Source organism: Hydra vulgaris, chromosome 03, assembly GCF_038396675.1.
Source record: "Hydra vulgaris chromosome 03, alternate assembly HydraT2T_AEP".
NCBI lineage: Eukaryota > Metazoa > Cnidaria > Hydrozoa > Anthoathecata > Hydridae > Hydra > Hydra vulgaris.
Window position 1 is genome coordinate 54,230,423 of NC_088922.1, and position 72,089 is coordinate 54,302,511.

Here is a 72,089-nt window from a genome sequence, read left to right on the forward strand (position 1 = left end):
ACCTCGCATAGTAGGAAACTTTTTCAAACAATTCAATCGAAGTTAGAAGCCTCAATACATTAACTGTCTTCAGAGACGAATTGCTTAAAAGAGAAGCTGAACTGTAGAGGCAATTTCCATCTTCAGATGACCTTAAATAAAATAAAAAGTATACTAAAACAAGCTCAGTTTATATTAAATACTAGCTGAAAATATAAAATACCATTAACTTTAATAATAGGGTTTTACCTTAAAGCAACATAATCTTTAGTATCTTCTTGCTTTGGTATAAAACGATCCATTTCAGTATTTTCAGAAGCCTGACTATGTGGCTGAACTGGACTCTTATTATTTAAAACTTTCAATTCTTCAGTCAACTGGTTTTTATATTTGCGAATATTTGGCAAATGTCTAGCCTTAATTGCATTTGAGACTAAATAATTCATTATTTTTTTAACTTTAGTTTACAAGCAAAGTCCAACGACGAAAATTACGAGCGAAGAACGTTTATTAGGTGGCATATCAGAATTTTGTAAAATTTGAACGATTTGGAGCAACTGATGCAATTGTTCTAAACTTTCTACAAATTTGATTGGTTATAAATAACATTTCTTATCTTTTTTGTAAAGTTTTTTGCGGAAGTTTTGTAGCAACTGATGCAATTGTTATTTTATTAAATAGTGATTGGTTTAAACTGTTTTTTAACCAATCATTAATGATTTAGAGTACAATTGCATCAGTTGCTACAAAGTGATCGGAAAAATTTGTGAAAAAGTACAAATATGATTGGTTAAAACGTACTTTTTTTTTTTTTAAACCAATCACATTTGTATTTAATGAAGAACAATTGCATCAGTTGCTCCAAAACGCAGGAATTTTGTATAAGTAACGCATAAGTAACTATAGAGATAAAATAAAATCGAGTTTAAATGAATTTTTTTCGAGTTTATAACAAGTATTTTATTTTTTGTGAATACCAGATTCCAATTTCTACTTTTACTTTTTATTAAGAAAAAAAAGTGAAAAAGAGATACACTTAAATTTAGCGTTGAAAAAAGACTGATGCATGCGCATCATTCGCGACACCCTGGATCCGCCCCTGAATACTATATATTGTTGAAGTTATAAACTAATACTACATTTTGTTGAAGCTGATACTACATGTTGTTAAAATTATAAACTGATTCTACATGCTGTTAAAGTTATAAGCTAATACGGCATATTGTTGAATTTATTAGCTGATACAACATGTTGTTGAAGTTATAAGCTCATACTAAATGTTGTTGAAGTTATCAGATTATTCTAAATGTTGTTGAAGTTATCAGCTGGTGCTACATGTTGTTAAAATAATAAGCTCATTCTACATGTTGTTAAAGTTATAAGCTTATAAGATTAAAATATATATTATAGTTTCAAAATTTATGCACTTTCACTTATCTTATACTTCTTCTTTAGTTTCAAAAACTTCTTCAAGATTATGCTTTAAAACAGCTATATCTTCAATATGAAATTTAATATAGTTTTTTAAGAAAAACACCACATAGGGAATGATATAAAATAAGGATATGTAAACTCTTGTTTTCTCCATTTATATATTTGCAGTTTTTAAAAGACAAATCAATATATATCGTAAATTGGGGTGACTTTGGGACTTGGAGTTGACTTGGCCTAAGCTGATTTTTTTGTTTCAAAATGGTTTATATCTAGTACCCTAAGAAATTTTAATAAAACCTTTTTGGCAAGCCGTGGGAAATTTATTAGTTATTTAGTCTAACCGTTTATAATTCATAAGTCTTTATGAAAATCTTATTAACAACGTTTTGGTACGAGCAAATAAAATCAACATTACTTAGTCGTGCAAGCCTGACACTAAAAGTAGTACCTAGTGAAGGTTTTTAACTGAAGTGTTTCACTAAAATAGTTTTAATTTGCTCAGATTTACAAACATTTATTTGTGAAAACTGCAGGCATGCTAATAGATGTTTCTTACACAACCTTTTATGATGATTGCAAGTATTTAATCAAAATTTTGTATCACGTCAGAATTTTTCGCAATTAAAAATAAAAAAAAACAGGAAAATCAAATTAAATCAAATTAAATCAAATATATTTCGAAATAGCTAAAACATTTCAAGGAAATTTATAATAGTACAAGTACTAATATAAAGTAAATACCTGAATATACAACATAACCTTATTGCCAATGATGAAAATAGTAATAATAACTGATAACAATAATACTAACTATAATAATAATGATAATAATAACAACAATAATAACAATAATAATAATAATAATAATAATAATAGTAGCAAAATGGTAACAATTATAATAAAAAGAGAATTTCATAAATAAGGACAATAACAGCAGCAACAAAAATTTAGTGAATAATGACAGCGACAACAAACATTTAGTACGAAGTAGAGAATGGTTGAATGAAAAGAGATAAATAGATAGATAAATAAAGAATGCCAAAATATTAGTACTAATATTATGGTACTAATATTAATAATATTAGAATGAAAAAAGTTTAAAAATGACAGATAGAAAAAAATTTCAAAATGTTCAAAATATCAAATAAAAAACTGAAGGATCACGAATTGATATACATAATAAAGAATTCCAATATTAGTTTGTAGAAATATTTAACTGTATTTTTTTAACAAATAATTAAAAAGCTTGATTTTGAATTCAGAGATTGAATTAAGAGATTTCAGATCAGGAGGTAGTTTGTTCCATAAGGTAACAGATTGATATTTAATGAATTTATTTCCATATTTAGCAGAGTGGTGTTTTGGAATAACTAAGTTTAAGCTACTGACGGAGTCAGTTGCTTAAACTTAGTCTAGAAAAAGTCAATAAACCAAAAACAAAATAAACGGATAGATAATAAATTTCAATTATGCAGAAAACTACTGGAAGTTACAAATTTATTAACCAAAGTTCAATAGAAAAGAAGACCTACATTTATTAATTATCTATCACAACGTGAACTATTTTTTTAGTGATTTTCGTTTATGAGCAGTACCAAGGATTTAACGTTTTGAACAGGAATAGCGGTCATCACATTTACATTCTATCAATTTCGGTATTACTCTCGATTGAAAAAAATTTATGATGGAACTTTTTATCACGGTCTTCACTGTAAGCACCAAGATTTGCAGGAAAGTAGTCTACGTGGAAATCCAAAAAATTCAACATAACACTCATGCGACAACCCAAAACTAGAAACTTGGCTACCGGGTTCTTAATGAGACTTTTGTAACTGTCTGGCTTGATATTACAGAAGAAATTGTTGAGAACATTTTTAAAAGCAAATCAGGCTTAATACATAATGAAAAGGCTACATACTCTTGATAAAAGCTTTAATTAACCCAATTTTGTATGGAGTTGTGAAAGGAGAGCTCGATACAATTCTTCCAAAAACTGAAACTTGACACTTTAATTTCCTGGGGTGAATTCTTCTCTTGATGGCTACATTTTCTTAACAATGCTCAAAGTCTGCACTGCTATACTGGAGGCAAAATCAAGATCTTTGTGAGTAAGGATTTTGGTGTGATTTCTGCACTACAATTAAGATCATGAACATCACCTTTGTTTTCAGAGCTTGAGCTGTGATCACTTTTAATATCATCCAGTTGAGACAGCAGAAACTTAACAGTGTCCTACAGACCTCAGGACTGATGGTGTATTAGGATATGAATCTTCTGCCTGCTCCTTTTTTGAATCTAACATCAGTCGTGATGCAAAAATAGTAGTTTGCCAGATGATTTCAAGGCTCACGCCAAATCATGGGCACACTAAATGGCATACTTTTCAATAAACCACTTATCAAGAGTTACTTTACAAAGTTTACAAACGACATTAAGCGCTCATGTTTTTTTCCTTGTTGCCAAGTTTACATTCTAAGTACGGATGATTATACTTCTTTTCAAGTGTGATGTTTTCTTTTTCTCAACCACAGCATAGAATTGCCAAAAAACACAGCAGAAACTGTTTGCTGAATTTGTACTACGTCTTAGCATAGCAAATCTAATTTTAAAGTTAAAGTAAATGAAGAAATTAAAATGTTAAATACAAACTAGCAACAGATTAAAATTCATTTAATATTTATTTAAACTTATGTTTATTTGAATATCCGACCACTTAATTTATTTATCACTTACAACATATCGATATGATCATACATCATTGTCTGTGGTTATATTGTATACTTATACTAAAAATGCAAACCCCCGGTTTAAGGTTCTCGCAAAGTTTGTCATTAAAATATTTTTATCATAGAGAATAAGGACAAACGTAGACTTAAACGATAAAAAAAATAGAATAAGGACAAACCTAAACTTAAAAAACTGGAAAAACTCTAAAATGATATTGATAGGAATTAACATTTTAATAAGATACTCTTTAATTTAAACTACTTACTTTCAGAAAAAAGTACCAAAAATTATCTCTCATTTACAGACAAAATGTTTTCAAAAGTTTTAAATTTAGGAAGGTACCAGGACAAAACGTTTCTAATACGTGGGTTGCACTGAGAATAATCCTTAACATTACACATAACAACGGCAACAGCTGAGCAGTAGTTTTGTAAATTACAGCTGAGTAAAACTTTTATGACGTGATCGATTGTAAATGAAAAACTAAATTAATTATCTTTGCTGTTAAAAAAAAATACAGTTGCTCAAAGAATGGACACCAGTAAACAAATAAAAGCATTGGTTAATTTAAAAGCCAGAGAAAATAACCTGAATGGCATAAATCTTTATTTTATTCACTTATATCATATTTTATAATATATTATATAACAATATTATATATATTATATTTATATTATATTATATAACAATATTATTTAAAACGGTCAATATTTTTTATTGACCTTCTTCAATATCATACGGTTTTATTTCACCAAAATATTTATTATAAAGTTTTTGTCTGAACTCATAAAAAAAAAAAAAAAACACAAAAGAATATTCGGCAAAGTTGAATAAAGAAAATGTTATTAAAATTTAGCACTCGGTGGATCAACTACAACTCATTTTTAAAACGCTAAGATTTTTACCGACAAACCTTAACAATGCTAACTATACTTTGATTACAAAAAAAATATCAATCCTGCCAACATTAGTTTTACACCAGGTAGGGTTTATTTCAGGCACATTTTTTAAATTATTATAAATAAAAGTCAAACAAAAACTTTTGTTATTATATTATATACAGTGCCATTGCAATTGGTTTGGAAGCGCCTCCCCCCCAAAAAAAAACAAAACAAAAAAAACAAAAAAAAACACAGCCATTAAGGCCCCAAAAAATTCAAAACTTTTCTACTAGGTATTATCAAAAATAAAAAAACAACAAATTTCTTAAATTTGCAAAAGGATCGCTCAATGTCAAAATGGGCCCCCTAAAACTGCTGTGGCACCCCAAATTGGGGTGAGGCTCTAATTATATTTGATGTGGTCAATTGGGGTGTGTGGGGCGGTTCTGATTATGATGATTATGCATTATTGTTGCAACAATGTTGCATGCTGTTTCAAGAATAATGCATCATTGTTTTTTATCCATATTATATTTTTGTATATAAGACATCACTACAAACTTTAAGTTTTATGTTTATTTTTATTCAATTTTGCAAAGATTTTTTCTTTTTGGGTCGTATAACTTTTTTTTCTGCTACAAAAAGGTTTCTATGGATATAATTTGAAATTATGAGTTTAAACGACATTGTTTTTGAATTAAAGTTATTGCTTAGTAACGTGATAAAACTTATGTTTGTTTTCAATCTAAATACCTTTCAAGTTCAGTTAATGGCGATGTGTTTGTTATAAAGACATTATTTTAAACATATCAATAATAAAAATTCATCGGTAAAAAAAATTGTGCTTTAAAATGTTCAATAACCTTTTCATACTACATGCTCTTATTGTATTTCTCAACTTTAACCTTCAACAAATACAAGGTGACGATACAAAGAGTTTCGATAGCGATGTAATTTTGATGAATACATCACGTATTGCTCCAGAAAGTAGAATAACAGATTTATTGAATTGTAAAGAAACAATTGTGAAACAATGTATACTAAATAATAGAATTTGCAAAACAGTAACAATAACTGAATGCAGTACGGTTTAAACATTGTTAAAAATATGTTTTGATTATATTATAACGATATTTATGATTTTGTTATCGAAAAAATATTTTTGAATTTTATTTCAAAAAATTGTTTTTTAATGTAAAAAAGTTTTTTGGTCAAAGGAAGTTTATTATTAATAAAGCATAAGCTGGTTTGTATTTTTATTAGTTGTTGTATGTGTAAATCAGTTTTTTCGTATCAAATCCTGAGTTAGAATCTTGAAATAATAGCCACAAATTTTCATATTTTAAATATTTTCAATGTTTAATAATATAAATTTAGTGATAATGACAATTTTTTTATTTATTTCTATTTTGAAAATGATATTTAAAAAAAATATTAAAAGTCTATTTTGTTAAAATCTAATTTTAGTTTCTTTGAATAGTGCTTTCAATTATTAGAACTAGAAAGGTAAGAATTTGGTAAGAACTTATTTGAGGGGGTGAGAAACGAATGGGAACAAATGACATTTAAAAAAATAAATCCACATGCAAGGTTTTAAAAATACAGTAATTCTAAATTGCAGCATCGCACCGCGTTATTTTCTGCATATCACAGCCATGCTAAAATGGTTTTTCCTAATAACCTTAACAGTATAAGGAAAATCACAAGTTTGTTTTCAAGTTTTTTAGTTATTTACATAGAAATTAGAAATTAAAGTATAAGAAAAAGGTATGTATTTGCAGTATTGTACTATAGTAAGCAATCAGTGAGAGGTTTTGAAGATTTTGACAAACTGTGACGTCATTCTAATCAATTTTATGTCATTTTCAACATTCACCAAAATATGTGATTCAAGGTGCTCTTCATTCAAAAGATTTCAAAGGCAATTTGCTTATAGGCGATATGTTTACCCCGATAAGTAGTGCATTGTCTTCCAATAAACAAAATGATAACAAATACTCTATCAATTTGTCTTTTATTGTTAAACAGCTGATCAATTCCCTTCTCATTCTCTGCTGCAAAAAAGTCATCGACGGCTAAAAGATGAGATTGAGAATTTTTATTCTTTTGAATCTAACAGGTGCCTAATGAAAACGCCATACATGCACTGCAAAAAATCTCGGTGAAGTAGAATATGTTGGAAGTCCAATTTTTTTGGACTTGTTCACTTGTCAGGCATATCTCATTGCATACACATTTTTCTTTGAAGTGCAACGCATTTGATGGCTGTAATGAAAGCAGTTTCATGAACAAAAGTTTTTTACTCCAGGATACAGGGTCGAACTGGCTCAATTATTAATTTATATGCTTTTTTGTATGTTTTTCTTCTGCATTTTGATTTGCTCAGAATCATCCGGGTTAGTTCAACCCTAAACGGATACATTTTCGGAGACTATGCAGTTAAAGTGTAATTAAGCTATATGTAACAGTATTTGACCTCTTAAGAGAAAATATTTCCTATGATTGCCATATCTTAAAGATTGTCTTCCAATTATAAAATATTAATAGTTCAAACTTACCATAATATTTTTTAGCATTTGTTAAGTAATATTTGACAAAATACCATCTTTCATGTTTTTGTAGCTGTTTAAAACATGATTTAATTGTTATTTATTGACCTTCTAAAAATAATTTTTCTTTAGTAATTGATAATCCCTTACTTTACTGATATAAGGTATGACCCACGTCGAATACACAAGTTTGGATGGGGGATTTTTCCTTTGTATTTGTTCCCTTATATATACAAGCTTATTTAGCCACCGATAAGAAGAAATACTACTCTTAACCATAATATCTATCTCATCGACATCAGCCACAACTGGGACTACTTAAAAAATGGCTCCCTGCATACTTAAAAATTACAAAGTTATTATTTTCCAAAAAAATTGTATCTTTATCTGAAGAATCTATATACTAGTCAGAATCTTCACCAACTCAAAGCTCAGGAATGGAAATAGTTAAGTTTGAATCAAACTATTTATACCGTTATTGTTTCTTGTCTTTTTGCTTACTTCTCTTGTCCTTTTTTCCCTCTCATTCTCTTTTATTTTCTCTTCTTTCTTTTTTTCCTTTTCAGCTGCTCTTTCTTGTACATTTTTATTTGAAATGTTTAATAATTTAAGCAGTCGTGGCGCAGTGTTTAAAGGTCTGGCTCAAAACGAAGAGGTTTGTGGTTCGACCCTGGCTCTAGCCCAATAAGCAACATTGGTAAGTAAGGAGGTGTGAGCTTTTGGTTAAATGCTTTTCCGTGGTACTCTGTTATAAGGTCGACAAGTCCTCTTGGAGAATCTTAATAACAAATAAAAATAAAAAAAATAGAACAAAAACATAATAAAGAAACAAAAAATAAAAAATGGCGGTATCTTTATGCATTCAAGAATGGAATGCAATATATGTGATGGTCCAATGATGGCAGTATCTTCATTGATTTTTACAACGGGAGACGATACATTTGATGATCCTGTAATAATTTATTTCTATTGTCTTCAACCATTAAAGTATCTTTTGATGGTGTATGTTTAGGTTTAATAATATTTCAAATGTAAAAGAGATTTAATGCTTCTTGGCATACTATTTACGTCAATGCTTTAAAATCTGGATCTCAATGTCATACTTCAATCAGTCGTTCTGTAAGTTTCTGTGTACTTGTTATTTTGCCAGCACTGAGTTTGCGTTTGGCAAGCTTCCACAGATTTTAAATCAGTTTATATCTGGAGAATTGCCAGGCCAATTAAATAGCCCGATACTCTCATTAGCAAGAAAGATTTTTATGGATTTTACAGTATGGAATATAGCATTATCTTGCGTAAAAACATATTTACCATTAGTAAACTACTCTCGTACCATTACTAAATCACTCTGTGGAATCAGGGTAGGTCTGTAGGACATTCTTGTTTTACTAATCTTGTTTCAATGTCCTTTGTACAATGTAAAGTTGAGCGCTACCTCTGTACAATATGCATGACCAAACCATTATGGATGGTTTGGCGCTTTACAGTGTTTACAATGCAATCTGGCTTATGTTATTCTCTTGGTCCGAGGCAGTCGAATGTGGTTTTGTCTTCCAAAGTCTTATCGATGAATACAACCTGAATAAAGAAATAAATATTGTTGTTCAATAATATTTCAAATATTAGTAAAATCAATTGGGGTAAGATATTAATGCAAAACGTTTTTTAAAAACTTATTAATAAAAAAAAATTAATCGTTTATGTTTAAGGAGAGAATGGATGTAAAATTTACCTTATTTCAGTCATCTTGAAAAAAAGAAGAGTGCTTCTTAGCCCATGCAAGACGTTTTTTATTCATCGCAGGAGTAAATTTTAACTTTTACAAAGGTTTTCTATACTTGAATCCTAACTCGTAACTTATCCCTCTTTAAGAATAAAGTGAAACTTTGATTCCTTGATTTTCCAAAACGCTTTTTAGTTTTATTGCTGACATTTTACAATTTTGTTCAAAAACCTTTTTGATTTTTTTGTCATCTCCAGCAAGTTCTTTGAGCTTCTAAAGCTTGACCCCCATTTTGATTTTAAAATTTATTTTTCCGACTGTAACCTGCAAGACTTTGACAATTTTGGTAATACTTCTTTGGCTGTAATTTGTTTTTTGAAGAATTATATATATATATATATATATATATATATATATATATATATATATATATATATATATATATATATATATATATATATATATATATATATATATATATATATATATATATATATATATATATATTGAACGTCGTAATAGCATAAAATAAGTAATTATTTTTAAAAATAACACGATGTTTTTTATTCTTGACATGTTTCGTAAAAGTTTTATTTACATTTTCAAATGATTATTTTACAATTATTGTAATAATTATTTTTAAAAATAACACGATGTTTTTTATTCTTGACATGTTTCGTAAAAGTTTTATTTACATTTTCAAAAGATTATTTTACAATTATTGTAAAATAATCTTTTGAAAATGTAAATAAAAATTTTACGAAACATGTCAAGAATAAAAAACATCGTGTTATTTTTAAAAATAATTATATATATATATATATATATATATATATATATATATATATATATATATATATATATATATATATATATAAATGTATATTCCTTTAGTTTACGGCTAACAAAACGTATTTGTGGTAAAAAATGGCTCTTCGCTTGTTTTTGGTATTAAAGCTGAAATATATATATATATATATATATATATATATATATATAATATATATATATATATATATATATATATATATTGGATTAAACTGTATTTATTTGAATAAATAATGCACGTTCTAAAGAACACGCATGTCCATATTGCTGGTCACTAACAGCGTGCCTGCAAAACAAATTATGTATCAGTATACAACATAGAATAAATAATTTATACAAAAATAAACAATAAGATATGCAGTCGACGCCAACACAACTTTTCAAAATTGAGTGAGTTGATTTTACTCGTGATTGATTATATTAAAAATGTTGATATTATTTTCATTAAGAAAAGGCAACTGATTCCAAATGTTGCACAAAAAACAATTCGGTAAGAAAAAACTATATTTACGAATATCTAAGCATGATCGTTGTTTGCGCATTTTATATTTATGTCGTCGCGAGTTATTTTGTTGTCACTAAAAAGAGATAAAAAATTTATCAATGAAGACCAAGTTATGCAAAAATTAAGAGTTAAAACAGTTAATAAATCATCTTTTAATCGCCTTATCTCAAGCGACTCTAAATCAAGCAGCTGAAGCCAACTAAAGCAGGTTAAATTGCTTAAGTGCAAGGTTTTTTTGTGAAACGTTTTTTCACGTTCTTAACTCCCTATATTATTTCAACTGGGGAGCAATATTCTAATATAAGTCTAATATATATATAGTGAAGACTACTACCAAGATATTAGGGTCGCGAAAATTAAAGTATTTTAAAGTAAGGTGTGCTCTGGTATTAACTGCATGGGTAACGTTTAAAATATATTTTTTATAATTAAGGTGAGAATCTAGAGTTACACCGAGATCTTTGAGATTAAAAAACCAAGATAAATTATGATCTCTAAAATTATAGTTATAATTAATACATTTTCTCGATGTAGCAGGCGCAATCCTATAAAAAAAAACACTTGCTGTAAGAAATAAATAGCTGTCATGTTTCTGGCCAAAACCCAATGCTATTAAGAGCATTAACTAATTAGTGGCACGGTGTTGCAAAAAAAACTATATAACTTGATGTCAACGACATAAAGCTTAAAGAGCAATCAGGATTGTTAACTGTAGCGTTTAAATCTTTGATATAAAGTAAGAATAATGATAGACCTAATACGCTACCCTACGGAACTCTGCTAACAATGAGAGTTGAGTTTGATAATGAGCTTCTAACCTTAATTTGTTGACAATAACTAGTAAGAAATGCGGCAATTCAATTTAATAAATTATCTCTTATGTTAAACAGAGCAAGTTTGGCAAATAGTTTAGGATGGGTTACAGAATCAAATGCCTTTGAAAGTAAATAAAAACAACATCTGTTGTTTGATGTCTGTCTAGTGCATTAATTTAATCCTTTACAGACTCTAAAAGATTTATATAAGTTGAACATTTCTTGAAGAAACCATGTTGATTATTGGCTATTAAGTTATAATGAGTACTATCCGAGTTAATAACTCTGTCCAATGCACAACAATAAGTGCATTTAAGATAAATTGGTCTACAATTATTAGGATCTGATGTTGATCCTTTTTGAAAAATTGGAGAAAAAAAGCTTGAAGCGATTGCTGTGGTAAAGTATGTAAATGCGGATATAATATAAATGGAACACATAAAACAAGATCATAGAAAAAGCTTTTTCAAAAGAATGTTCAATCAGGACCATAATATTTAACTTTAATGAGTTTGAATTAAAATTGAATTAACCGTCTTAACAGAAGAGTTAACGTTTTAATTGTTTATAGAGTCGTTTAGAAAACTATTAATATTTGGCGAGTAGTTGTTACTGTCAGTAAATATACTTCCAAAGTGTTTATTAAAATTGTCAGCAATTTCTTTATTGGTAGAAGTTAACTTGAAATTGTTGTTTTTATTGTTTATAGAGTAGTTCCTTTTATGATTATTTAGTTTATTAATAACATAGTTAAAGAACTTACTCAGTTTATAATCATTAACTAATTTGAGTTCGATTTTTTTAAGGTAAGAAAGAAATGCTTGCATACATAAAATGGCATATGTGGTGTAAGCTATTTTTTGTGGATTCGTTTTAGTAATGAAATATCTTTTTCATAAAAATAATTTACGGCTAAACGTTTTCTTGATATATCTAGGGTAAAGATGTCTATTTTTACTATGATCTATTTTTTCACCATGACAAAACAGTCAATCCCAATTTAAAAACGATTATAGAAAATCTTCCGAAATTCGACAATATCGAAAACTTAAGAAAATTTGAGGTCCTAATTAATATTCAAAAAGTAAAATAGAAGGTTATCTACATCAGCATTGATGAAATCATAGAAACACTCAGATTTCTTTTCGTACTAATATTTATCATTAATATTTAATAAAAAATGGATCGAGTCATGATTGCTGTTACTAAAAAGACGCTCAACAAAAGTTTTGTTTAAAAGAGAAAAATTAGAAAAAAATGGTCCAGAATAATGGATTCGCGTGTTGGTTCCTGGACAATTTGATGCATACCAAAACTATTGACTAGTGTTAAAATTAAGCTCATACTTTTCATTTAGTGAATTATAGTTTAACTTATATAGTTATATGAACTATGTATAAAACAAATACTTCCTGTTAAAGGGTATAACTTATAATTAAACATAAGCTAAGTATAAAACGAATAGTTATACTAAAACGGTATACATTTTAATAAAACAAATAATTCCATTCAAACGGTATAGATCATAGTTGTATATGAATTAAATATAAAACGTTATAAATTTTAACGTTATAAAGAATAAGCGTATATTTCCAGTTAAAGGGTATAATTTATGATTTAATATAAACTTAGTATAAAATAAATATTTCCCCTAAAACAGTATACACTATAACTAGATATAAAGTAATTATAAAATGAATAGCTCCACTAAAATGGTATATATTTTTTACGGTATAGGAGATATACGTGATCAGTGACTAAAGTTTCTTCTTCTTTTCTTTCTGCTTTTTTACTAGGCACCCAGACACCTGTCTCCAATTATTTTGACAATTGTTTAACTAACACTTACTCTATTAAAATTTTATCTTCTTTTTCCCTGAGGCTTTTACGGCTGGATATATATATATATATTTATATATATATATATATATATATATATATATATATATATATATATATATATATATATATATATATATATATATATATATATATATATATATATATATATACGTATAATTCAAAGTTTAGACAAAAAGAAGTTAGTTCATTATATATATTTTTAACAAATTTAAATCTGATAAATTTTTATAAACTAATTATAAATAAACTTAATTCATTGTTTTCTTGCAAAGTTTTACTGCAGAACCCACCAATATAAAAATGGAGCTATTGAAAGAGAAAGTTGTTGAGAAGAGGTTGCAATAGATAGATTTAAAGAAGCGCACAGAGTACGTAGAACTCAAACTGATGCTAAAGACTTAGAAAAGATTTTGATTAAACTAAAGCTATTGAGTAGAGAAAAAGTAGTTCGAAAAATCAGCAATCAAATAACAAAAGTCAGAGACTTAAAAAGGAAGAAGTAAAGCAAAGTCCAAAAATTCATTCTGATAGTTTAAGTAATTCATCACCAATTGGCAAGAATGCAAAATGTATTGCAACTACATACGTGGCACGATGCTATTAATACAAAAACATGGTGCGATGCTATTAATACAACAAAGCTTTTAGTTATTTTTATTAACAAATAATGTTTTAACAACTAGTTTTGAATAATTTAAATAACTGATTATTTTTGTTGTTTAATAATTAATTTATGTATATTTTTATTTATAAATAGATACAAATAATTATAATGTAAATGATAATTTTAAGTTACCGAAGTAATAAATGTGAGTGACAACCAGGCCCGCCGTGAGCCTTTGCGGCGCCCAGGGTCAAAATTTCCCAAGCGCCCTACTGAAAGTGAAAGCTGATCTAATGATCCATAATTCAATACATATAATAAGCCATTTGATAACAAATCAAAGAGGATAAAAGAATATAGAATTTTTTAATTTTAATTAATGAACATTTGAACAGTTTATTTCTAGATATTGCAATGGTCTTTTGACTTGGTTATACACTCATACATAAAATGATAAAGTCGACACTAGAACATGGTAGAAACAGACCAAAGACAATCATTAAACACTATTGGATGTTAAGAGCAAAAATTTGTCTAGAATACAACAGCTATTGTTGTTTCAACTTCAGAGGAAATTGATCTTTCGAGCTTTACTCATGGCGAATTCGGAAATCTTTTCACCGTAGCACAACTTTTTGGCAAGATCATGCTCAATGGAAATAACCAGAAGATTCGTGAGTCGTTCTTGGCTCATTGTAGACCTTAAAGCTGTCTTAACTAGAGCAAGCTTACTAAAAGATCTCTCGCCTTCCGCAACAGAAACAGGGATGGTGTTGAAGATGCGCAGCAAAATGCAGACTGATTCGAAGAGCGGCTGAAGACCTTTCTGGTATATTCCATTCAATAACGTCATGGAAGTGAGAGATTCTTTTGGACCAAAAAGATTGGATCGCTTCAGAGCATCGAGGTGGCGGACCTCTTCAATAAGTTTCTCTTCCTCAACATCGGTCGCGTAGATTTGTGCCAAGACCTTGCATTTCTCCTCCAATTGGATAGGTGCTTCAACACTTTCTTCTGATTCTTCTTCATTTGACATAACAAGAGATTTCAATGACCACAAGAAAGAAAACATATTCGTCGTCTTCTCAGCAGCTTGGAATCTATCGCTGACCTGCTGAATAAGAGTATCAAGAGCGGTATTGAATACGCTCACCTCAAACTCTTTTGCTTCGTTGTCATTATAGGTTGTCATTACGATGAACTCGAATGAATGAACCCACTTCTCCAGAGATTTTACTTCATTCAATTGATCAGCTGTTAGATCAAAATCGCGGAGCTTTTTCAAAGATTCGAGGATTTCCCTGGATCGCTTGACTAACGGCTTCACGGCCTCGATTCGCGCACTCCATCTGGTTTGCGACGTTTGATGAAGGGACAAACCAGTGGTTTCAATCAAGACTTTTCACCGACTAGGGCTTCCACTGAAAAGATTGTAAAGTGACTGGACTCGGCCAAAGTTCTTGTAGTTCTTGACTTCAACCGAAGATTCAGCAGAATGAACACCAGCAAGGTTGAGACTATGAGCGCTGCATGGCATATAGAGAGCTTGAGGATTTTTTTGCAGTATAATCGCCTGTACTCCTTTGTATAAACCGGACATGTTCGCTCCATTGTCATATCCTTGACCTCTGCAGTTTTTGAGATCAATTCCATTTTGTTCTAAGACGTCCATAATAAGGTTGGCAATGTCAGCACCTATCTTTTTTTTAAGATTCTCGACCCTCAGAAAGCGCTCCTTCACGGTCCATCTTTTGTCAGTACCAAAGTATACAAAGCGGAGAACAAAGGTGATTTGCTCGGTGTGAGAGACGTCCGGAGTCCCGTCCAAAAGAATGGAATAGTAGATGGCCATATGAGCTTCGTTGATGATGGCACCATGAACGATTCCTCCGCACTCTTTGATGAATTCATTTTGAGTGCTCCAGCCCAAGTAACGGGCATTCATTTTGTTACCTTCTTGTTGGCAGCGGGAAACTTCTTCTAAGTGTAGTTGGAGAGTCTTGTTGTGCTTGGCCAAGAGCTCTAGGGTAGCTAGAAAGTTGCCATTGTCGTCTTCTCCAATCATTTTTGATGAACCTAAAAATTATAATAATAAGACAGATTTATTTAAAACAATAAAGAAGCATTTGTTTTATTTTATGATGATTCTATGATGATTTTATATTATGATTTATGAATATTATAACATATTTAATTAAAAGAATAAAGAAGGATTTGTTTTATTTCATGATTTCCAAAATATCTAGTTAATCTTATAAATATAAGCTAAATAGATTTAAAGATAGTCGGTATCACAATAGAATAATTGTAAATAGATTTACCTCTGAAACTAAGGTTTCGTGACGCTAAAAAAAAGAGTAACATCTAAGATGCATCGTAGAATTTCACCCCACCTGGCTGCTTCATTTCTTATCGAGTTTTCAAGAGCTGCATCTATTCCGCTTTGATTTTCTAAGCTTTCTAGCGCCGTTTTCCATTCTATGTAAAAGTTTCGATGCTGGGCGTTATTCTGGTGACTTTTGACTTTCTCAGGTAGCTTGTGCCAGTTGCAGCTTATTCCATCATTCCATCTTAGAAGGTACGACTGGTGTCCGATCCCAAAAGATTGTTTGCTTCCAAACAGAGAACACGGAAAGCAAATAAATGATTTCTTAGATACACTCCAGACCAGCCAATCAAGCATGTCTTCTCCCCGTTGAGAGAAGTTTCGTAGAAAATTGATTCAGGAACCTTCTTCTTATTAGAATCTTTCGGGAAAGCTGAAGGATTTCGAGGAAGCCCCTGTAGAAGCACAGAATCTCTTTCCACATTGGAAAGATGTGCTGCCCACAAAGCAGGATCATTGGAAGGAATGGTAGCGATGGGTTCTTCTGTTGGCAACACCTGAGAATAAATTTTAAAAAATCTTATTTTATTAGCTTAAAAGTTTATTAACATCATTTCTTTTAAAGAGGTAGAACTTACCAAAATATTCTCTTCATTCACAGCTACCATTCCGATTTTTGATAGGGGCTCTCCCGAGCTTTCAGAAATGTCAGTGACATCGTTTTCAGTTCCAACCTATAAAAATAAGTTAAAAATTTATATAACATTGAATTAATCAAATGGGAAAATATCGTTTTACGGGGAAAACTATTTACTACTTGAATCGCTTGACTTGGCAGGAAAGAGTTTGAAGCAGTAGGACTTTCATCTTCTCCTTTTTTTGTAACTGTAATACCACAGTCTTGAAGAGTGCGTTTGTTCTTTCCTCATTCGCAGTTCTTTGAGCAGCATTCTTTCTTACTTGACAACCAGAATCTTTCTTTTTAAAACCAGACATGTTTTAATTCTTTTTGAAACAGCATCCGCTCATAAGCAAAGAACTGTTTGAATTTCTTCTTGATTGGGTCTATCAGACTATCACATCGATATCACGTGTTTCAAAATTGTTTCAAATTTGAGAGATTTTAAAAATTAGAGAAATAAATTTAATAAAATTGTTTTAATATTTTATATCAATATCAAACTACTTGGATTTAATCTAATCTCTTTTTTTAATAAAGTAAAAAATCTCCGTTTTTAATTGAATGAAAATCTCCGTGCACTAAAGTTATTTTAAACATTTAATTCAGCGGCTTGTTAAATTAATCATTAGTATTCACTTTTTGCGAGTTTCCGCTATATAAAAAGAATCGCTTTATTTAAAACTAATGTTTTGAAAGTAATACTAATTTCTTAGTTTTAAAGCATTAATTACCTTTTTTTTTTAAAAAGTCCAATTATGAAGCACTTCATTACAAAGTTGAAAATTTAAACTAAAAAAAAATTGACCGGCCAAAAAAAGCAATTGACCGTCTATTATATGTTTTAGCTGGTCAAATTGACCGGCTGCTTTTGATTTCTTATTTTCTATGCTGCTTTCCAGTACTTCATCTTTTTTTTTAAATAAACATGAAAAAAAAAAATTATTTATATTCGGCTTTGTGCGCCCCTGTCGACCTGGCGCCCGGGACAAAACAACCCAGTAGACCCCCCCCCCCCTCACGGCGGCCCTGGTGACAACTACAAACAACTTCTAGCATTGTTTAGTTAGGTGCGGATTAATTTTTTTTTTCCTGACATTCGGTATTTAGATATTCTTAGTTCAATTTCTTTTCCGTTCCGATATAGTTTGCTGACGGGGGAGTGACAACTTCATTTTTGAGCGTTTCCCACACTTTATTCATTTCATATTTTGGCAAAACATCTTATTATAGCCTAAATATGAATACAAAATGGAGATTCAACATGTACAAGGTAGCATAAGTTAACTATTTCAATTTGATCTTTTATTGAGAAAATGTATAAATGAAATTTTTATATAAGGTCAGTTAAGGGTTAACATTATTAAAACGTTTTCTCTAATTATATTATTTTTGAATATATTTTTATTTTTATTTAGGGAGTTCTTTTGTCTTCTGAGGATCTTTGTAACTATTTTAAAAGAGTAGTTATGAGTTTAAAAAGAGTTGTTATGATTTTGAAAGCGTTGTTATAATTTTGCCACGATTTAAAAAATGTCCAAACAATGAACCACTTCAAATTTTTTAAAGTGTCCAGAACTTTTGTTGAAAAATGAATTAAATCACTGAAAATTAAGAAACTTTTAGATCCAGATGATCTCCACCCCTCTGTTATTCAAAGATTGTGCACAAGCAGTATCCCAGCAAGTTACTCATCTCAACTTTTTCTTAGAATTGTTTTTCATAGAACCAACGCAGTCGAAGGAAGAAAAAATGATGCCTGTTTACAAATCAGGTTTACATGATCAAGTGCTGAGGTTTTGATTTTACATTCTTAATAGCAAAGTTAAAGTGGCTGAGATTTTGAAAGCCATTTAGATGTGCCAAAGAGCTTTCTGTTTTTTTTTAATGAGGTTTATTATAAGTTTGGAATCTCCAAAGTCATTGAAAAGTATAACAAAAAGTAAGAAACAAAAAAGTTATGGAACTTTGTACAGCCGTGGCGCAGTGGTTAGAGCGCTTGCTTTAGAAGCAAATTTTCGCGTCAGGGTAAGGAAGGAGGCGTAAACTTCCTGGTTAAATGCACTTCCGCGGTGCTCTGTGACAAGACCGTTAGGACTTCTTGGGGCACCTAAAGAAAAAAAACAACATCAACAACAACACAAAATTACACCTACCATGGTTGCATATACTTGATTGCATTTTTACTGTTACTATCTGTTTTCAAGAAAGCTAGTTACAGATTGAGATTAATTTAAAGATGAGACCTTACCATAAATCGATAACATTGCCACTGCTAACTTGTAATGGTCTTGTAAACCTAACTTTTACGGAAACACAGCACGCTGTGTTTAAATTGATTAAAAGACAAGCCACCGTTATTATGTGCTCGCAAGGATAGTATATAGTTTACCATCAACTGATGAGCTTATAATTTGTAAAGTTTGCTTAACAGTGCGGAAAGGTCTAGATAAAAATTTGTGCTCAAATTTTGTTAATTATTTTACTATTAAGACTCATAAAGTTAGAACAAGAAATCAAAATTATCTCGTATGTTTCTCGTGTGAAATTAGAACTCGCAAAGAAATATTTTTAATATATATATAGTTGCAAATTCTGTAATGTACCCAATAAAATTAGAACAGTTACCAACTTCAAAATCTTTATCAGAAAACATTTTAAAAGTTGATTTTACGATCTCATGTTTAGTTCTGTTCATTTTAGTTTTGCTATTTAATTTTATTAAACTAAAATCTTTTGAAAACAATAACTTTAATATTAACTTCTAGCTCTCAGGACACACGTTACTAGCAATTTTATGTTAAATTGAAATGTAAATTTTATGTTGACAAAATATCCATTTAATAAATATATAATTAAGTAATAAATATTATGTTATTAATGTTGCTCATCAAACGTCCGAATGAGCATCTCTTTAGGCCGGGTTAATAAGCAATTTTGTTCACGTAAAAGTGACCAATTATTAGGTAAAAGCAATTGCTTTTTTTTATTCTACCGGCCTTTTATATTAATGCTCAACTTAATAGTAGAAGTAGTACCCTAGTGGATAGCTAGTCTACATTTGCCAGGAAAAAGTGTAGAAAAGGTGGGTGTGGAATAGACAAACAATACCCGTATTTTCACGGATCCGCTAGTTTGTAAAAACTTTGTCCACAACTTTGCACACAACTTAGTAAAAAAAAAGGAAAGCAAAAAGTTTTTCTTAAATAAATTTTTATCCAAAAATTATTGAATTCTTTCAATTTGATAAACTTTTTGATGAAAATAATTCTTATTAAAACAAGTTCGAAAGTAGATAACGCCAGGTTTGAATGTAAATCTGGGTAGATTGTGTTTATTTTCAAACCTAAAAAACTTCACTGTGCGCAATAATGTAATAAATCAACCCAGTATCAAATTTACAAAAACTGAGTAGATACAAACTATTTAGTAGTAGAGTATTTAGTTAATCCTGAATTTAGGTTTGAAAGTTCTCTGATAAATTCAGATACAACTTTGAGATTTGAGAGTTCTTTGATAATGTCAAAGAGTTTTGCCAACTCTGTCCGCACCTACTTTAGCCTATTATAATGGAAACAAGCAAAGGCATTTTCTATTTAATTTTTTTTTTCGCTCTTAAGGAAATTTCCACGTAATTACTTAGAGCATGCGCAAATATCGCAAATATCGTTATATGTATTAAATACTTTTGTTTATTTGAAATTATCAGCACTTGCGTAGAGAATTTTTCTTCTTGAAAATTTCCTCAAAAATAAAAAAATATATATATCCAAATAGAAAATCGTTTTAAGATGGAAAGATAAGTTCAAATAATTTTGAACAAAAAAAAACAATTTTTTGCTTGAGATCTTTAAACATCCTAAAAGTCTTTTTTGAACTAATTAAATACAATTTATGAAAAGAATAGCTGAAAAATTTATTAAGATTACTATTTATTGAAATATTTAAGAAAGCATAACTTTTTTTAAATCAGTAGCTTCAACTGTGTGGCCAGTATGTCCAGCACCATGATATGCTGGATAGCCATTTGTTTGAAGATTATCTCCAAACGCATAAATACTGTAAACCTTTGTTTCAAGTGAAGTCATGAAGTCTTTCACATCTTTTACTCCAGTTTTTCTGCTGTATTTACAGATAATACCTCCTTTTGTTTTTATACCTGTTGGATTAAAAATTGCACTTGTAGTTGCTTTAAAATCAGGTAATTCGTTTTTTGTGGCACTCAGACTTACCAATTGAACAATATCATTTTTTTCAACGCACGCTTCACCTTTCATTCCAGTCTAAAAAGATATTACTTAAATTTACTTCTAAGAAACTCAAAATTTCACTTAAAAGTGTATTAACATAATGTAAGTACCATTATTTCCTTATGAAGTTCTTTTCCTTGAGCAAAAGCTGCCCACTTGTGCTTGGTGAAGATAGATATGTCGAAAGAGTCAGTGCTTGGTTTGTAAGCATAAGTTATAAAAACGTTGCAACTGGTAGTTCTACAGTCAGCAGGTAAACGAAAACAACCTACAGATTTACCGCATTGTAGTTGTGAAATCTAACAACAACAACAAAATATTATACGATAACTTTAAAGGTTTCTTTAGGTCCGCAGTTTAGTATTATCAAAATAATTTTACCCGTATACTCTTGTTAAAAAAACTATTTATGAAGTCTTCAACGGTTCCTTAGATATTACTATAAATTTGTTCAGGATAATATTAAAAACTTACTTCGTCAGCACAATTCGTATATTGAAAAATAGATGTGATAAGTAAAGCAACAACCAAAACATTCATTATTAATAGATAATGGCTGTAAGATAGTAGTTTTTATCAACTATCAGTTTGTTATTGTAATAATAATAATAATAATAATAGTAATAGTAATAATAGTAACAATAATAATAATAATGATAATAAATATATTTATATATATATTTAAAAAAATCATTATTAATATATATATATATATATATATATATATATATATATATATATGTATATATATATATATATATATATATATATATATATGTATATATATATATATATATATATATATATATGTATATATATATATATATATATATATATATATATATATATATATATATATATATATATATATATATATATATATATATATATATATATATATATATATATATAAATAAAATCATTGTTAATTTGATTAAAATTAATAAAAACTTTTTACTTCAAACAGAATTGAATTCAAATTTTTGATTTAATATAAAGTTTTCAAATAACAACATTCTTAACAACTATTATTAATTTTAACAAAGACTTAAAAGCTATGAAAACTAGTCTAACATTAAATCCGAAACAATTATAACTGAACTTTGCAAATATCTCCTGAAACGCATTTTAATGAACTCTATAAAGTTTAAACTATAAATAAAAATTAAAAAACCCGCAAATTATCAAGTTTATCGTTAAAATTAACTTTAATGTATGCTTAACCAACTTCAATACTTAAAACACAGCTTTTGCGTCACAGTTTTTTTTGAAACTAAAAATGATCGAATAATAATAGTCAGAAGCAATTAAATGATAAATTATTGCATTATTTTAAGAACTGTTTTTTTACATAAACATACATTACGTACATACATTACATTACATCAAAGGCGAATTTACGGGAGGGAGGGGGGGTGTTCCACCCTCCCAAAGAAGTTGATTGACAAGTTATGATCGGTTTTTTTACGAATTTAGTCGGCTAGTCGGGTATTCGACACAATTCAGTCGAGTAAATTTTCGTTTTGAGGTCCTTTTTAGTTTTTAGAGGTCCTTTTTCTGTTTTTTTAACAGAAAAAGTACCCTCTCCTCCTTCCCCGCCACGCTATTGATTGAAACCGTGCTTACGTAATACGATTTTTAAAAAACTAATTTGTATTTTCCTTTAATGTTTCTTTGTTTTGTAATTTATTTCTACATTATATAGCTTATTCTAAATATTAAATTTTTAAAACCTTATAAAAATTTAATGGTAAAGATTTTATATTATTAAATAATATTTATATATCAAATTGTACAAGAGAGCGATGGCGGAAATGTTCTAAAAACGTTTGTATTCGCATTACTTAAAGCAATTTAAATATTATTTATGCATTTCTTAGTTTCAAACTGAATTTAAAATTTTTTTGTCAATTATAATTCATAATTGCAGTAACATTTCATAACAATATTTTCAATGATTTACTTAAATGATATGTCTTTAAAGGTAGGGCTAATAAATAAAGATAGTATTACCAATTGTAATAATAATAATATAATAAAAATAATAATATTAATATGAATTAAAAAACTTTGCAAATAGTAACTACAATATAATAATGTTTCTATAAATTATAACTAATGATAGAAACTATAGTAAAAATAACTATAGTAAAGTTTATAATTATGACTGAAATTATGAAAATAAACATTTGCAAAAATTATGACAATAATCATAGAACTATTACTACATTGGAATCACTTTCATTATAAATATTTTTAATAAGGTTTCTAAAACAAAAATAAATTAGTGATAATAGTAACAACAGTAGTAGAGTTAAAAAAAACAGTATAAAATAAAAGTGATGGTTTTATAAATACAGTAATATAAAAAAAAAAAAACTCATAAAAGATAAAGTTAATATTTATTAGATATATAGTCATATAAAAATTCCTTAATTTGGTTTCGATTGATAAGAAGAATGTTGTTAATAAAAAGGTATTTCGTTAAAATCTTTGTTTTATAAATGGTATTATTTGTTTCCAGTGAGAAATACATTGATGTTTTATAGAGAGCTTGCCATATTTAATATAGTTGAAAAAGGATGTCTGCAAGTTAAAATTTTCAGTATTTCATGCAAAACATTTGTGTGTTACTTGTTTTAATAAAAAAATTATTAAAAGAATTTCGTAGTTTATTTTGAAGAAAATCAAACGCAAAGAGACAATTATAAAGCTTTACATGATCTTTTAATTTTAGAATTTTTAATTCAGAAAACCTATTTTGGATATTAGATCGTAAAGGAGAAAATTTCATAATTCTAATGGAAGTGCGTTGCAAACTGTTTATACGATGTAATAGAAAAATACATTTTTGACACCAAACAGTGCAACAATAACTTAGATGTGAGGAGCACAAGGAGTAGTAAATTGATATTAGAATATGTTAGGGAATATAGTGTCGTGTTAATGACAACATACTATTGGCACGTGAGAGTTTTTTTTTTAATTGAATTTTTATTTTTTTAATTGAATTTTAATTAGTTGATAGTAATATGATAGGTTTTTGTCAAGAAACACCCAGAGATGTTTTAAATATTTAGATGGTAAAATTCCTCTACCGTTTATTCTAGTTTTCACATTATCAATATTAATCTTTTTTTTGGAGGGTAGAAAATAATAAATTCAGTTTTATTGATATTTAGAGTAACACGATTACTATTTAACCAACGACACAAATGATGGAGATCTGAACTAACTTTTTTACAAAGCTGTGCGAGTGATTTATTTATGCATAAAAAATTAATGTCCTCAGCGAAATGATGAAAAATCGAACTATTTTTAAGTGAGCCAGATTGTTATTATATATTAAAAACAGTAATTGCCCTAGAACAGAATCGGGATAGCATACTTAATAACTTTACTTGTGAATTGAAACCATTAATCGACACAAGCTGAGTACAATTTTTAACATAGGATGAAAACCAATCATTAGCGATATCCCTTATACCAAAGTAATATAATTTTTCAATTAAAATCTTGTGGCCAGCTGTATCAAATGCTTTTTGGAGATCAATAAAGACCACAAGCAAAAGAACCGCTATCAATCGAACCACGAATCATTTTAATGCTAATAAGTGCATGGGCAAAATAGTGTATAATTGGACACACTTAGAATTATCAAGAAAGTGGTAGATACGAGAATACATTAATTTTTCAAGACTTTTGCTGATATTTAATAATAATGATATTGGTCTATAGTTATTGCAGTGAAGAGTCCTTTTTATGGATTCGTTTAACCGATGAAGTTTTTAAAATAATAGGGAACATACCAGTAGCGAATGACAGATTATATAGTTAGAAAGTACTGAAGAAATATCATTAGCAAGAAGTTTTAGAACAAAGATTGGGACGCTGTTTAGACCAGAAGCCTTCCCATCATTTAGAGAAAGAATAACTGGTACTATTTCATTTTGTTAGTAGGTTTAATGAAAAGAGTGTCAGCGTTTGATGTTTTTAAATACTTATGGAAGTCAGTAAAAGGTGTATGAGTATTTTTTTGCAGTGTTGAAAATTTCCGAGATTTTAATTTATAATGATGTTGTTTTAAGATATACAAGATGGATATCAGATATCATCCGAACATGTATTCATAAGAGTTCTAATACCCTTTCTCGTAGCTTTCAAACTATTGCTATTGGTAGTAAAGTAGTTAGAAAAGCGTATTTGCTTCTTCGAATAAGTGTTACAAGTAAATTTCTATAAGTTTTGTAAGTTTTTAGTTTGTCATGAATGTTTTTGTCATGAAGTTACTTTAACAATTTTGAGTTTGCAAAAATGTTTTATAAAGTTCTCATTTAAAACTTGTTTTTCAAAGCCAAGCTTGTTTACCATTTCTTACTTTTTTTTAATTTTCTGCATTACGTACGCATTCAAAAATATGTTTGAAGGCCATACTTTACTTCATACCATAGAAAAATATTTTTAAATAATAAATTACCATAGAAATCTTACGTTAAATTACGAGAAATTGCGTGAAAAATAAATATTGGAACTATTAATCCGTTGAGTAACTTAACTTAAATAATAATGTACTAAATACTATTCAATCTATGTTATCGTATTTATAATATTTAACACATTGTACCATGTATCATGTATTGTATTGTACCATGTACCAGATATAATATTAATATATTTTATCATGTAAAACGCATAGGACCAGTTTACATAAGTTGTTTACAGCCATCCATATACATACATAAGCACAAAATTTTTACATACATTATTATTAGTTTACACATTGTTTTTACATACATTATTACTATTAGTGATTTTATATAATTTAATTTTTTGTTGTTGTTCTTTTTATTTCATTTTAAATAAGCATTTCGTTTCCATATTTAGAATATAAATATTTAATGATACAAATATATATATAATAACCGTTATTAAAAAATTATTCTTCGTTGCCATTATGTGTTGCTTTATTTTTTATCTTTATTCTTATTAAAATGGAAGTAAATATATGTTGCATATCTTTTACAAACATTAAAAAATATATTTGTTTTAAAAACTATATTAACTCACTTATATTAAATTTTTTTTATAAAACTAAGAATAAATATATTTTTAAAAATGTTTATAACATTATGACATAAGTTACTAACCTATTTTTTAAAAAAAAATATTGGTCTTAATGACGGATTGAAGTTTAACGTTGTGGTGGTAGTGGTGGTGGGGAGAGAGGGGAATGGTTGTGGTGGTGGTGTGTGTGTGTGAATGTGGAGGGGGGGGGGAAAGGTCATAGAGAGAGGAATAAGTAGTAGTGGAGGGGGGGGGGGGTTGGAAAGAGGGGAATGAGTCGGAACGACAAGAGTTGGGGATGGCACACTGACCTCTTGAAACATTTTTTTCGTACTTGTGATAAATATATTTTATCGACGTTTTTATGTGTCTTTTTTCATAACTATTAAGTACGTTTAAGCAAGGAGGAATAATAGCTTAGCTGGAGGGAGAACAAAGCCGAAAATGAATTAAAATCGCATTACAGTCTTTGTAGTATAATCATTCCAGAAGAAAGTTTTTGCAAAAAAATGGAAAATATTAAAACGTAACCAATAAGCTTTAAGAGTTTTAATCGAAATGGATTAATAAAAGAAAAGTTTGTTAGATATGTTTTTAACAACTATTCGATCAATCAAGAAGTTAATTAAAACAAAAATCACGATTAAGGCGAAGTAAATTGTTTTTTGCTTACCTCAATTATAGGTATAAATATTAAAGTTTTAGACTCTTTACCTTGATCTCTACTACCTATTGAAACCTTATTTTTTGCTTGCCTGTTCAGCTATAGGTTAGTTACGTTCTTTAAAACTGTTATTTCGGCCAGGAACTTATTAAATCCCTCCAGGATTTTATTTTGTGTTGGAGTAGTTTTGTCGGATTTTATTTTGTGTTGGAGTAGTTTTGTCGGATTTTATTTTGTGTTGGAGTATTTTTGTCGGATTTAAAAGCAAATATAGAAATATAAAACTTCTTTTTGTAAATCCGGCAAAAATACTACTAAATTCTTATTTAGACATTTATTAGTTAAATTCTAATCTAGGAATTCATTCTTAGTCGTTCAAAAGCACAACAAAAAAATAACAATAAACTAACTCTAAATATCGTTAACGAATTTCTTAAACTTCCATCTTTTATTTGGAATCGTTTATTACGTTTTGAAACAATATCATTAGATAATTTTTGTTAAACGTGGAATGTGATTGGTTAACTATGATAATTTCCCAGTGTTTAATAGAAAGCTATTTTACTACATAGACTGTTCCTTGAAAAATGACGTATTTTAACTTCGTTCTCACTCTAGTCTATGATAACTCCTTGGTCATTAAACAATTTAAAGTTTGAGTTTGCTAAGTTTACTTTGATTAACAAGTATCGTTAAAATAAAACAAAAAACATTTAATATTATTGCAATGATTTGGTTATTTAAAAATATATTTACACTCTACAAATTACTAAAAACGCTCATATGACATCTATAAGGCGTTTTATAGACGTCTTACGAACATCTTTGTCCGCCATCAAAGTCAATGCTCTTAGCAAGCTCATATTCCATTAAAATTAATGTCAATCTAAAGACATTGTTTTGTCATTGTTGATCACAGTTAGTTTTTGATAATCTTTAGTCTACTGAAACTTCTATCTTCATAAGCAAATGTAAAAAAAAAATAGTCAAGTCGATTTTGTAGAGTATAGACAAGTTAGAAAAACATGATGTTACTATTTTTATATTAAGAATGGATGTAGGTTTTTGGTTCAGACGTCATAGCTGGAGATACTGATGCGTACAATTTGAAAGTTGGTAAAGGCCGGTGTCATGAAATAAATTAACCCCCATAATAAATTAACTCCCGTTGCGTAAAAAATTACCCGGGGAGTTAATCTATTTCGAAATAGATTAACTCCCCTTGAAATAAATTAACCCCTGTCGGCGAAACAAATCAACTCCCCATAATATATTAACTCCCTTGGAACAAATACGAATTACAAAAAAAGTTTTAACTTGATGTTATACAAATGTGTTGTTTTTAAATCTGTTAATTAGTTATTGTTATGGATGTAAATTATATTTCTACTATTATTATATCATATATTAGTAGTGGCAATTTATATATATATATATACATATATATATATATATATATATATATATATATATATATATATATATATATATATATATATATATATATATATATTTAATTAATTTATATATATATACATATTTATATATATATACATATATATATATTTATATATATATACATATTTATATATATATATATACATATATATATATATATATATATATATATATATATATATATATATATATATATATATATATATATATATATATATATATATATATATATATATGGGGGGAAGTGGGGGCATAACAGACCCGTAACGTTTCGATTAATGGAGTATGAAAATAAAAACGGAATGCGTTTTTTTAACAGTGTATTTCGATAAACACATCATTAAGCTTTAAATTTCTGCAATAAAGAAAAAAATAAAACGGTTTTTGAAAATGTTATAACACAAAAATTAGACTTAGTGAAAAAAACGGTTATGTCCCTATAGAGAGGCACAACCGCACCCTAATATATATATATATATATATATATATATATATATATATATATATATATATATATATATATATATATATATATATATATATATATATATATATATATATATATATACATATATATATATGTATATTTAAGTTTTTAATAATAATTGAAATTTTTAAACATAAATAATTTTGTAATTTTTCTAAATGAACATCGAATTCCATTATTCTTAGTTTTTTTTATTTGTTTGATTGTCTCTTTTTTTTATATTTAAAACAATGTCAGTATTTTTAAATGACTATTGTTAAAAATTATATTGATACTTTATTTCTTTAAATGTAAATATTTATGAAAGTTTATTATCTTTTTATTATATTGGAATTGTACATAGTATTTTTAACAATCTTATTCTATTTTAAACTTGTAAAGCCCACATAGGGGCTCTATGAAAAGATTGTGGTGACTTTAGTCATCCATATCTTCTTTGAGCCCCTGCCTGTTTTTTATAAATCAACTTTTTTTGTATGTAAATGTTTCTTTGTATTTATATTTTCTTATTATATAAACAGCAAATATATATATATTAAAAATATATATATATATATATATATATATATATATATATATTTATATATATATATATATATATATATATATATATATATATATATATATATATATATATATATATATATATATATATATATATATATATATATATATATATATATATATATATATATAGCCATAGATGTTGAAGACAAAGTTTCTGATTCAGAGCAAGATGTCAGGGATAATTCTTGCAGTGAAATAGTTTATGTTTGAGACTTGGTAGTTAGATTTGGTGTTGCTGAATCCATCTCAGGAAATGACCTGTTGGTTGTTTCTGAAGGCTCAAACATTCAATCATCAAAAACTTCAGGATTAAGTGGACTTATTCCAGTCTTTCTAAAACAATTTACAGCTGTCAATATGTTTGCAGATTTCATATAAGCTATTCCAAATATTTCTGGATTCTGATATTCGGTCACAACTCTAGGATAATGTGTATGCAGCCAAATAAGAACTTTGAAAATATCTGTTTGCATCCAACCACTAGGGTGATATGATGCAATAGTACCTAGAGGAGCTTTTTCGATAATATTAACATTCTTGGGAGCTCTAACACGGGGGAAAATAACCAAGGGGGGCACGTATATACCAGAGGCACTCATACACATTTTGATTGTTATGATTTTCCCTCGTTCAGCTGATGTTAGAGTTCCAACTTGTTTTTTACCCCTCTTAGCAATTACTTTTGACACTTTTTTTGGTACTGAAGAAATTCCTGTCTTTTTAATATTTTATATATTATTTGGAGTTATGTTATTTTCATCTATGCTTTTAGTCAATAGTTCAAAAATTTTATTCACAGCAGGTTGGTTAAATCCCATTGCTCTAGCTCCAGAAGTTCCCTCTGACATACGCAAGGAAATAATAGGATTGCGTTTTAAAAAGCTTTCTGCCCACTGGTAGCCTGCCATTCCTGTTTTTTTGTTAAAGCTATGTGGTATCTTGTTCTTTTCAGCTAGCTGAAATGCCAATTCTCTCAAATCTGTCATTGTAACTGGAAACAAGCAACTCTCTAAAAAATTAGGTGTTTAGCTAACTCTTACGCTTGTTCAAGGTTAAAAACTAATTTAAAATTCCCAAGTTTTTTTACTGAACAACTACTTAGTTCGAAACTCCCTTGCTAAAGTCTTTTTAATCTGTCTTGCAGTGTCATTGTTGGGATACAAAATGTTAACGATGCCTTCTTATACCCCATTTCCTTCTTTATTACTGATTCAATAGCTGCTTTCATTGAATTTTCTTCCCAGGATTGTCGATTAGTTAGACGTTTGTATTTTCTAACCATATTAAGTAACTGTATGCACAAAATAATAATTTTTTCTCTATCAAAGAAAAAATATATTAACAATATATAAATATACAATATGTATCTATATATATATATATATATATATATATATATATATATATATATATATATATATATATATATATATATATATATATATGTATATATATATATATATATATATATATATATATATATATATATATATATATATATATATATATATATATATATATATATATAGATATATGTATATTTATACATATATATATATATATATATATATATATATATATATATATATATATATATATATAAAATAGAGTTTATATAGCTAACTAGTATATATTAATACACACACACACACACACACACACACACACACACACACACACACACACACACACACACACACACACACACATATATATAATATATATATATATATATATATATATATATATATATATATATATATATATATATATATATATATATATATATAGAGAGAGAGAGAGAGAGAGAGAGAGAGAGAGAGAGAGAGAGAGAGAGTATAGTATAGGTACGTGCGTATCTGGCTTTTTACGGCACCGATATCAAAGTAAAAATTTGTGACATTTTTTTTCACAGCGTGCTCGAAGTCGGTGTGGTAAATATGTATTTATTTGTCTTTTTTTTTAGAATTTTATATCAGCTTAGACTTTATTAAAAAAGTAGAATGTTTTATCTTGAATAAATTATGGTTTTTTTTTACGTGTAATAAATTTTTCAGTTTTTTTATTGCTATTTAAAATTTCGTTCCTGTTCTGGCACTGCATTGATACCGAAGGCATGTTGGTACACATTTGAAATTTTCCAGTCAACTGTATAGATCTATTTTCTATGTGCCTGCCAAATTTCATTAAAAAATATTCATGACCAAATACCGTATTTTTCGACCCAGTGGAGGTACCATTTCCACCTCTTTTAGTGTTACTGTTACTGTTACACTTTATAAAACTGTTTCTGCTATTGTTACTGTTGCTTTTTGTTATAAATTCTGTAGTTTTTTTTACAGTTACCAGTGGTTTTCATTCGTTTTTAAAATTTTGTTTCTGTTCCGGAGGTGCGTTAATATTGAAGGCATGTTGGTACATATTTAAAATTTTTAAGGCAACTGTATACATCTATTTTCTATGTGCCTGCCAAATTTCATCAAAAAATATTCATGACCACATGCCCTATTGTTCCGCGCAGTGGAGGTATGTATTTCCACTTCCGTTACATAGTGTTAGGGGGAGGGGCGGTTTTTGACAGTGGAGAATTCAGTATTTTTGATTTTTTTATTCATTATAATGATATATTTTATTAGAACTGTTATACAAACTTTATTTTTAATAGCCTTTTACTACTAAGGGTATTTGGGTTTTCTCTTTTTAAAATTGTTAAATGATGTACACAAAAACTAACAAGTATTAAGGTGGTTATATATTAATTTTTTTTTTGATAACTAACTCTTTTCACCCACCAAAATTAGTGCAAAGGCAAAATTCTGCCAAATAAAATTTAAATTGCTAAAATTAAAATTGTATAACACTATTTTACGATGATTCTGCATAAAATTCATTAAAAACATAAAACAGCATTTTCTCAGCTTTTTCCATACCCATAATTTACCATATAGCCACCTTAAGCTATATATGATATATAAAAATTATACGTATATTTAAAATTTTTTTTATAGATTAATGGCGATTTTTTAAATTATTTAATTATGATTAATAGCCGACCCAATTAAATAGTAGTATTATGATTGTTGAATTTAATTTAGTGCATCATGGGACCTCACAAGAAAACAAATCTTTTTTATGGTAAAGCTAAAACTTATTTAGCTTGTAATTTTCCAATACCAGCTCATTTAAATATTGGCTGTAGAAATGGACATGTACTGCATATATTTGCAACTAACAACGATTCATATAAAGTAACTGTAGAACTAATCGGTAAGTATTTTAACATCAAAATTTGTATAAGTCAGATTCAGCAACTAGTTAGAACATCGAAAGTCTTTGTAAACCATTTTTCACGAAATTCGAAACCATTTGTTGACATCTGCAACATGCTCTTTGCATACCAAATAACAACATCTGCTGTGGCACAAACATCGCAATCGAATGCAACCTCAATTGACTTTCCTACATGTTCTTCATTTTCTTCTCAACAAATCAGTGTTTCATCTGTATCAAATAGTGATCACTTATCTCCTTTATCTCGTCCTACTTTAAAAACCTCTTCTCATGAACCACTATCCAGTTTGAGAGCTGACCAGTTGAGTCCCAGAAAAAAGGTTATGAGAAAGAGATTAACCATTTTGGCAAACGAAATGGCAATTAAGAAGAGAAAGCATAAAGAGGATATTAAAGGTTTAAAAGATAAGACAAAGGCTAGAGCATACAGATTTAAATATCTAAATCAAGTTATTACTCGTAAGGAAAAGTTAATTTCTCAACTTAGAAAAAAATTAAAAGAAAAGTTTTTAAATTTACAGTTAAAAAAACTTCAAAATCATATTTTTTGTTTGAAACAACAGTTGACATCCACGCAAAGAAAATTTTCTTATCAAAAAGCAATGTTAAGCCATCAACTTGCTGAAAAAAATGCTGCAATTCTTGTACTGCAAAATGACATTCTGAATTTACAAGAAGAGTTGGAGGAAATTCAGCAAGTAACACAAAACACCAAAAATGAAAAATGCTACTCAGCAGATATTAGGAGACTTATATATGACATGCTTGTGTGCCAAGTTCCTACACAAAGTGTGCCATCTCTGCTCCGTAAAATTGGGGAACATACTGGCTATCGATTTAGTCAAATTCCACATCGTACAACTGTAGAACAAATGATGCGTGAGCTTGGTGTGCTTTCAGACTTACAGGCTGCTGAGATAGCATTTACAACAAAGGATCTGACACTTGGCTTTGATGCAACAACCCAGGAGGGTGTTCATGTAAATGCTGTGCACTTGACAACAGAATCAGTATGTATGGTTGTAGCTATTGATCAACTTCCTGGCGGTACAGCTTATGACTATCAGAGTCATATTACAAAGTCTATTGATAATCTCGCTAAGTTATATAGTGATTTCTATCAGCTCAAATATACTGACGTAAGAAGCACTATTATTGGGAACATAACAAATACAATGAGCGACAGAGTTGCAACAAACCATGCAACAATCGCAAAGTTAAACCTTGTTTGGCAGAAATCATTAAATGAACTAAACTGTCACCTTCACCCCTTAGACACAATGACCAGCTCTTGTAAGTCTTCACTTAAAGCATTAGAGACTTCAAAAGGGAAACTTTTTGGAAGAGACTGCATTGCAGCAAACATTGTTATACAGCTGAACAAACTTCGCTATAAGGATGCAAAAGGTACTCTAACTAATCTAAACCATTCTTTTACTTAAATATATTTAGTTTTCTGAATAAAATTTCGAGTTAAAATAAGATATTATAACTAGTGCATGTTTTTATTTCACATTCTTCTTGCAATTGCCAAAATGAGCTTTTTTATGATATTCATAGGTGATCCAAAAGGTTTTGTAACCTTTTTGGACCAACACGAGTTGCCCAGAGGATTGCTACCGCGCTATAGAGGCAACAGACTACATATGCTTTTTCACACATGTGGTATTTTGATCCATCATTATGCCATATTGAAGATATTTCTGTGTTCTGGCTTGGCGTTATGCGGAGGTCTGCGAAATAGTTTATTTCAAGACTTTACATCTGAAACAGGTATCTTTTTTCTTTTTTATACCTGTTCAGTTCATTTGATAAAGTGCTACACAATATTATAGGCTATAGAATTAACTACAAATATAGTTACAAATACAAATTACAAATAGACACTTGCAAGATTAACGGGGAGTAAAGACTATTATAAACAAAGATTATTCTTTGTTACTAATTAACTTTTTCACCTTAGGTATCCGTGAGTTGTGTGTTTTAGCTTTAATTGGAAAGCTACTTTCTGGTCCTTGGATGACAAAATTTTATATTGCACCAGGTACGGGACTTGACTACATATCTGGCATTCAGGTAGTAAAAGATGTTCGGAACACTCTTATTGAGAGCAGCAAGAATCCTTTATCTCTACTTAAACGAAAAACTAATTTCTTTGGTAATGATATTGAAGATGTAGTTTTTGATTCAATAATCAGCTTTTGCCCAGTAACTGATGAAATGAGTAAAGCATTAGCTGACTGCCTTAATGCAGTTATTAGCGTCATTGACAGGCAGTATAAGCGGCAATTTGAAATGAGTTCTAATGATCACCTTAAAGACCAGACTAAGTCAGCTAGAAATTCACAACATTGATTCAGAAGAACTTATGGGTATGTTTAGCGCTGCAAAGCACAAAGCTCCAAATGCCACTCTCTGTTTTCTTTCTTCAAAACTTCGTGCTTGCAAAAATAAAACAACTGCTCTGCTATGCAAAAAGCCAAATGATATTCAAAACAAGTTGATATTATGGGCTATCTCTAATGCCAGAAAAAAGCGGTTTACAAATATGCAATGTCATAATGACCTGAAGTTAGAATTGATAAAACGAATAGCAGATAAAATTCAGAAAAAAGAAAACAAAGAACGCAGAAATGTAGAAAAAATATTAAAAAATTGCATGCCTGATCAGGTAAAAGAAATGTTTCCTGACCTAGAAAATAATGAGGCCTCAGATATTGAAGAAATTCTTATTGGAGCTTCTATTGGAAGAAGTATTTGCCACATGTGGTTCGATAATGCCACTAACACCCAGGATGTATATTACGGCAGAATTGTTGGCATTAAAAAGAAAAAAAGTGATGTATATATAGTTTCTTATTGGAAACCAAAAGAGAATGAAGATGATGATGGTGTTGAGTATGATGTGAGCAAATATCAACTTTCTGCAGACATAATAAGTGGTGATATGGTGATAACATAATAGAAATGTGTAATAAGGTATATGTTATTTTAAATAATAGTATGTCTTATAAACTTGCATTAACAGATATTATTTACAGATAGTAGGTTAATCTTTGTTTTTTATAATAAATTTTACAGTGCCTAATGTATATCATATTCTCTACCCTCCCCTTTTTTTAAGATAATGAAAAGATTTATTATTATTTAATTTCTTTTTATGTATACATATATGTATATACATATATGTATATAGAAATGTAATTTTAGGTAGTCGGTTAGTTACCGATATCCAACAACCAGGGTTGACCTGGTTGCAACGAGCTATGGGAAACCAAAGCTCATTTACTATTTGACATTAGCAAATTGCCTGGCTCATGACAATTAATGTTAATCATAATGATGGCTATACATTGTTTCTACCCAGAAAGACAGACTTTTGCTTGCATGGATTGAGAGATAAAGTGTTTAGTTACAATAAATCAGTACACTCTAGGCAAATGGCATATGCCATTACCAGATAGTTACGCTAACACATAACTTTCTTTTCATTATAACTTATAATCAAATCTATTATATTTCAGGTTAAAAAGTATTGAAGGGTCTACTTCTATCGAATTTTCTGTTTGGTAATGGAAAATGTGTTGTGTATCAGGAGTTAAGTGATTTTGAGTTTTTTTTTAAGTTAGGAAATCATTCTTATCTTCTCTAATTTATAATGGGTTTTTCAGTTATTGTGCTAAATATCTAATATAATTTCTTTTATTGCAAGGTTTTAACTATGATGGCAGCTTGCTACTGTAGATGTTTATCTTAAAGACCTCAAGATTATATTTATTAATTCAGTAATAACAGTTACATGTTAATTTATTATACATTAGTTAATTGTTCGCCTTAATTTTTTTTTTTAATTTTATATATCTGATATATTTTATCTTATCTATCATTGCAAGGTTACGCAACATGATGAAAACCACACGATTGCTTCGATGGATGTTGATCTTTTTCATATCAAGATTAAACCGGTTCATATTTTTTTAGAGATTGATTATGTTTATTAATGCAATAATAACAGTTATATGTTTATTTATTATCCGCGCCATAAGGCATCCTTATTTATTATCCGCGACATAAAGCATCATAAATAGGTATGGCGATTTTAATTTAGGGGTTTACTTTATTTTAGATATCATTGGATGTGGTTTCCTTTGCGTACTAAAGAATCGATTCTTTCTAGCTATGGATGTCACAGTTTTGTTTGCTTCAAAAACTAGGCTTTCTTCAAAGCCACAATTCTGTTAAAAACATTATTAAGCAAAAAAGAAAATAATTATTATACTCTAAATTTTTTGTTAAAGAAGTATGTTTTTAAAAAAATTATTTTTATTTGTTGCGGTTTCTTGGAATTTATATATAGTTAGATAGATATAAGGACTACTGAAGAGAAAATGAAGGAGAGCCGTGGTGGACGTGTCCCCTTCTCCCCCATTGTTTAGATGGATATATTTTTGTAGGTTTTTAGTTGAACTATATGGTGTTTTATGATTATTTTTTTGTACTCCGGCCCCTACTGAAATATCACGCCATTTCCGATGTTATATATATATATATATATATATAATATATATATATATATATATATATATATATATATATATATATATATATCTTTCATTGAAAATCATTAGTAACGATAAAAATAAGGCGAAAACGCTAAGGCTTTTAATGTATTTAAAGATCACCTATATGCATTTAAACATACGCTATAGAAATCCTATCCTTGGTGCATATTTAATAAAATAAATATATATACCCTTAACCATAAATATATATATATATATATATATATTGCAAAAAAACGCGATATTTTTTTATGCATATTTTATAAAATTTTGTTATAAATTTTACTATTACGTTTTAATCATTAAAAATATTTTGTTACTTAAATTCAAAACTTTTTTAATTACGTTTTTTAATCGTTTTGCACATTTTACTATGCAAAATTAAGCGCAAATTAACAATGATTCTATTACAAAGCTGCCGTTAGCCGAACGCGAGTTTTATACGTAAGTTGCATTTTTCTTAAGCAATGCTTCATAAAAAATAATGTTACTTAAAAGAGCATAACTTTTTTTGTAATGATTCTTTTTTCATAAATTTTTCACCATTTTATTACAAATTTAAAGCTCTTTCGAACCATATATAAAACTTGAATAAATAAATGGTTTGAAATTTTTACACACGTACCTATATAGTATAGTATAGATATAAACTCTATAACCTTAGACATTATTATTAGCAAAAGAGAATGCTATTGAAGTAATAGAATCAAAACAATAGTAATAGTAGATCAAAACAATAGTTATAGTATTGCACGAACTTCTACTAATACTATTATTCAACTAATACTATTGTTTTGATCTCCTTTTTATATATAATATAAAGGCTTGTCAAAAATAAACAGTTATAAAGTAATTTTATTCAACGCTCACTAAATATTTATATATTATATATTTTAATATATATAATACTAAATATATTTTTAAAAAATTTTAAAATAGAATACTTACACAATTTTGTAGATATAATTATAAGTTAAATTATTTAAAACGCGTATTATAGGGGGTTAATTTATTTCAGTGGGGGTTAGAAATACTTAAGCCCCCGGTTAATCCATTTCGCTATATTTTAAATTAATTTAACTCCCGGGGTTAATTCATTTCGAAATAGATTAACCGGGGAGTTAAAATGTTTTAACCGGGAGTTAACTTTTTGGGGAGTTAATCTATTTCGCGTCACCGGCTAGAGTAGGTTTCAGGTGGGGAGGAAAAGGCAAACGGGTATTTGCATAACACTAAAAAAAAATCTAAACGGCTTCACAATCTGGAAATCAGTTAAGTTATAATTCTTTGTTTTTCTCCTTTAAAGAAAGTTTAAAATAATTTGCAAACGGTAAAATCATTCACCGTTTGCAAATCATTGTAGTTTTATGAACATCTGTCACTGTACAGTCACAGTAGATTTGATACACCGAACTATGTAAAAATGAATTGACAGTGTACAATATGGTTATAAAAAATATTTTCTTAAAACAAAATTTCTCCGTTTTGTTCTGCCATAAATGCGGGCAAATTTGTATGCGTGTAAACAATGCATAAATGGAGAATAATAATTATCTATTTCCATCTAAAATAAACGCAGAATTATATAAAAAGAAACTTATATTTTAAAGGGCGCCAGTTGATCAGTTTAAGAAGCGCGCGGGAGAGAGGGAGGAAAGGAAGGGGGCAACTAGCTCCCCTACCTCACGCCCTTTACCAAATCCGCCACTGGTTGGTCTAAACCTGAAACCTTGCTGTAATCTAATATTATAGATAGATTAAAAATTGAAAATTGATTTGATTCTATGAAGAAATGATAAAAAAGTATATCATAGTTTAATAAATTTAAGAAATAGCTTTACAATTTTTTAGTCGTAGTTATTTTTATTTCAGTCATTTTTTTAAATCACTCTCTAAGGTTAACATAACAAAGAAACTGTTGAAAACGAATTAAAAACAACATTTTTTTAAGTTAAGGTAAAGCTTTTATTTTATTATTCAAACCAAAGTTTTTATAACCAGTGGTTAATCCCAAAAGAATAACAAACAAAAGAATAGCAAACAAAAGAATAACAAACAAAAGAATAACAAACAAAAGAATAACAAACAAAAGAATAACAAACAAAAGAATAGCACACAAAAGACTAGCACGCAAAAAAATGGCACAAATATTTCAAACTTCAATCAAATTAGTTTCAATAATATGTGTCTTAAAATTTATTTAAATTAAGACAGTATGTCAGAATCTACACATAAAATTAAAGTAATTTAACATGAAAATATTAGGCAAAATGTTTTATTTTAAAATGAGGCTGCAAAGAAAAAACCTCATTTTGAAATAATGGATAAATAAATAATGGATCTGTTTTTTGAAAATAAACGATCTGTTTCTGTTGTACTAATAAAAATTTTTTTGGAAAAAGTTAATTGATCCAAACGATAAAGTAATTTCTCGACTATGGATTCAGTTTGAGCAAAAGTTCTCTTTTCACTGGAGTTTGTAGAAGCTGCAAGACAAATCAAAATAATATTATCATATCAAAATGATATTATTTTCTGTTAAAAGTATTAAAAGAAAAGTAAGGCTATTAGTATGGCTGTAGATGTTTTCTGGTCGAGTAGTAGTCATCAAGTTAAGATGTTGGAGAATTAAGAATGAAACAAGAAAACTAAAATTGATTTTATGACATTAGTAGGACTTGAAGATAAATTATAATTTTTCGGATTGTGCGGTGTAAATAATTTAAAAGAGAAGAGAAGATGTTAGGAAATCTGCAAAAGAATGCCTATTCTGATGTTACTAACAAGTTACTGGATTGTTTTTACTATTATCTGGAAAGTTTTTACAATTTAATAAAAGCTTAATAGTGGTATTAACTATTTTGAAGAAAGATATTATTCGTTATACTAACTTATCTATACTTAATAAATGAGTTGTATTTTTTCACGATGTTGGATCGTTTTAATTGTTGGTATTGATGGAGAAACTTTTAAAGATTGCCATGAACATGTTAGATCAATCAGCATTATAAATCTCTGGAAAAAATTGCTATAGCTAAAATAAGATCGTAACCCAATAGACACTGGACCTAAATAAGACGTCTTTTGAACATTCAAAAGACGTCCAAAACATTCAAAAGACGTTCAAACGTTTAAAAAATGTCTTTTTTACATCCCTTGCCCACTGAGAATTTATAATTTGATTTTAAATCAAAGTATATTTCTACGCTCACAAAATACGGCCAAATAAAGTTAAGAACTCTCTCATTTTTAAACTTTTGGAAATAAGTCAAAGAATAAATAAAGATGAAGTTTAATGTTTTTGCTTTCACCAGTTAGAAAAAGTAGAATTGTCAAAAAATAAAGTTTTTAATTTCTTTCCACCTACAAAAAAAGTTTAAATAGTTAAAACAACTTTGACTAAAAAGTTAAAGTTAAAGGGAGAGTACAATACAATAAATAATACAATAACTAATTACAATTAATTGTAAATACAATAATTAATAATTAGAATTCAGAAAAAAAAAATTATATGAAAACAAATTCTTACTTAAATGCACTAAAGTTATCGCTTTTTTATTTTTACATTTAATCCAGATTTAATTGCTAAAAATCTTTTTAGTCAAATAACTCAAAGTGGTTCACTTATAAAAAAAAATCTCTCTTTTTTATTAATGATTTTGAAGAAAATTTATTCAACTTTGTTATTGTACAAAAAATTAAAAACCGATTCGAACTTTTTTTTGTTAAACAATATATACATACTATGCGTTTTATAAGCGCATAAACCGTAGGTAGTAACGTACTTATGACCAAATATTGGTAAGGACATCCTATATTTAAACTATTTAAATTATGTTTTTGTAAATATGAACGTTATGTATACTTCACTTTATTTGTTATGCAACATATGAATTAGTCATGTTTTAATGTAACAAATGCACATTTTTAAGGTTAGCATTCGTTAGGGTGATTCAAAAGAAGATTTTGAATACTTGATAAAAAACAGACATGGAAAATTTTTGTATCAATTGAAAATTAGTATCAAAAGATTATGGGTTTCTGAGTCTGCGTTTTATTAAAAGTTCAAAATTTCACTTTGAATTATTTGAAAGAACGCTAACCTATTGTTAATTTTAAAACTTTTAGCTAACATATAAAAATTGTTTTGAGCTTCATTTAAACTTTGTATATTTGTTTTATGAACGCAATATGTATTTATTATGGAGATTGTAAAACTTCTAACAAAATTTGTAAAACAATGTATTAAAAAATAAAAATGTATTAATAAGTATGAAAATTGTTAATATCTTGTAAACAATTCCAATTTAAATAATTTTATATAACACTTAAATCTAACAGTACTGTGATGTCAACTGATAATCTCACATCTCGAAAGGAATATTGTTATTTTAATTAGTTGTACTTCTTATAACTAGAATAATTTTTCATACATATCTTTGAAATTTTCAAAAGAAAATACATCTTAAGGACATAAAGACTATGAAACAAGCCTGTGTTAAACTCTTTTCGTAAGGAAAAATTTGAATTGAATAAAAAAGTTTGCAAAATGCATAAGTATGTACATTCCAAGAAATAACTTGTTTGATTATTTTAAAAAAATTGCAAAAGAGTATATACATGTAGCCATTGTATCCATAAAAAATAAAGCTTGTAAAAAATAAGAGTAATGAAATGATTAATATCTTAATTTATAAGTGTGGCAAAAATAAAATCAGATTTTGTTACCAAAGAAGATTTTGAAATGGAAATAGCTCTGCAGTCTTATATTTGAACGATGAAGGAAAAAGGTGTCAGATAAGTTTTATTGGAATAATTATTATCATTGGAATTTTACAGTTTTGTAAGAGTTACAAAAGCATAATACTTATATAAGGGGGGTTTCGGTATGTTGACAAATACAACTAGAATAAGTAGTCATTGTTTGAATTTAAAAAAAAATTATAAAGTTGATTTACTTGATAATTTGTTTTTGCAACTTTACAAAAATTCAAAAATTCATAACTTTATACTTTTAGGCAAATATTATGCAATAAGGTTGATTTTTAGTGCAATCTTTACAAAAAATCTAATTATATTATATAGGAGCGTATATTTATGATATCCATGGCACAAATGAGAGATATTTTAGAGCAAGTCTGCATCTTTTTGGTGACAGCTGTTATGAACTTTTTTAGTTGTCATGTCAAAAAACATCTTTTTATACAATATTGCAAAAGAAAGTATAAATAAAAGGGGCAAATTTTTTTTAGTTTTGTTTTTCATTTTTATATTGTTTATATCGTTGTTTAAAAAATAAAGTTGTATTGCTGAAATGTATTTTAATTTAAAAATATTTTTATCAGTAAAAGTAATTATAACACTTTAACAAATGTTTCATTAGTATGTAGTTAATATAAAATTGCTAAAATTAGTAAAAAAATAAAATTTTCAAAAACCAATTTAACATTTTGAATGGTCAGTTAAGATAAATTAAAAATTGATTTCAAGAAAGATCTTTTCAAAATACTTAGAAAAACTGATATACTAAATTTGATAATAGCGATTACGATTACAAAAACTTTAGTATCGGATTCAGAAATTGAGTGATGTCTTCTTACTTTTACTGCTTGATCATTCCAAATAAAAGTTGCAATCCTACTTTTCCTATTGTTATATTATAACTATTATTTTATTCTTATTTTAAACTATAAGATTTGTATTTGGAAAAGCGTTTGATCCGGATCGAAACTATTTTATTAAGGCATATGCTTTGCAGAGCAACTGCAGCTATTATTAATTATAAAATAAAATAAATTCTAGAACGTAATAAATCTACTGCAACTTCACATAAATATTTGAATATTTAAAAAAAAATTTTGCAATAATTTTAAAAATCTTTGCAATAACTTAGGGGAAGTTAATAACACGCCCTACTGAAACTACTACACGCCCTACTACTCGCCCTACTACACGCCCTTCTGAAACTTGGTGCAGTTCTAGCGGCCTAAGTTTAAGAACTATCATATACTAACGAGTTTAATCTAATTCTCGTTAAGTTAGTAACATAGTTATCTATGTTAAGGAAAACCTACGGTACGGTACGTTACATTATTACGAGATAATCGTGTGTAATAAAATCTTCGGTTTTTATAAGACACTAGTATTTCTGACGTTGATAAAAAGGTTTTAACAATTAATTTTGACCATCTAAAAGAAAAAACACTGTGAAAAACTGTTGTTATTTCCCACCTTTACAAGAACTTAAAACTTTAGGTATTACTAGCCAGAAAAAAACAAAGGTTGTATGCAAACTTTTTAAAAAATAAAACTTATAACAATGAAATTAAATACAAAAAGTATAAAAATTGTTTTGAAAGAATAAAAAAGCAAATAAAAAAAAGTGATTATTCTAACCTCTTAGAATATTCAATAGGAAATAGTAAAAAGACATGGGAAGTAATTAAAAGTAATTAAAGAAGCTACAGGGAAAAAACAATTGCAAAAAAACACCACTATTCCAAATAGATTTAAGCTAAACTTTAACAAACAAATATTTTATAAAAAAGAAATAGCTGAAAACTTCATCAAATTTTTTATAAACATGGGAAAAAAATAAGCAGCAGATATAACTCCTGGAAATAAAACATTCCAATCCTATTTTAAAAAAACACACTATGTAATTAATAAGGCGGAACTGTCTCTAAATGAACTTCAGGCATCCTTTAATGCGCTTAAAATAAATAAAAGTGCCGGGTTTGATGATATTAATGTTAATGTTCTAAAAGCTGTTTTTGATGTTATTAAATTAGCTCTTTTTTTTATCTTCAATCTTTCAATAACAACTGGTATTTTATCTTGTCAATTGAAAATAGCAAGAGTAATCCCTGTATACAAAAATGGTGACGATTCTATACTATCTAACTACAGACCTATACCTATCCTTTCTTGTTTTTCAAAGTTGCTTGAGCGTATTATGTATAACAGACTGTATAGTTATCTTGAAAAACATAATATCTTATACAACAAACAGTTTGGTTTCCGAAAAGGGCATTTAACACATGATGCAGTAACTGATTTAGCCAGACGACTTCTGGACGGATTTGTTAAAAAAAGTTATACTCTCGGCTTGTTCATCGACTTGTCAACAGCCTTTGACACTGTTGAGCATAAAATTCTCTTGTACAAACTAGAAACATATGGAGTAATAAATAGCAACTTAAAATGGCTGCAAAGTTACCTTAAAAATAGAAAACAAGGAGTATCTTATGTTTCAACGTGTACAAAGTTAGAAACAATAAGCTGCGGAGTTCCTCAAGGCTCTATTATTGGACCCCGAAAATTTCTGATTTACGTAAATGATATCTACCTATCTTCAAACATGCTTAATTTTAATCTTTTTGCTGATGACACTAATCTTTTTTATACCCATTCAAATATAAAAACAATTTTCTTTACAGTAAATCGTGAGCTGGAAAACCTTAATGACTGGTTTAAATCAAACAAACTCTCTTTGAATATCTGTAAAACTAAGTAAATTTTACTTCATCACCAATCTAAATCCAATGACTTGCCTCTGCAACTTCCTCAGCTAATAATAAATAACAATGTAGTAAACAGAGTTTCATCACTTAAAATCTTAGAAATAAAAACTTGATAAACATCTTAATTGGAAAAACCATATTATGCAAGTTGAAAACAAAATTTCTAAAACTATAGACATTATGCATAAAATAAAACACCTACTAAGTAAAAAATGTTTAATAGATTTATATTACTCTTTTATCCATAGCTGCATAAGCTATTGTAATATTGCTTGGGCAAGTACTTGCCCTTCAACATTAAAAAATGTATATTAAGCAAAAACAAGCCAGTAGAATTATATTTAATGTGCATAAATACGCCCACTCCAAGCCGTTACTCCGGGAAATTAAAGCTCCTAATGTCTATGAGTTAAACGTGTTCCAAAACTTGTTATTCATGTTTAAATATCAAAATGACACGCTTCCAAAATCCTTAAATAACCAATTTCTAAAAATTAATCATAAATACTTAACGAGGTGCTCGATCCATAATTTTAATTTACCTCAACTCTTAAAACATCTGATCACTCAATTTCATATAGAGGACCTCGTCTGTGGAACGTTGTTCTTAATGAAAATATGAAAAGTATAACTTCAAGAAATTGTTTTAAAAATATAGTTAAACAGTATTTACTTGAATTAAATTTAACAGACACAAACATATTTTTGTATTTTTAAGTGAAAAAAAATCTTGTAATATTTCTTACTGTATGTATTTATTTATTTATTTATTGTCGTATTCTTGTTGTAATTATGCATTAACTTGTTTTACATAACGAGTATTTGTAAGTTTATACAATGAGAAATTTGTAAAAAATATTTTACGCTTACTATAGGGGCTTGGTGACAAGACTTCTGTCTTCTACTTGCTCCTGTCATTAATAATTTTTTATTTAAATTTTATTGATAAAAATTGTAAAACAATTTTATTGCTAAAAGTTGTAAAACAATAACATTGTAAAATGTTTATAAATAACGAATAAATGTTTCTAAAAAAAAAGTACTTTATTTTATGTTTAAAATAAAAGAAATCATAAAAAGAAATATAACTCAGTATTTTTTTTTTTTTTTTTTTTTTTTTTTTAAATTTAGGTTTTAAAATAAATTGTGTAGGCATAAACTGCCTGTCAACCTAATTATATAATACTTGACAATTACAGAGTTTGTATAACTAATAGAAAATAAAATGTGGATTAGTCATAGAGAAGCCATTCATTTTTTAGATGATTGTCTAGAAGCAGTTTAAACGTTTTTAAAGATAACGCTGATACAATGTGATTAGGAAGAGAGTTCCATTTATTTTTTATTCTTAGAGAAAAAAAATTTATACGTAAATTTAATCGCGAAGATTGTTTTTTTAGTTTATATATATGACCACGAGTAATAAATTTACTATCTATTTCAAAAAGACTTCTGTCACTATTGTTGTTTTTGCACCATTTGTAGACGTTGATTAGGTCTGCACGAAGTAGCCTGTATTTTACAGTTGTCATATTTAATGCCAACAATCTTTGTTCATACGGTAGATCCTGTAATCCATTGATTCGTTTCGGAGCTCTTCTTAACACATTTTCTATTTGCCGTTTGTCTTTGAGAAGTCCAGGTTTACAGATTAATCCACAGTATTCTAGGTGAGGGCGGACTAGTGCTGCAAATAGTTTTTTGAAGGATAATAAGTCTGGATATGATGTAAATGTTCTTTTTATTATTCCTATTATTTGTGTGGCTTTGTTGACTTGAATAGTTGTGTGTTTGGAAAATAATAAGTTCGAATCTATGTGAACACCTAAATCTCGTTCGCAATTTGTGGTTTTAATGTTTACTCTTATATTTTTTTCTGGATCATGCATATTATATTATAATTATTAAGCCATTTGAACTTAAATTGCATTAAGTACTACGTCAAAATTTGCAATTTTTGTAAATAAATAAATCAATTAAAATTACTTAACTACCAATTTCCTTAATAACATCAATTTCCCTAATTAATAACATTAGTTTTATTAATTGATAACATTTTAATTATAGTCATAAAAATGAATTTTTTTATATAGTCATAAAAATTCATAGTCATAACAAATGATTATGTTTTAACCTCCAATATTTTTAATGATTTCAATAAAAAAAAAGCATTAAAAGTGACGTTTCTATTCTAATTTATGACACACAAAAGCATCATAACACTATTTAATAATGCAAAAATACTGAACTAATCATAATATCTGCCCAGCAAACACTAGGTCTAAAAACGACGTATTTTAAGCGTATAAAAAACGTCTTAAAATACGTTTTTAATACGTTTAAAAGACGTATTAAAAACGTCTTTTTTAGGCCAATTGTTTGCTGGGTGAGTAGTTTCAAAAAGTTTAGGAGTTTTTATGCTAAGCAAGAAGCTTTTAAATAAAAATATTTTAATTCGATTAGGTATCTCACTAATTCATTATCATTGATTTTTACAATTTATTTTTTTGGGAAAAAAATATTTTTGAATTTTTATAATTTTTTGTTCAAGATTTTATACAACAATGAAACTACAACTCTTTCTTTTTATAAAATTAATTTTTATACCTTTTAGTCATCAAGCCCTAGATTCCTGTTCGATTAGAAAGCAGGAAATAATCCTCAGGAAATAATCCGAGTAGCAAGCAATATTAGCGCAATATTATTTACAGTATGTAAAGTATAAAAACAATATTACGCCATATGTTACTCAGGTAGTCAAACTCGTCCAATTATTTAAATCATCAACTTTGATGATTAAACGTGTTTGGCTGATCTTTCAATGATTAAATGAAAACATTATCGGAAAAACCGATATTATTTTCATTTCGACAACTGTCATAAAAAAAATATATAGATTTTTTAAATACTTTTGAGTAGAACATATAAGTTTTTGTGTTAGTGAGTATTCATTATATTTAAAGTCTAAAAAAATGTATAAAAGTGCTAATAACTTTTGTTATGTATGCAGTAAAGCAACATTTTTTGATCAAAAATGTTGTTACTTACTCCAGTGGTTACAGAGGCTTATTATTGCTGCTTTGAATGCAAGATTGGAGACCAAGATAAAAGCTGGGCGCCAATATATGTTTCAATTCTTGTGCTTTTAACCTCTGAATCTGGATCAACCTTAAAGGTCCCAAGTGGACATGCGTTGTTCGGGGGACGTCCGTTGGACGTCTTACGTCCATGAAATGTTTGATGGACATCCCCGGACGACGCATTCTCACTGGGTCAGACTTTCAAGTACGAAGTAAACAAAGGTGTGCACTGATCTACGATACGTAAACCTCTGACAAACAATATATCTGATCCTCAAGGTTTTAGAGAAGAATGACTGAAAATTCTTTAAGTTTTATGGTTCAGAATTTTTCATGAAACATAAAAGTAGATAACAACGAGGAACTTGTTACTAAACTTCTCTTAGACTGTCAGAAATTAGGCTACAACATGTCATTGATAATTCAATTTTTGCTCTCTCGTTTGTAGTTTTTCCCTGATTCCCACTACTTTTATTTGCAGTTAGCAATGAGCATGACAAACATTTTCATTAGGGCATAGCAACGATATAAAACAGGTATTAGGTAAAACGGAGTCCTGAGATATCTGCAGAATACTGCTGGACTATGGTAAGAGATGCCTCTGATGAAGAGTATGAGCAACAGGCAAAAAAAATAACCAAAAAAATATTTTACAAATGAAATATTTTACAAGGCACATCAGCGTTGAATAAAGTTTATGCGCTTTCTGGGTATTACCAAAATATTCATGCAGACAAGCTCTAAATTACAATGGAAACTTAAATGACTTAATATGAAAGAGATTTCCTAAAGATTTTTATATTGGGAAAAAAGTTCCTGAGATTATTATGAACTCGGCTATTACAGCAGTTTATGTTGGAAGCATAGCAGTTGAAAAAGTTAAAAGTGCTGAAGATATTAAACCAAGTACATTTATGCAGAAAAGACTTCTTAAATTGGTCTACAACAGAATTAAAAAATGAATCAAAAATCATGTGCTAACGACAAGTTAAACAGAAAACAGCTCAGCAATCAAAAAAAGTTATATAAGTATTGAAAATTTTTTTTAAAAGGACCCGCATGAAATGGCGTGATTTTTAATTAGCTTATGCTTCTTTCATTACATAACAGAATTTTAGTTTTTTTTTCGTGTTCTTATCAAAATGGCATTTTTAAAGAATATGTAAATTATAAAACATGATATTTTCATTTTGGGATAATATGTTGTTTATAAATTTTCAGGGTGCGATTGTTGTTAATTGACTTTAGTAATAATACAAATAAATATAGTATCATAACTATTTTTAATATAAATAAACATAGCGTCAACCGTGGCGCATTAGTTAGAGTTCTGGCTCAGAACCCGATAGTCCCGATGGTCCGATGTTCGATGACGGCTCTAGCTCAGTAAGCGACATTGGTAGGAAAAGAGGCGTGAACTTCCTAGCTAAATTCTTTTCCGTGGTGCTCTGTAATAAGACTGCAAGGACTTCTGGGAGCATATTAAATAACTAAAACAACAACAGAGAATGAAAATGAAAGTTCATAAGCTTTCCGTACCTTTTATGAACATGAAAAATGTGAAAATTTTAGAATTAAAGTAAGTATAGAACTGGAAATTTATTTTGAATTAAAACTTTTTGAATGAGGATGTGCTTAAAAAAATTTACCAAAGTAGATTAATAACTAAAAAGTTTGACAACTATTCAAAGAAATCTCTGTATATATTTTTTCAATATATTTTTTAATATATTATTTAATCTTAATCAGTATCAGAATTATTCAATTATTATATTTTTTACCAGCACTTTTTTGTATACTTTGCTAACAACCACAAATTTGTTATTGACATCGTTAAGCAACTTTTTAGGTTAATATTCATACGTCTTAATGACACTTGTAAATATCAAATATAAATGTTTTATTTAAACGTCATCGAGTTAAGTTTTTCTTGTATTTTTATGTTTTTAAATATATGTCAAAATATAGTGTTTAACTTAACCGCTTCCTCATATAATTTTTTAACCGTAGTAATGAAGCGAGTGGGTTGAAAATTACAAGAGTTAAAGTTGAAAGACATTAATTGCACCACAAACAAATTATCCATGTCTGCATGTATAAAAGTTGTGTAGCATTTAATTCACTCAATAACAAAAAAAGCGATTGAAAAATTGTTTATCATACAATTTTCAGTTTTTTTAAATTTGTAAAGGTTTTGGCCGGAACTTTTTGCATATTTTTCATTTGAATAACCTTGCTGCTGGTATACATTGCTGCTGGTATACATTGCTGCTGGTATACATTGTGCAATTGAACCACTTTTTTGCTATTATAATAATAATAGTGGCTGCATTTACAACTGTTACACGTCTATTATACCATCAATTAATAGTAAGTGTCGAATTTTTATGTTGTTGTTTTGGTGATTTGTAACTGTTATATGTTTGCTGCCCTCCTGTTTTTGTAATTGAAGTATTATTATTTAATTATTTTTACGTCTTGTTTTTGAATTAAACTTTTACTGAATAAAATACTAGTTAATAATAAAAATAATATATAATTTATCTTATTTGAATTATTTATCTTTTTATAGCGAAAAGTATGTTAGATATAAATAGCAAATATTTAGAAAAATATTTTTTCTCACAAAAAATGAGTACATTACTAAACATTTTTAAAAACGTTGAAAGTGATTATCATTTACTTTAACCCAGAGAAAGAAAAAGCAGGGAATGGATCTGACGAAATACACCGCTAGACAAATCTCTGTATAATAACGCAGGGATTATAAATAACTTAATGTTAATATTGCATAAATTTTCCTCAATTTAAAAAAATTTGATAGCGTAATAAAAACTATATCTGCTTTTTTTAGTATAATAATTTTACATTTTTTAGTATAATAATTATTATAATAAATATAATGCAAAAGCTTAGTTACACAAACAGATTCAGTTACATAATCAAATTTTAAAAAATCTTATTTTTCTCTGGCAATGGTTCTAGGCGTAGACAAAAAATATTTTTTGTTTCGAAATTTTAATTATTGTAACTATTTAAAGAAAAAAAAATACTAGTATAAACATACCAAATCCTAAGATTTGATATCTGTCGCGAAGTCATTTTGTATATTAAAAACAACATTGCTCTTAAATTTTTGGCAAAATTGGTACAAATTAAAATTCTTTCATAAACCTATATATTTAAAACTCAAGAGAGTTTAAAACAAAATTGTTTTGAAATATTTTTTATAATGGACAGTTTATAAATTGAATTTAGAACTATATTTTATAGTAAAAAACATTTACTATAAAATATAGTTAGATTTAAAATAATTGACTTATGTAAATATGCATTAAAATTTTTATCAATAATTATCACATGCTGATGGATAATTAGGTGTCCCTTATAAAATTATGTCCCTTTATATAGATAAAGTTTTAAACAACAATTCTCACATTGGAAGGTTTATAAGGCGTCCCTTATAAGTGTATAAATTTGCATTATTATTTGCATTATTAAATCATTTTTTCTTGAAACTATTTATAAAAGTTTGTTACTACCTACAAACATCCACAAATTTATGTGAGAAATAGTATTAAAAAAAGGGGTTTTATTAGAAATAGACGTTAATATTTTCCTTGATTTTTACAGATTTAGTAAAACAACACGTCTAAAAGTTCTTTTCAAATTTTAATTATAACTTTTTTATTCTAGTGTATCGCTTGATTAACTTCATTTTATCTATCGCTTTTCTGCCATTTATATTATGTGCTGACAGTGTAAGTAATTGTTAAACTATTGTGCTGTTAGTTAAAAAGTTTTATTTATGATTATTATACATATTGTTAATGGTTATAAAAAGTTATTAATTTAATTATTTAATAGATATAATCACAAAAGAATATTATTTTAATTGAGAAGAAATAAAAATTTACATAAATTAATGTTAATTACGCAACTGTTAAACATTTGGTAGTTTTTACTTTGGTTATAATTTTATATATAAATAAAACTATCATTCTTAAAGGTGAGTTTCTGATTTGCAGTTTTTTTAGGAGACCGGGAATTGAAAGGGAACAATAGTTTTGTGAGCATGCGTAGTTCTGTTTCGAAAAAGTTTACTTATGCTTACGTAGTTATTTTTCGTTTTCTTTTCCGTTTTTTTTAGAAAAAACGGACAAGTAAAAACTCACCTTTATAGTGAAATAATTGTTCTCAAATTTTAAAAAGATTTTAGACAAGCAATGTGGAAATGCAGTAGGATGTTTCCGTTTACCAGCTAATTGTAAAGCAAAAGATTGCGACGTTTTAATTACGTACTCATACGTAAAAAAGCATAACATTTTTGAAATAACTATTTCAACCAATCATAAATGGGCTGGATTTGCTTTGGGAAATGAACTTTATGAAGAAGAAATGGTAACTAATTTTTTTATAAAATCATATATCTGTTATTATTTTTTTCTAATAAAAAAATATTTTTTAGATTGGCATAAAAGGCGAAGCATGCTTTGAAAAAAATGGTATTGTTCATTTAGTAAGCTTAAGCGCGACAAAAAATGGATCTCCAGATTTCAAAGCAACTCCAAAAGAAGTGGTCAAACTATCAGCAATAAAAACAAAAAAAGGAGGTATTTTTTGTAAATACAGAAGAAACGCTAAAAGTACAAACAAATTCTTAACCTCACTTGAATCGAAAATTTATGCTTTTTATGCATTTGGCGATAAGATTCAAAATAATGGTTTCCCTGCCTATCATGGCTACGGAAGTGCTGGTCACACTATTAAAGCAACAAATTTGAAAAAAGTCATGCTTCATTAATGAATAATGTTTTTATAGAATATATCTTTTTACTCTAAAAATAGTTTTTTGTAATTAATTTAAAAATTGTAACTAAAAAACAACTTTTCCGAAATTAAAACCAAAACAAAGTTAAACTTTTAAAAATTTCAAGTCTGAAAAATCTTTTTTCTCTTCTTTTTTTTTTTTTTAGTTCAAGGTTTATAGAACCATATATAAAAACGTGAATAATCTTGTTTTTAAAAAAGGTAAAACTAGAAAACCTTTGCACATTTATGGCAGAGGTTTTCTTTTTTTACCTTTTTTGAACTTTTTTTTGAAAATACGAGCTCCCTGGTAATTTTCCCATTTGACTTGATAAGATATAAACATTATTCAAATTTCAGGTCAATACCTGCTGATTTGACATAGTCACCAGCCTTTTAAAGTTATCATGAATTATTAAAGTTTAATCTTACTCATGAATTTGGGATAATAATGCAGAACATTAATTAATACTTTTAATTGATTACAACTATACTTACAACTAGAACACAATGATATAATTAATTGATTTTGACCTTTATGTAAAATAAAAAATAAATGTTTGAGATTCAAATAATTACTAGTTTATGAAATAAGTAACAAAACAAAGTTGTAAAAAACTTTAATTTCCTTATTATTTGTATATAACTAATCAATTGGAAACAATGTTACAGATATTAAATTACAATGTTTCTATATTAGATTTAAATTCACTAAAACATATTTAGATTTGGAAAAGTGAGATAAAATTTACAAAATAAAAAAATAAAATAAAATAAAAACTGTATAAGTTGTAAAAATATGTATTTCCATTATAAAAGAAAATATTGGTAACTGATGTTCCAATAAGTCCAACAGAGTTATATTCATGCATTTACATATTTATTAAAAAGAGTTCTACTTTTTCATCGACATTGATGCTTTATCAAACTTTAGTATGTTTTTTCTATGCTGTTCCACTATTTCGAAACGGCACTGCTTTTGATATAATCATCTCTTATAAATGTATAATCATCTCTTATAAATGTATGTTCTTTTAGGGACAGTTAAAGAAAATTAGTTATATCTTCTTTTGTGGATTTCAACGAACGTTCATTTACGTCCAGCAATTTAAAATTGTCATTCTTTTGAGGGATTGTGTCCCAAGAGTTCTTTAATTTTAGAAACTCTATATTGGTCGGGCCTGTCGTTTAGCCAAACAGGTGTTTCCATACGGACGACAAAATAATCTCAAAGATATGGTGGCGACATGGTAAATAAAACAGCTTAGAATTCAAGTTTTTTTTTTTAGAATGACAAAAGCTCCATTTTTCCATCCTGAGTTGGAAGCTGTGGTATAAAATACCATACCGATGATAGATTTGCTCAACTCCCAGTTTTTAATGAGATCAAAGCTTGTCTCTGCTTGGACTAATACTGTCCTATTCATGATTTTTGGAATGCCCAGCAACTTTCCTTTTACATAATTTGGTGCACCTGCAACTAAAACTGCCAATCGTTCCCCATTCCCATCAATAACTTTTCCATCTCAATGAATTGTTAGAAAGTCCGGCTTGTTAAAGTCAGATTTGATGTTTTTTGCAATGTTTTGGCGATTATATTTACTGGCAATATAGGAACTTGTCTTTGATAGTGTAACACTACTACAGGAAGCATCTCCTTCCTTCGCAATAGCTCCTAAAAATGTTGTTCTTTGTCCCAAGGACAAGTTCAGCCTATCAGTGGTTTGGCAAATGTTTGGAATAAAGAATGGATTTATTGGCAATAGTAGCTGAATCTTATTTTCAGTATCGGTTTTTTGATTATTTTTCAAGGTTTTTCTTTGATCACGTTGCATTTTTTTTACAAGTATTTCACTGATGCTTGCTTCACTTGAAGATGAATCACAATCTTGATTTGCTTCACTTTCTGACGAACTTAAATGTTTAATATTTGAATTCTTTGGGCCTTTTTTTACCAATATTGCCCTCTCTTGCTCTGTTTTGGTTCGTTCGTTTTTCATTTTTAGTTTCTTTGCGTATTTATTATCTGGTGTTCCCAGTTTTACTCTTTTGTTATATTTGATCGCGATTAAAAATTTAATGTCTTCACTTTTTTGTTTATCGTTCCGTGGTCTGTCTTTCCGAATGGTTTCTTCAACGTTAATGTGGGCATTGAAAAAATAGTTTTCAAGTCTTGCTACAAAATTATTTTGTTTAGTTTCATTTTATTTTTTACCTTTTCTTTTTTGAACGTTCCTGCATTCATCGTGCAATTTAGTTATTTTTTCTTTGATTTTATCTTTCCTTTGGGTTTCAATACCGGTCTTATGCCAGACTTCTAGAACTGCTTCACATACTGCATCAGCAACAATTGAATTTGATTTTATTGATTTCTCAGTTTTAAATTCTTAAGGTGAAAAAATAATTTCAAAATATCCCCATTAGTAGGAATAATTGTTTGGCTCAGAGCATCAATAGAATTTCCTATCAACCAAATATTTTGTGACTGTTGTCTTCTTTTCGATATTGTTGATTCAGCCATGTCTAAAGCAATCACCAATCATATACTAACAATATAGTTAAGGTATATATATGTTTTATTCATTTATATTATAATATTTATATTATACATATAAATTGTATTCATATTAGGTAGTTGTTTAAACTATATTAAGATAAAACTAAACCCATCCAAAGGAAACAAACGTAACATTAAACCCATTTTTAGATTCAACAACGTAAAAGTATTTGCTAACAAAAGGCTGCCAACTATAATTTAATAAAAAGGATACATCAAAAACCTGAACAATGTAATAAAACACCCACACTTAACAACAGTCAACTTGTCAATGGAGTGAAGCACGAGGGGATTGAGTTGAGATGTCAATTCATGTTATAACACGATTTTGCCACATACAACCCTGTTAATTACTATACAATTCACTAACAATATAATATATATATTCAACTTACCATTAATTTTGTTGATATATATGTTTGTTTAGTGTTTACCAACTTAAAATGTATGGTATAAAAAATTACATTAAGTATAGGCTTTTATATGGTAAAAAACCATAAAAATACATAAATTCTATTAATTCTAGCGCGCGGTGGCAACCTTAAACGTTAATTCAGGCTTAAAAAAATTTAACATATGTTTATATAAACAATAGAAATGGGAAAATTGCCAGGGAGCAGAAAAAATTGAAAAAAAAAATTTCTCCATTGAATTACGGAACGCCCTTATAATTAGTACTACCCCATACAATATTACAGTAAGAGATAAAACTATGAATAAATGAAAAGTATACTTTTTTCAAGGAAGCAGTATAAAGATATGGTTTAGTTTTTTATAATATGGAAATATTTATTGAGATTTTATTTTCTATGTATTTTATATGCGGTTTCCATGACAAATTTTTAACTAGTATTACTCCTAAAAAACTAACGATTGGTTTCCTTTTAATAAATGTTTTATTGATTAAAGATTAGGTAATTTTATAGAAACATCATCACCTTGACTAGGTTTGGAGAATAAAATAAGTTTAATTTTTTCTACAATTAACGAAAGCCTATTACTTGTAAACCACTCGTTTATTTTTAATAGTTTTTCATTAAATATATTAAAGAGAACTTTTATGTTTTGTTATAATAAAAGAGATTGGAGTCGTCTGCAAACAATATAACATTTAAAATATTTGATGCTAAGTACAAATCATTTATATACATTAAAAATAATAATGATCCTAAGATTGAACATTGGGGCACACCACATGTAATATGTTTTTCTTTTTCAATTTTTTTATAAATAATATATTGTGTCCTGTTCCTCAGGTAATCTTCAAACCAAAGTAAATTTTTATTTCTTACTCCATAGAGTTTCAGTTATTTTATAATTATCTTATGGTTAACAGTGTCAAAGGCTTTTGATAGATCAATAAAAACTCCTAAGGTAAAATAGTCATTATTGAATGCATCTGATGCATGATTAATCAGTTCGATTACCGCATGGTTAGTTGAATTATCTTTTTTTAAACCCAAATTGTTTACTGTACAGCAAACTGTTTAACATCAAAGAGTTATAAAGTCTGCTGTACATAATTCGTTCCAATAATTTTGAGAAGCAAGGTAAGACGGAAATAGGTCTGTAGCTGGAAATATTAGTTTCGTCACCAGATTTAAAAATACTTATAATACTGGCAAGTAGAAGACACTATTTTGTCTAATTACTGACCCCCAATCGTACAGTTTTTATTTTTGAAACTTTTACAAAATTTCACTTCTTTTGAGACCCAACATGATATGCTTTTAAAGAACTTTTTTTTTTCAAAATATTAGGGACCCGTCTGATGTTTAAGGATCTTGAGCAACCCGTAAAATTTTTTTTATTTAAAAATCTTTTAAATTTAGTATTAATTTATGACATGGAACACATTTAGGGGTATCATTATATCAGACATTTTCAAAAAATGTTGTTTTATGACACACCCTAATATATTGAAATTGAAAATGTTCAATTTCGATATATTAGCGTGAAAATGTTCAAAATATTTTAGAACCGTCCAAAAGTATAAGTGACTCAACAACCTCAAACTCAAACCGTTATTTGATGAATAAAAACCAGGTGACTCAAACTGTTATTTGGTGAATAAAGGTATTAATTATATTTGGAGATCATTTATTTAACTTGAATGGCAATCGTAAGGTTGTTTGCATTTAACTGGTGCATTTTTTTCCGTGTACGGGCAATTCACAAGAAGATAATAAGTGAAGTCTACAAGACATACTTTGGTATGCCTGTCTGAGTTCAGGACAAGTCGTAGACAACGCATTTCAAATGCAATTATGACAAGAGAACTCTTAAAGGATAAAAAAACTACTTCAATTTAAGAATTTGAAAAGTTTTTAATGTCGGACGAGAAAAGAAACAGTTACTAAATATATCCATCTTTTTTAATTAGAAAAATGGGTTGTGTTTTTGCAATGATAAAGAGATTTTTTCGAGTCATCTAACGCAGCTGTAGAGTTGTAGTTAAATTCTAACCACCCACCACCAAAAAAAACAAAAACTGAGGGGAGTATAAACTTTGCATGGTCATAACTTTGCAATTTTCAATATTTTTTTACGAAATTTAAAATCTGTTGATAAACTAAAATTTAGTTTAAGATTGTTAAGTTGAAAATTTTACTTCCTTAGTGCCCTCACGTTTGGGCAGTGGGGGTAAGGGTTTTAGGGCTTTTTGTTCTCCACCATCCCTAATTTTTGCAAGACCTCTTCATTTGGCATAGGTATGAAAAAACTTAAGTTTAGACTTTGCACAATGTGTGAAAGTGTGCTATCTAAAACATCAAAAAAAAAAAAGGGGGGCGCCCATGATAATAATTCAGTAGTAAATAGGACTCGTTGTTCTTGTGAAAGATATCAAGGCTTCGTTGTCAAAGAAATCCAGGCTTGAGTAACAGAACTTAAAATGAAAAAATTTTTTGATTTTTTAATACAAAATAATAGTTATAAAAAAATTGACTTTTTGAAAAACCAGTTTTCGAATTCCAAATTTCCAAAAAAACAGTTTTTAACCGATTTTTTTCGTAAAAGGCCCGGAATTTTCGTAAAAAAATTACTGACGAGGGGGAAATATTTTATTTTATTTCTATGAAATCACAAAAAAATTCAATATCAAAGTCAAAATGTATTTAAAAAAAGTTACACAGAACTTACACATAACTTGCACAAAATTTACACATAACTTACAAAGAATTTGCACAGAACTTGCACAGAACCTGCACAGAACCTGCACAGAACCTGCACAGAACCTTAAAACCTTTTTTAAAGTTAAAATTTTAAATTACAAGATTTATATTTATTTAACTTTTTTTTTTTTTTTAAGAAAGTGTATTTAAGAAGAGATAAAATTTCAACTTTAGTTTAAGTGTTTCAAATTACAAATCTAAGTTTTAGGTTCTTTTATTTGTTACCTCAAATAATAAAAGTACAACTGTACTGTCATTGTTTTTGTTGTTCTTTCGGCAAGCTTTTTTCAAGAAAGTTACTAATCTACTTACTTTTTTTAAAAAAAAAAAAAAAAGCATTACTTTAGTGAGTAGTTTTTTCAAAGTTTTTCTCTCAAAGGTTCATTCATACGAAAGCCTTTTTCGAAGGCTTTCGTATGAATGAGCAATTCGTAATGCAATTTATAGAAAATCCATTCATTGCTGAAAGTTTTAATACCATTTTTTTTTTATCAATCCTTTTTTACTTTCATAAAACTTAAAAACTTTGTTTCTGATTTCTTTCCGATAATTATTTCATAAACTGGTTTTAAATGGTTATGTAGATTTCTCTTTGATGAACTTTGCAGCTCAACATTTTATTATAATATTTGCAGATTGCCTTGTTTACTCCTGATTTTTTCTAACTATTCCAAACTTTCAACTTATTCAAATTTTTAAATTTGTAAATGAAATTTAAGTTATTAGATAAATATTTATTTAAATATCATATATTTTTTTAAAAACTTTATTATACTATAGCCTTTAATTCAAAACTGGTTTTAGTAAATCAAAAACTAGTTTTTCAATGTATCAAATTTATTTAAAAAAAACAGGTTTTATTTGAATGTGTCAAATGTATTATAAAAACAACTACAAACTGAATTGCCTCTATGGCAATCAGTTTGTAGTTGCGGAAAAAAAGTTTTAAGTGTTCAATTCAATAGTGTCTTCAACTCTTGATCTCTTACTTCTAAAGCAAACACTCCAACCACTTCGCCACGGCTACTTTATGAACTAAAATTGCTTTTTGAGTTAAAATTTTTGAGTTAAAATTCGAAATCAAAAGTTTCTACTACAGAAAAGTCAGATGTTGAACAGGAAAAGATTTTGACTCAGACGAAAGTGTTGATGATTAAGCAGTAACGACCTGTGTTGATAACATTTGAACATCTAAAGATCGAGCTGAAAGAAGTAGTCATCTACTAATTAGGGGGGGGGGGCGTTAAAATTAAATAGGGGCTTAAAAAAAGAACTTCTTCCATATATAGTAATACTAGTTAGTGCTGTTTAAGGACTTCTTATTCCTAAATCGAACTTCCCTACATATCCGGGAATCTATAATGATACAGGTTTGGGCTCAAAACTAATATGGAAGTTGTGTAAAATAAGAATATGTCAGCCAGATCAAAACGAATCTTTTCATGTTTTTAACTCATAAAACCAGTCGTAAGTTGAGCTCGTGTAGAAGAAAATAAAGAAACGAGTTATAGACGCAAAGTTGTTTTTAGTTACAATTTTTTTTGAAAATCAACTGATTCATATTCTTCTATACTTAAGAAAATAATGTTACAGTATTTGCTCAGTTAATTTTATCTAAGTTTGAAAAAGAAGATATTAACATTAAACTTTGTAGAGGACAGACATATGATGGAGCTTTTGAAATGTCTGGAACCTAAATGCCATTTTTAGTCACTTTGACTAAATGCCATTTTTATTGATTGCTGTGCTCTTATTTTGAACTTGGCGATTATTGAAGCAATGTCTTTAAGCAATAATGTCTAGTTATTTTTTGACAAAGCTAATAATTTTTATACGTGCCTTACATTTACATCACCACAACTTCCACTACCATTCCAAGAGTATCAGAAAACGTCTGTATAAATCAAAAGTAGAATCTATGAAACAATATTCTGATACAGGGTAGATGGTCCAACTGCACGCTTTAAATATGAAACCTACTTCAATGTTTCAAATACACATAACTTAAACAGATAAACAATTTCATCCCTTTAGCAACCAAGTTGCATTTTTCAGTTGCCTTAATTCGTCAAAATTATCTGGAAAAAACAGCTTTATTTTGGAGGTAATGTGATTTTACAGTTACGACATAAACATTAAAAAAGCATTGCCTTTGATTCGTCAATAAATTGCTTTGCTTTAATTAAGTCTTGCAGAAAAATCTTTATGCTTTCTTATAATAATATATCTTGTTGAAAATCATTTAAAAGCATTGATAAAATATGTTAATCATAACTGAAATCCTCGTAAAAAAAAATTTTGTCTGTTCTCCTTCTCATTCTTCTTATCCCTTTCCCTTCCACAACTTTAACTTTAATTGCCACAAGCAGTAAGCTATTTAATTACTTTATTGACCGCATTGTCAATTTTTGCAGCTTCTTGTTGATAATATGGCGTTTATCATTTGCTACTGATAGAAAACATTGCCGTTTATTTTTTACCGATTATTTTCTTCGATGTCGGCTGGTTTATTTAAGTGCAAACAAATTTTCGACAAATAAATTTGATGTGTACGAAGTAAACATTTGCAATTCAAATCGATTTAAATTTTAAAGCAAGCGATTTAAATTTTAAACTAACAATCGCAAGTTAAAGTACTATCGGGCATCTACTGCTTTACTACTTTTCTTTTAAATTGTATGCGGATGACTAAAAATTTATTGCTCAAATTAAAGATACTTTAGATTCGGACAAGCTACAGCTAGATTTAAATGGTATCACGAATGGTATCACGAAATGGTCTGAAAAATGGTACATTAAGGCGAACCGCAAAAAATGCAAAGTGATGCATATGGGCAAAAAAAAAACTCAAAAAAACTACTACATGTTTGATGCTTCAACTAAAACTACCATAAATATTTCGAAATCTTTAAAGGAGCAAGATCTCGGCATTACCATTATATGAAACGACAAGTGGCTACACACGTTTTCAAAATTACATCTAAAGCTAATAACATTTTAGGATGAAAACTTCATTTATCATAAATTATAAACAGTTTATATTAAAACACATTTAAAATTTGCAACTCCAGCGTGTAATAAATATTCAAAATCAGCATTAAAACGCAATTAACGCAGGGCTTGTATTCGTGCTCTGGTTCAGGAGTTATCTCCTCGCAGTAAATATATACAACTATGTGACTTAATACAGGCAATATTTTTTTTTTTTTTTTTTAATTTATCATATTCAAAGGGTAGTTAAATTATTTTAATTCATTGAAACTGTTTCATCATGGTAAAAAGTTACTTATCTCGCAATTGTTGAAGCCATCATAGACAAGTAGCACTAGGGATCGTTTACTGTTCCCCGACTCCCCATTCCACCCGATTAAAAAGCAACAGTTTTAACTTAAAACACTTCTAATTCCCTCCTAATTTACCACAAATATAAAATTTTTCACCACTAACTTTCATACTAGTCCCGTAAAAGAAATATTATTCAGTTTCAGAAATATTCATGGTAAATATATGAATTTGACAACAAAAATATGTCAATTTTTTTCGTTGATTTAATATGACTGCACAAAAAACTATTTTTGTAATACGTGAGTAGTAAGAAAAAAGTTTGTTATATTATTGTTCCTTTACATTTAAAAGTTTATTTTTAACATTAGTTTAACTATAAAATAGTAATCGCGTCCCGATAATGACGCTTAAATACAAAAGTTTAGGTAGCATTAGGGATCATAGTTTGGGTAAAATTTAAAAGTATAATTTATTTGGATTTTTTATGTACTTTTCAAAATTTATTACTTTTTACTAAAAAAAGTATTTTGCTTGTTAATAAATATAATAAAAATTACTCTGATAAAAATAATTAAACTTCAATGAAAAAAAACTGAGTCGTAGTTAAACTCCTTTGGGTGACTTGAAAAAATGTCGACCAGAAATACTGTGATGAAGACTGTCTGAATGATCCATGGGTTTTTTAAGTATTTCAAGAACCACCTATTTGATTTTGATAATTGCTTTGATAATAACCTTATACTCCTCTCCTCCCTATTCCCATCCTCCCTCTTCTCCTTATCCATATAACGGTAGTTTTAAAAGCGGATTATAATCAAAGAAAATGGGTTGCAAGTAGATGTGAAAAAACTTATTTTAGACGTGAGGCATAAAAATTCTAAGGTTCTTAAAAATTCGTTAACAAGTGAGTATAACGTTCAAAAGAAAACTACTAGTTGTATTATCATACCGTGATCAAAAGGTTGTAGATTGGAAAGAAAGTTGAGAAATAATAAAAAATGTCCGTCAATTTTAAAACTTGATCTAAAACAATTAGGAGGATTAATGCAAATTCTATGTAATTAAAAAAGACAAATTTGCCGGAGAATTCAATGTCACAAATCTCTTATATTTTGTTGAATTCTTAAACGACATTTTTTGTAAAATTTTGTAATCTCACATCCTTAAATCTGCCAAATTAGGGATATGGCACTTTTGCAGGAAGTTTTGCAAAAATGCTTTTGCAGTGCAATTAGCTTTTTGCTTTAAAACTAAGTTTTGCAAACACTTAGTACTGCCACGCCATGTTTTCAGATTATAGACATTGATCGTTTTTTAAAACATTATTGCCCGTAAACTTGGGTTTATGTTTCCGTTGGTGGAAAATGACTGAGTTTTGAAACCTGAGATAATATTTTCCAAAAAATTTTGGAGTTTTAAGAAATTAGTTGCTTAAGAGTAAAATTCCATGAGCCATTATCATTCCTGATAGCCAACATGTCTCTAGAATTTCGGCTATCAACTGCCTAACATTATACAAAATTTATTGTTAATATCATATAAAAAACTTATCTTGTCTTAGTCTTTTGCATTCTACTTTGCCTGTGTTTTGTGATATCTTAAGCTCTTATTTCTTAAAACTGTCAATCATAAAGAAATGTACTGCAACAAGTACCATATTTTAGTCAAGTCTTAAAACGGCTCAAAGACATTTTTCTTAATTTTATCAAAATAGTTGCTGTATTGCCTGATCACTTTTTTAGAGCGTTGCTTTTAGTCATAGCGAACGTGTAAAATTTTGGAAGATTTGCATAAGCTGTAACTCTTACACATAAAATCTAAAAAAATTAGGTAACCTTTTAAAGAATTCAGTAAACTTTTACATAAATCTCGATATTCTTTTAGTTTGTACAGAAAATAGTAATAGTTAACTTCAATGTATACGCAAAATAGTTTTCTTCAAAAAGGTTTAGTTCTTCAACAGATTGACATAAAAAAAAAAAAACACTGATACGCGCAGAAGAAATTTGACTACCCAATGTACTTAAAGACAAATCTGTGAAATACGCAGTTTTTTAGGACAATAAAAAATCGATAAATAGAATTTCATTAATATTTAAGAGGCTCTGAACCAAATATTCCAAGTTTTTCAACAAATCTTTTCAAAATAGCTTCTCTTAAAATATAATCCGCTGTTAAGAATATAATCTGCTGTTAAGAATTTACATAAAATTAAAATATTTAATGTTGTACGAGATACTTAAAAGTTTATGTATTTCTTTGTTTTGCTCAACGAGGAAATAGTTTTAACTTGCCTTACTTTCCAATATTCGTTTTTGCTACTTACATTAAACATTAAAAACAAGGGACATGTCAAAAATATATATTTATTATGAACGTATCATAGTTTTCATGATTTTTTTTCTCGCTATTTTATGTGAATAACATGGTTATAAATCAAATTTAAACTGCTATATTTAAAAGTTTAAATGACTTTATTTATAGCAAGCAGAAACTATTATTTAAACTCTATAACTTATTGAAAATAATATTTTTTTGTTTAAAATTGAGTTAGCGAAAAGAAATCCATGTATAGGATCTTTCATGACAATATTGTGAAAGGTTCTTATAAAAAAGTTTATAAAATATTTTTTTTCGACTAGGGTTAATTATAACATGTTTACGCGAGTTTTGATATTTAATTCAATAGTTATTTTTTGATGTTTATAAATTAATATTAAATAAATTGTTGTAGAATTTTTAAAAAACAGGTTCTCATTTGGGTAAGAAAAAAAAAACTTCTTAATTTTAGTTGTGTTTATGCAAGAAAACTGCAAGCTAACCGGCATTGTATCAAGTATAAAATTAATTGAAATGCTTGAAACATATGATGAAACTTCAGATGCTGATGCGTGGATGCAAAGAACAAAAATGATAGCTGAAATTCAGAACAAAAAGCTGGAATTACTTTTTTCGATTCTTCCTCAAAAAACTGCTTATTCTGTTTAGAACGTATAAGCTGTTGATGCAAATAAAGTCAGACAAGTGCTGGCAGCTTTCTTTGTTGATACTTACAGTGCAATGAGCTTTTTACGAAACTAAAATTATATGAATTATGAATTATAAGAAAGAGCTGATGTACTTATAGTTGATTTGAAATGATTGTCGTATCTTGCTAAATTATCAGAAAAGTCAAAAATAACAAAAAAAATTTTAATATGATACTGCAGAGGGTTGCACCACATTGCAAAGAATTGTTTATACGCAAAAAAAGAGCATAAACAATACTTAGCAATGTGGTGCAACCACATTGCAAATCTTAATCTCCAAACAGTTATTTAAATATGGTGACAATGGCCATGTGGATTTGAGATACCTAAATATGCAAGGAAACGAGTGCAGAAGCGAAGAATCTGCGCGACCTCGTTTTAAACATCAGTGGAATTAGGGGATTATCTTTTATTTGTTTGAAAGGTAATGGTCTGGTGGCGACAGCGGTGGTGACAGCTATAAACGCGGGATGTTCAAAGTCAATTTTAAATAACAAGATTTTGTCTTATAAACAAAATAAATGATTAAACCCTTCAAAGGTAGTAGACTTTTGAAAAAAAGGTTCATCATTGTATAAGATCCGCGACTGAGACTTTCGAGGTTTATTATATTTAAATACGCCACGAAATTATTTTTATAGATTATTAACCATTTGGAGTTGATATGAGTCTCGAAATAAGTTCCATTAAGTTATTGAGAGAATTTTTATTTCTTCATTAGAAATGGCGAAATTTGGAGCTAGTTGATGCGGAATTTTTGTTAACTTCATTATTTCAAACGAAGATGAAGTTAATAAAATCGGTTCAATATTGAAATGGAAAATTGGGACGAACCCGAACGACTGTTTAATAAAGTTGCTCGATACGAGATACCAAAATAAACTGAAGCGGAATATGAAATTCAGGATTGTGTCAAGCGGAAATGGTTACTTGAGTATGATGAAAATATAATGGGACCGCTTAAAAGAAAAATTCCTTTAATGGCTGCGATCTATTTTGCATTAGAGAGAAACTAAAAATTTCATTAAAACATATACAGTATCAAACAAAACGAGTGCAACCAAAAAATGCTAATTTAGTTTCGTTATATAAAAGTGCTGCATTTTTTCAATTTAGAGAAATAACTATGTAACTGTTAAGAGACAAAGTTCTTCAAGTTTTATTCATCACATAGTTCATTATTTGTACACGAAAATTAATAAATTAATCAAAAGTATTAAAAAAAGTTGATTTCCTTCTGGACAAAACAAGTGCAACTCGACAAAATGTTGACCAAGCTGAACAGTTGATCCTTATTACGAATACCTTCACGATTAATTCTGCGGTTGACGATCTCCCACAGGTTCTCAATAGGGTTGAGATCCGGAGATTGAGGCAACCAATCCATCACTGATAGGTGGTTGTCTTGAAACTACTGCTTGACTACTTTTGCAGTGTGTTTCGGATCGTTGTCTTGCTGAAAAACCCATTTTATTGGCATATTCCATTCAGCATGAGGTAACATAACATCTTTCAGGATATTTTTATACATGAAACGGTCCGTTATTCCATCGTTTCGATGTATTGGATCTAGATTGTTAGCAGAAAAACACCCCCAGACCATTACATTGCCTCCACTATGCTTCGCGGTCTTATGGCAGTAACGTAAATCGAGGCGTTTTCCGGCCGGTCGACGTACACGGCAAATGCCATCGCTCCCAATGATGTTGAACTTCAATTCATCACTGAACAGGACAGTTTGCCATTTCTTCACATTCCAGTCAATATGAGATGTAGCAAACAGGAGTCTTTTCTTCTGGTTTTTCAGTGAAATCAGCGGTTTCTTTGCAGGGCGTCGAGAAAACGATCCGGCTTCAACAGCACGTCGTCTGATTGTTCGGTCCGATACATGCAGCTCTAATTGCTTTTGTATCTCGACTGATATATTCAAGGATCCTTCTTGACAGATCTGATGATCATAGAATCCTCTCTAGAAGTGGTGGAACGCGGTCTTCCACCTTTGTTATCTGCTGCCAACTTCCCCGTAGAACGATATTAGGAACATAGTCTTGATACGGTCCATTTTTTCACGCGATATTTATCCCAAATACTTTTTTGTGACATTCCACTTACGTAATCGCCAATAATTTTCTTTCTTAGTCCCAATCCAAGACTGTCGGCAGCCATTTTTGCACTTGAAGTCATAAAAATAATGAAAATAAATAATCACGCTACTCAAGGCTTACCGTGTTACATTTACCTTGTGATGATGCAATAATGCTCTGTGGAACACAACGTCTTAGTTGGATGTGGACTGTATTGATGTAATGAATCACTTGTTGTATTTCACTTTTTGTATTGATGTTCTTCGATAAAACACTTTGATAAAACTCACTTTGATAAACTGTCTTGGTAATACTGACTGATTGACTTCCATATACTGACTGAATTACATGTCGATTTACATGTCTCTTATATAGTAAAATGAACCTGTGTGAACCTGTTCCGGAAGATTCTAGATGCTTCTTTTTGATGCTTTTTGAAGCTTCTGGATGCGTCCGGATGCTTCTGAATGTTTCTGGATATTTCTGGATGCTACTGGATGCTTCCAGATGCTTCTTCTGGAAACTTCTGGAAGCTTCTGCATGCTTCTGGAAACATCTGGAAACTTCTGGATACTTCCTTTAATTATTAAAAAACTTCCGTGACGTTGACACGGACCAGACTTAAGAAAATGAAACAAACCAAAAAAGTTGCACTTGTTTTGTCCGCTGCAAAATGGCACTTGTCAACGAAATTCTGCCTGTGTGCTATCACCTGTCAACTGATTGCTCATGTCATGGCATGCTATGACTCCAGACTCCTGAACTGTTTGCTGTAGTAGTATAGTTCGTTTCGTTTTTAAGACATGTAAAATTTGGAACACTTTTTAGCATTGTTCGATGTTGGTTGCAAATGTTTTGTCCAATACTGTACAAGAGATATAGATGTGTGCGTTGGTAAGTTGAGAGAATGGAGAAGAATGGGAAACAAACTAATAATCATGGATCTACGCAAGGTTTATCTCCATTGGAAAATTTAGGAATACCTTAGGCTTTCCGCACTGTGGTATTTTGCAACAAAATGTATTGTTAATACAATATGTTGCGAATGTGGTGAATCTCGATTATGTCAAAAGACTTTTAAAAAATATGGTTTAACGAGCGATGAAAGTGAACATATTGGTGATGATGGGGTTGCTGTGTTGGGATTCTATTTGCAAAAAGTTGGTGACAAATTGATAAGGTCTAGAAAATTGAGAAAATCCCAAAAAAGTTAAGCAGGAAAGTAGTGTTTTCAGACTGTGAACAGTTGGTGTGTCATTTACCAGTGTGTGGTTTGTTAAGAATTGTTGATTGTCTTTAGAAAAAAATAGTTGTTAGTTTGACGAAGAGTTAGGACGATAAAGTTTGTGATAAGAGCTTAAAATGTGTTTTTTAAGAATCTGTGCGGATATTAAAAGTTGCAAGCGAGTTTGTGGTTGTTGAGCTGTGCATGGGATGGAGAGAAAGGTATGGGCTAATGCATCTTTTTCAGCAATGGGTGCTGTTATTCAAATTGGCACTGCAACTGTGGAAGATGCAGCATAGCTTCAAAAAAAAAAGTTCTGAAATTCATTTAAACATGGCACAGTTAGACGTGGTGAAGAGAGAAATAAAAAAGACTTTGATTTAAAAGATAAAAAAGAATTGATATATAAACTAGAGAAAGTAACACATTTTAAAGATTTTGCAGCAGCGTTCCACTGGATTTGTAACGCGTTAAATGGTAAATTAAAATGGAAGTCAAAAGCAACTGGTGAAATATTAATGCGGAGAAGAAAAGGCGTGTTGTAATAAATAATTGAAGAATACGATATTAAAGTTAATCTATTTCTTGTTCCTTTTAAAGATAGCTTAGCTAACGCATGAACTTGAGTTTGCAGTTTAAATGGTCAAAAAAAGTTGCAAAATGCGTTAGTAGATAGATTTAGCGCCATTTTCGAGGATGAAATGTATTTTAAATGTTAAAGAAATTTAAACTTTCGAAGTCCGCCATCAAACATATATAATTGATTGTGGACTTCAAAAAATGCATTATGACGACAAATTTCAAGTTCATAAGGAAGTCTTGTCATAGTTCGAACTCCCCTTTATTTTTGTAGTAGTAGTTTTTTAATTGGAGTTTTTATTGATTTATCCAAAGCTTTCTATCCTGTAAATCATGAGATACTTTTAAAAAACCAAGAAAAGTATTGTATTTAAAACAAAAATTTACTTTGGTGTAAATCATATCTAACTAACAGTAATACGGAATTTAACTTGTAAGGTACCCCTGGGTTCTATTTTAGCACCATTATTGTTTTTACTTTATATGAATGACTAATAGTTATTTATATAAAGTAAAATTTAGTTAATTTTAATGTAATATAAAAGTAGATATAGCATCAAAAATATTAAATACAGATGACAAATATTATTTGTAGATGACAATAATTTTTTTTTATTTTCACAATGATATTATTGTTTTTCTTAAATTATTTAACGAAGAATTAAATAAGATCAACGAGTGGTTTATAAGTAACCAACTTTCATTAAATGTAGATAAAACAAAGTTTATTCTATTCCATAAACCTAGTAAAGCCGATAATATTCCTCTCAAATTGCCCAGTCTTTTAATTAATGACATAATGATTAAAAGGGAATTAAGTATAGACTATCTTGGAGTGCTTTTAAATGAAAAATCTCAAAAAGTATTTCCATGTTATATCGAACAAAATTCTTAACAATGAATATATAAAAAATATACTTTTTATGTTTATACACATACTTTTTTACTTTAACTTTGCGTGGGGTAGCATTAATTACAAAAAAAACTCAAAAAAATTAATAGCAAAAAAAACAACATGCATGCAGGATTATATTTGGGCAAACAGGAATGCACATTGCGATCCTCTCTTACGTCAGCTTGGAGCTTTAAAAATTTATAAGATATTCATATAAAGATGTAAATATAAGATATAATAAACATTATATTCATCAATGTTATCTTATAATATTATTTATGTATTATGGCAAAATCTCTACTACCATTTTAATCATACTTTAATGAAATCTCTCATAAACATCCTAGTAAATTTTCAGTGAATAATTTTCAAACGGCAGAGAGACTGATTCAAAACGGCATTTACTAAACATGGACTTCGATATACAAGATTTCAAATATCTTTTTAACAATTTAAAATTTTTTGAATTAAATAAATCATTTAAAATTATTAAATTTTTCTTTAGCTTTTGTTACTAATAATTTTCTTTTTTTGTTTTACGATTTTGTAATCAGCAATAAATACTTATTTATATTGCATTATTTTTAATAAGACTTAACTCAACTTTTTGTGGTTTATAACTATCATGATTATCTCACTTTTGTCTTATTTTATTTTTTTAAGTATTCCGCTGGAAGATTGTGAGCAAAAACTTATTTTTTTGCTGAAGTTTTGTATGTACTTATACTGTTTTACGTATCACTTATTAGTTATATAGATTTTTATGTAACGGGGGTCGGTAATAAGTTAAGTTTGTCTTACAATGATCCCTCATGCTACGCAAGTTCTGTAACATTAGGGAGCATTTTCCCTCATGTTACGGAGTTCCTGTAACATGAGGGACAATTAAAAAGAAAAGGTAACATAAGGGCCAAAATGTAATATGAGTGTTCAAAACGTAACGCAAGGGAGCATTGAAAAGTAGCATGGGGATATCACAACTACTAGACTACTACTACTACTACTACTACTACTACTACTACTACTACTACTACTACTACTACGACTACTACTACTACTACTACTACTACTACTACTACTACTACTACTACTACTACTACTACTACAAGTTGTTTGTAACTTTAATTCTTTCATTTTTCCATATTGTTAATATATTATAAACAAGTTTTCTTATTTTAATTTTTTTTTGTGGTCTGAAAACTAAATACTAAAAACATTTTTGTTTGTGACAACATGTGTTTGAAACAAGTTTAAATTAAAATTTTATACTAAGTATATATCTAACTGTTGTTTAAAGTTAATTTCAAGTTTTTATTTCTACGCAACTCTTATAAAGATAAAAGTTACAAAACTTTGTTACAACTACATAAAATTAAAATTTTTAAAATATATAAAAATGATTTATCCAAAATACAATACTCTATAGAGCCACTCAAGGAAAAGGAGCTACTATTTCATACATTGTTTAAATCATATAAAATCTAGTTTTTACAGGGATGCGGAAACAAAACAAAAACCATTATGAGCCCTCCTGATTAAAATGTATGTATGTATTTATTAAAAGTAACGACAAAATCATTCTTAAAAAAAATGCTAAAAATATGAAATAAGCTGCGTTGAGTTTTATTCTTTTGTTTACGCTTATTCGTCATCAGGTTTCCTCTTTCTTTCTATAAAAACAAATAAATTTTTATCACACAAGCTGCATTTCACCGTAACCATTACCGTAACCAAAATATATTAATTTACCGAAATTAAATAATATCATCAATAGAATTAATATATTAATTTTTCCATAAGTGATTAGAAATAATTTATTTTTTAAATTTTAAAACTCACCACAAGGCCCGCTATGAACATAGTAAATCTCGGATCGGGTTTCACAAGCATCCATTTCCATCAGACATCTGTTATCATAACTTTTTCCATTTGAAGCACAAATCAGCTCATAATTAAATGGGCATCCTTTACTACATATTTCTACAGAAAAAATATAAATATATTTCAAAGTGTGTAATAAAACACCCGGGTTCTTATAAGATTAAATGGTTACACAAATATACAATCCAAATAACCTAAGTAAAACAGTGCATTGAAATAAACACAATGTAATATGTGAAATATTTGCAAAGAGTCTTAAAACTGCGTAATAGTATTCCATATTGCAAATAATTTTGAAATAAATTTCTTTTAATGTTAGCAAATATAACAAAATTTATGCAAATATATTTATAATGATTAAGTACTACCATTATGTACTAAAACTACAACATTACTTATGGAGACTTCAGTCAGCTTTAGAATTTAGTCATTGAAATTTTTGTACTAAAAAATAATGATATTTTGACAAACGGCATTTGCCTATGCAGTGAAAATTGTAAATGTTTTAGAAGCGATTAGGAGGCTGTTGTTGAGTCGCAATAACTTTTGAACGTTTTGTATTACGGTTTATTTTGTATTAATGAACCTTAGAAAAACAAACAACATAGCAATTATTTTATAATTGTTTTTGAATGACTAGAATAATCTAATTTACAGGCTGAGCATATATTTCTTATTTCATTGGTTTCGAGTAATAAAATTTAGGTACCGTA

At 28.4% G+C, this 72,089-nt stretch overlaps 6 protein-coding genes and 3 long non-coding RNA genes across 10 annotated transcripts in view; 3 read left to right on the forward strand and 6 right to left on the reverse strand.

The window, feature by feature from the left end:
- Positions 1–497, reverse strand: part of LOC136078270 (uncharacterized) — a 2,538-nt gene extending 2,041 nt beyond the window's left edge. The window contains exons 1-2 of one of the 2 annotated variants that reach the window (XM_065793700.1): positions 229–484; positions 1–131 (exon numbers count right to left, since the gene is read on the reverse strand). The exon at positions 1–131 is cut by the window's left edge and continues 2,041 nt beyond it. Coding sequence is in view for 1 of the 2 variants with exons in the window: in XM_065793699.1 (XP_065649771.1) it covers positions 1–131; positions 229–425 (328 nt within the window). In the remaining variant the exon portion in view is untranslated. Of the gene's footprint in view, positions 132–228 lie in introns of both variants that reach the window. The other variant, XM_065793699.1, reaches the window with a different exon arrangement.
- A 6,231-nt stretch (positions 498–6,728) lies between these two features.
- On the reverse strand, positions 6,729–9,656 carry LOC136077778 (uncharacterized). Its single transcript, XR_010637271.1, has 2 exons — positions 9,303–9,656; positions 6,729–9,148 (listed from the first exon to the last, which is right to left on the reverse strand). It is a non-coding gene; the product is annotated as an uncharacterized LOC136077778 (long non-coding RNA).
- Positions 9,657–14,473: 4,817 nt separating this feature from the next.
- LOC136078772 (uncharacterized) lies at positions 14,474–15,100 on the reverse strand. Its single transcript, XM_065794575.1, has one exon. The coding sequence runs from the start codon at positions 15,098–15,100 to the stop codon at positions 14,474–14,476; it is 627 nt and encodes a 208-aa protein (XP_065650647.1).
- A 506-nt stretch (positions 15,101–15,606) lies between these two features.
- Positions 15,607–16,571, reverse strand: LOC136078271 (uncharacterized). The gene is made up of 2 exons (XR_010637667.1): positions 16,230–16,571; positions 15,607–15,984 (listed from the first exon to the last, which is right to left on the reverse strand). It is a non-coding gene; the product is annotated as an uncharacterized LOC136078271 (long non-coding RNA).
- Positions 16,572–20,804: 4,233 nt separating this feature from the next.
- LOC136077779 (uncharacterized) lies at positions 20,805–21,745 on the reverse strand. Its single transcript, XM_065791952.1, has 3 exons — positions 21,638–21,745; positions 21,274–21,462; positions 20,805–21,196 (listed from the first exon to the last, which is right to left on the reverse strand). The coding sequence occupies exons 1-3, from the start codon at positions 21,701–21,703 to the stop codon at positions 20,858–20,860; spliced, it is 594 nt and encodes a 197-aa protein (XP_065648024.1). The 5' UTR covers positions 21,704–21,745; the 3' UTR covers positions 20,805–20,857.
- A 9,972-nt stretch (positions 21,746–31,717) lies between these two features.
- LOC124809223 (uncharacterized) lies at positions 31,718–35,049 on the forward strand. The gene is made up of 3 exons (XM_065793701.1): positions 31,718–34,101; positions 34,255–34,467; positions 34,658–35,049. The coding sequence occupies exons 1-3, from the start codon at positions 32,505–32,507 to the stop codon at positions 35,047–35,049; spliced, it is 2,202 nt and encodes a 733-aa protein (XP_065649773.1). The 5' UTR covers positions 31,718–32,504.
- Positions 35,050–35,062: 13 nt separating this feature from the next.
- On the forward strand, positions 35,063–45,922 carry LOC136078773 (uncharacterized). The gene is made up of 4 exons (XM_065794576.1): positions 35,063–35,644; positions 43,927–44,726; positions 45,028–45,085; positions 45,911–45,922. Exons 1-4 carry the CDS (start codon positions 35,063–35,065, stop codon positions 45,920–45,922), a joined length of 1,452 nt encoding a protein of 483 aa, XP_065650648.1.
- Positions 45,923–49,963: 4,041 nt separating this feature from the next.
- Positions 49,964–52,690, forward strand: LOC124808819 (uncharacterized). The gene is made up of 4 exons (XM_065791953.1): positions 49,964–50,229; positions 51,556–51,620; positions 52,072–52,260; positions 52,328–52,690. Coding segments are annotated over exons 1-4 (591 nt in total). The 5' UTR covers positions 49,964–50,228; the 3' UTR covers positions 52,664–52,690.
- An 18,337-nt stretch (positions 52,691–71,027) lies between these two features.
- Positions 71,028–72,089, reverse strand: part of LOC100209048 (uncharacterized) — a 20,475-nt gene continuing 19,413 nt past the window's right edge. The window contains exons 2-3 of the long non-coding RNA XR_010637668.1: positions 71,335–71,475; positions 71,028–71,165 (exon numbers count right to left, since the gene is read on the reverse strand). This is a non-coding gene — a long non-coding RNA (uncharacterized LOC100209048). The remainder of the gene's footprint in view (positions 71,166–71,334; positions 71,476–72,089) is intronic.

Coding starts and splice junctions, on each gene's coding strand:
- LOC136077779 (XM_065791952.1), bottom strand. CDS start 21,703: ATGAATGTTTTGGTTGTTGCTTTACTTATCACATCTATTTTTCAATAT. Junction 21,463..21,637: donor ATACGAATTGTGCTGACGAA/GTAAGTTTTTAA, acceptor TGTTGTTGTTAG/ATTTCACAACTACAATGCGG. Junction 21,197..21,273: donor AACTTCATAAGGAAATAATG/GTACTTACATTA, acceptor ATATCTTTTTAG/ACTGGAATGAAAGGTGAAGC.
- LOC136078772 (XM_065794575.1), bottom strand. CDS start 15,100: ATGACAACCTATAATGACAACGAAGCAAAAGAGTTTGAGGTGAGCGTA.
- LOC124808819 (XM_065791953.1), top strand. Junction 51,621..52,071: donor TTATATTATGTGCTGACAGT/GTAAGTAATTGT, acceptor AATTTTAAAAAG/ATTTTAGACAAGCAATGTGG. Junction 52,261..52,327: donor AACTTTATGAAGAAGAAATG/GTAACTAATTTT, acceptor AATATTTTTTAG/ATTGGCATAAAAGGCGAAGC.
- LOC124809223 (XM_065793701.1), top strand. CDS start 32,505: ATGGGACCTCACAAGAAAACAAATCTTTTTTATGGTAAAGCTAAAACT. Junction 34,102..34,254: donor TCGCTATAAGGATGCAAAAG/GTACTCTAACTA, acceptor TGATATTCATAG/GTGATCCAAAAGGTTTTGTA. Junction 34,468..34,657: donor AGACTTTACATCTGAAACAG/GTATCTTTTTTC, acceptor TTTTCACCTTAG/GTATCCGTGAGTTGTGTGTT.
- LOC136078773 (XM_065794576.1), top strand. CDS start 35,063: ATGGGTATGTTTAGCGCTGCAAAGCACAAAGCTCCAAATGCCACTCTC. Junction 35,645..43,926: donor ACATAATAAGTGGTGATATG/GTGATAACATAA, acceptor GTAATTAATAAG/GCGGAACTGTCTCTAAATGA. Junction 44,727..45,027: donor CTGGAAAACCTTAATGACTG/GTTTAAATCAAA, acceptor TTTTATCCATAG/CTGCATAAGCTATTGTAATA.